At 42.9% G+C, this 71,277-nt stretch overlaps 4 protein-coding genes across 4 annotated transcripts; 2 read left to right on the top strand and 2 right to left on the bottom strand.

The window, feature by feature from the left end:
* The first annotated feature begins 7,436 nt into the window (after positions 1–7,436).
* On the top strand, positions 7,437–11,223 carry LOC146669158 (phosphatase and actin regulator 4-like). The gene is made up of 5 exons (XM_085405619.1): positions 7,437–7,940; positions 9,087–9,148; positions 9,296–9,436; positions 10,154–10,230; positions 10,641–11,223. The coding sequence occupies exons 1-5, from the start codon at positions 7,850–7,852 to the stop codon at positions 10,654–10,656; spliced, it is 387 nt and encodes a 128-aa protein (XP_085261745.1). The 5' UTR covers positions 7,437–7,849; the 3' UTR covers positions 10,657–11,223.
* A 6,467-nt stretch (positions 11,224–17,690) lies between these two features.
* Positions 17,691–19,885, bottom strand: ppp1r3db (protein phosphatase 1, regulatory subunit 3Db). The gene is made up of 2 exons (XM_085407846.1): positions 19,820–19,885; positions 17,691–19,651 (listed from the first exon to the last, which is right to left on the bottom strand). Exon 2 carries the CDS (start codon positions 19,632–19,634, stop codon positions 18,741–18,743), a length of 894 nt encoding a protein of 297 aa, XP_085263972.1. The 5' UTR covers positions 19,635–19,651; positions 19,820–19,885; the 3' UTR covers positions 17,691–18,740.
* A 6,407-nt stretch (positions 19,886–26,292) lies between these two features.
* Positions 26,293–38,448, top strand: LOC146669156 (solute carrier family 41 member 1-like). Its single transcript, XM_085405615.1, has 10 exons — positions 26,293–27,485; positions 29,875–29,982; positions 30,242–30,313; positions 31,618–31,762; positions 31,855–32,001; positions 32,397–32,541; positions 32,640–32,719; positions 35,726–35,860; positions 36,033–36,181; positions 36,288–38,448. The coding sequence occupies exons 1-10, from the start codon at positions 27,291–27,293 to the stop codon at positions 36,465–36,467; spliced, it is 1,356 nt and encodes a 451-aa protein (XP_085261741.1). The 5' UTR covers positions 26,293–27,290; the 3' UTR covers positions 36,468–38,448.
* A 1,540-nt stretch (positions 38,449–39,988) lies between these two features.
* LOC146669155 (carbohydrate sulfotransferase 11-like) lies at positions 39,989–67,577 on the bottom strand. The gene is made up of 3 exons (XM_085405616.1): positions 67,009–67,577; positions 47,560–47,639; positions 39,989–42,329 (listed from the first exon to the last, which is right to left on the bottom strand). Exons 1-3 carry the CDS (start codon positions 67,100–67,102, stop codon positions 41,484–41,486), a joined length of 1,020 nt encoding a protein of 339 aa, XP_085261742.1. The 5' UTR covers positions 67,103–67,577; the 3' UTR covers positions 39,989–41,483.
* Positions 67,578–71,277: the final 3,700 nt, after the last annotated feature.

Below are 71,277 nucleotides of genomic sequence, written 5' to 3'. Positions count from 1 at the left end.
GTTTGCTTGGTAAAAAGATTACTTTCCCAGAAGCAGAAGTGTGTGAGTCTTGAGGACTTTCACAGCAGCGGAGAGTGCAGTCGACAAAAGCAAGGCCTGCTGCTTTGTTGTGCAGTGTACGTGATGCAAAAAAAACATTTCCAGCAGTTCCAAATGTCCAAACCTCAGGAAAGAAAAATAACACGAGTATCTAATCAACGTAATAACTGCTAATAAGTGTGACCAGTCACTCTTCTTTTATCTGCTCTTATCTCGTTTGGGACTGTTTGACCTGCAAAAGATAAGATGTTTTATTCACTGGAGCAAATTTTCTGCTGAACTGTGCAGACAATGTCATCAAGTGTCCTTTGTCCTCTAGACCTGTCCTTGTTGGTGTATAGAAATCACATGATGCTATAGTTGTTTTTGTAACAAGCTGTTTCATATTTAAACAGCAAGCTGTTTTTATGTCATGACATGAATTTCTTGTTAATATTATCATAACACAGGACTGCATGTATGATAGTAGAAGTAAGGATTCAGTCGAAGCCTAAATACAGGAGGGCACCAAAGAGCTGTGTCTAACATTAGCTAGCCACATGTTATCGTTATAATAGTAAAGCAGATAAAGGTGTAGAAGCAAAATGAAGGGAGTGCAAATGTTATACCAAAAACTTTCAATTTACAAAACAGCTTCTTAAAAAAGTGAATTTGCATAGAATTCAGACTCTGCAGCAACATGTGGACGTTGGGCCAAAATGGACGTTGCATTCTTGAGTCACTCGATTGATTCAATGACTCTACGTCTCTTTGTTTGGCCGAAGTCTGTAACTTTTGGATATTGGCTACAACCTGTTATGGTGGAGTTCCAGAAATTCCTCTATGCAGGAATAACCCTGCCTGTTTCATCAGTTGTGCGTGCAGAGAATATTGTAGCAGGTGTTATGGTGCCCATGCGTCCAGTCAGCACAGAGTGCTCAAGGAATTTAGACGACAAACAGCCGTATTTCTACACTGCACGGAGAAATGACAAACTAAACAAGAACCCGTGTGATCTACCGGAGGTTGGCCTGCGTGGTGAAGCACACAGAAACTCAGGGTTTCCTGATGACAATAATAATAACTTTATTTGTGTAGCAGTTTTTAAAGCACACAGTTATCAAGTGCTTCACAGTTTAGATGAAAACATACATGGAGTGTACCTTACATTTGTTTCTACGTGCATACTTCCATACATACATTAGATGTGAACTCTAGCCAGCAAATAATGTGGGAAACGTGAAGGAAACATGAACCTGTTTAAAGAAAGCACTGAGGAAGGCTGTTCTAAAATATAGATGCAACAGCCTCACGGCGTAGAACAATCCACAGACTCAGATCTGATGGCTGGAGATGAATAAGGTGTAGAATAAGATCTCAGCAGCAGCCTGGGTTCACAGCAGATGAATTTATCTTGATTGCAAGGAGTTTGATGTAATAACTGACCTCTGTAGACGCGACAGCAGGAGTAAACACAAGATCTTCATTTTTGACAGGATTGAGAATGAGGCCATTTTACGGCATTCATTTAGTAATAGCAATAAAGCATTCTCTAAGGTAGGAGAGGCTGCTAAGTGTTGTTAGGCCTAACAGACAAATAGAGCTGTGTATCCTCAGCATAGCAATGGTGGGAGATGCTTTCGAAGCTCTTAGTTCAATTCAATTTTATTTATATAGCGCCAAATCACAACAGTGGTTGCCTCAAGGCGCTTTATATTGTAAGGGCCCTCCAGTTATACAAATAATATGAATAAATACACAAGACAGCAGTAATACATAAAATGAAAAAAGCAGTGGTCCAAAGAACGACACATGAGGGACCCCATATACAAGAGGAGCAGAAGACGACATATTTATTAATATGGCTTCTGAATGTCAGTAGAGTAAAAACCGTTTGAGAGCAGCGACAGAGATGCCAACCCGGTGTTTAAGTGATGATGTATGAACTCTGCTTCTGGGTCCAAACTACTCTGCTTCTGGGTCCAAACTACTCTGCGTTTATTAAGGTTGTTGTCTTTTTAACATGTTTTAATGCTATTTCATCTGAACAAGCCCCCTAAAAAAATTAATTAATTACATTTTTTTTTGTTTTGTTTTTTTTAAAGGCAGTGATCACTGTCAGTCTGTCAGCAGTAAATTAGTGACTAACCTCTTATTGTGGATGGATTATCTCAGTTGTTCTCCTGACTGAAGTTTGGTCCGTTTATAGCATCGGGAACCCTCTCGTCAACTTTTATCAGTGCTGTGGAAAATATGAAAAATTTGGAGGAGGTTGATTAGTGAATTGGCCAGTGATAATTAACACTTCCTACCATCGCTCCCATAATCAGACTACTTGACCTCTCCTCAAACTCCAGAAATCAGACCCCATTACCACATTACACCACAGTGTATGGTTTGAAAATAAAGAACCCTGGTCAACTTTACAGAGTAAAAAGCCAGCTGACCCACCCTCCTCGAGCCATCGCTTTAGTTTTGTAGTCAGCTGAGGTGTTAAAAAATGAAGCCAGTGTGTAGTTCTCGTTTTTGTGGTTTCACACGAGGGACTCTTTTCTCAGAATGTGCCCCTCCGGTTTCTATTTGTGTCTTTATAGTGAGCAGCATCACAGCCGGGCATCACTCCAGTTACAGGGCTGGAGTTGGCAGATACTGTAAAACAGTTGGGTAGACGTAAGCACCGGATGACACAGCCTGCACATATATGGCATAAAGCGAAATCCTCAAATTACATGTTGTCACCACTGTAGACCGTCCCTGTCCCACAAGCAGTAATTAACGTTATACAATGGCTTTTCCCCCCTCTAGAGTTCTAGCTGTGAGAACCCTCTCATTGAAATGCCAAAAGTCTGAAAGCCTTTGCACCCACTCTGATCACTGGTTGATTTTCTTTTCAGCCTCACGCCAAATTAGGGTTAGATCGCTGACGATCAAAGATGTAACATACAGCTATTTTTATTTGCCTGTCACCCACTGCTACAACTGCAGCCATAGAGAATAGAGTGTAGTTGTTTTGTTACAGTCTGGCCTTTGTACATGCAGTATCTAGGACTGATTGTGGTCCTCAAGTTGACCGTTAGACTGGTCAATATGCAAACAGAATCAGAAATAGATTTTTACATCTGCTATGTTGACTAATGGATATCCATTGCTAAAGAAAACCAGATAAAGAATTTTAACCATGCTTGTAGTTAAGATGTTGGTGCGCTAGTTTTTCTATCACCACTCGTCTCGATGTTCCTTTACACTTATTTCATGGCTTGCTATGGCTGTGTCAGTATTATTTTGTCTCATGGACAGTGAAAACTTGGCAAAGACATTTATATTGTCTAAACTGTGATGTTTAAATGTTTCTTTTTAAGTTGGTTAAATGTGTTTGCCTTATTTAACTTTTCATCTAGCACCACATTCATGTCAATATTTACCTTTGTCTTTGATTGGCTGGACTTTGTTAATTTTAGCATGCTAAACTTTGCTAATTAGTGAAAAACACAGATTTGAATGTGATTTTGCAGATATCTGGTCTTAAACCAAAGTAAACATTAAACATGCTTTGTGAGCATGTTCACTTGCCGACATTAACTGCATTAACCTTTGATCACATGTGGACTTTCCAGGCTTAAGAAGGTCATGTCAGCTAGTGTATTCTTTCCTTCAACTGGTAATCACTTCAGTCACTTAGTTTAACCCTAATTTCTTTGCCCTTTTACATAACATCTACATTACACTTTACTATATATGGTCAGTTTATCTGTTGTGCCAACACCAGGTCACAGAATGCCACCAAAAAAAGCTCATGTTTCTATTGTCATGGCAGCTTCCTGCATTTACCACGAGTTGTTTATTGCAAACAGAGTACAACAATTTAAACAAGTAAAGGCTATCTGCTGACACATGTTCATATGTGTTTCGTGTCAAATCAGGATGCAACACATCCTGCAGGATGATTAGTCATTTTACAGGAAATGACAAGCTCTAAAATATCATCAAGAACACCTACAGAAGTTGTTGCGTACCTGTCACCATCAGTTTTGGTATCAACACGGAAGCTTTGCTACAAGGATCAGTTTGTCCCGTGTGAATCACAAGGCTCTTTGTTTTCATGTTTACACACCCGGGACCTGATCTGGGATAGTGAAATGATTGAGAATGAATTTAGTTTGGAAGGGTTTGGTTGATTTCATGCTGTTCTGCCTTCATTGTGAAAAGTGTATAGCCAATGTACAGTAACCTGTAGAGAGACTGAGCTATTATAAAATGGTTTCTTGCACACTGTGCTCCCAGCAGGTTGTTCAAAAGCGAGAAATCATCCTTCACTTGATCTGTGGACCTGAAGAAAAGGGCAAAGCCTTGGAGATCAACAACTGTCTAGATAAAGAATTGATTCTTGGTCTTGGAGTGTTTGAATGCCTCCCATTCATAGATCATCAATAGCACAGCAAGGCTTTGAGGAGAAAAATAACTTTACAAGCTAGTTGGTGGATGTTTGAATTATTTACTGGAGCTTTGCTCTAACGTGAATTAAGAGGTTATAGAGTTTCAGTTTGAAGTGATCTCAGTAATGGAATATACTGTTGACCAAACTAGGACCGACCTCAAAGTCGTTCATATTTGATGGACCTAGCAACAGAGAGAGAGTTATCCAGGTCAACATTTAAACACAACAGAGTCCTCCACAACCACGTTACATAAATATTGAGCTTCTGGTACAAAGAAGGTTCCTTTAGCAACAAGCCCCCACCTCCTCGGTCCCCAGGGCCATCCTGGGCTCACTCAGACTCCACATCCGAGCGTGGCACCGCTGTCCTCGGGCTCTCTCACTGAGGGGAAGGAGCGAGGGATTAGGACACACCTCAGTGGGCAGTAGCAGGCCGCCGCCTGGCCCGTGGCGCCTGACTCATCCCATTCTCCTCCACTTTTTATGGGCTGACATTCCCATCAGCCCCTGCTCTTACAGGCGGCTCATCGCTTTGACATGCTTGTGAGTTCTTCAACAAACAAGGAACTTTTACCTCTGCCCAAACAGAGTGGGCGAGCACTTGTGAAGCGCACATCGCTGCAGGAGTCTGTGACTAATAGCCCATTAGGATTTTTTGGCAAAATACAAAAACAGGCTGACTCACTCGTGCTTTTATGCAGCTTGCATTAAGTATTTGATTTTAATCCACTGCACCTAAATTTTCTAACGCAAAATACATCTGATACCCTTTCGCCTGCAAGTCATATGACTTGCTCCGCGAACCAAGGGAAGTGCTGCTGACCTGAACGGTTTTGTGCCGCACGCCACACATCCAAGTACAGCTCCGCTCCATTTAGCACGCTGACTCCTTGCAGGCCTCCAGTGCCGCCGCGTCTGTGGTCCTGTATTGCTAGTCGTCTGAGATCCCAGTTACAGCTGACGCCATCACAGGACGGGCTTATTTTAGGCCTGCGCTACAAATGCTGCAGCTTGTGAAATTTTTCTGTTATTTGCTCGGTGCATTTTTTGGCCTCCACTTTTCCAGTTTCCTCACATTTTTTAAAGACTCAATGCACACCATGCTAAGATATACCACATTTTCAGCTAATATCTCATTGGGTTAAAAAATACTAGTTTATGCCTGTCAGACTGTGTTATCTGCGGCATTTTCCATAGATTCAGGTACAGAAATACAGAATGAATGATGTTTTTGAGACAGACTGATGGTTACAAAGTGTCTAAAGATACTGTTTAAAACTGATTCTTTGCTAAGTTGTCTGTTATGTGTAGACAAACATCGATTCATTCCTTGAGTCTGATGCCTTTTTTTTTATGGTTGAATGACTCATAGGTTAGTGTTAAGTTGGTAAACAAACAAAACCTCTGAAAATGGTCAAGTACAAGGATTTTTGCACAGTCCTACTCTGATACATACATGATGCATTTACCATGATACAGTAACAGCTACCCAATGCACTCAAAACAGAATTTGAAAGTAATCACTGATTCATGTTTATGCCAGAGATCCCTGGTATTTACTGAACTTTGACTTAAGTTGGCTGCTTTTAATCGTTATATGATATGAATGACAGTTGAACTGGATTAAGGAGACGTGAAAACTGACTGCATCAGCTAGATTTCGATGTGTCTGTTGGAGGTGATAGGAGTACAGTATGTAAATGCTTGCTATGACTGTGCCACACGGTGACTTATCTTCCCTCAGACAATCTTTGGTCAGCGATGGACTATTTTGTACACAAGTTGGGACAGCAGAGTTTAACCTTTTGCTAAATGAGGGAAGGTGCTTTTTCTCCGCGCAGTGTTCAGGATCACTTTGCATCACATTAGTGGCTGTAACTGCTGTTACATCTGGAATCTTTCCCCTCTGAGCAGCTGGACAGTCTGTTAATGCTGTCCTACATATGCAAAGAGCAGTAGAAGCCAACAAGGATTTCTTTTTAATACCTTGAGCCTATTTTGAAAGAACTAAATGTAAACAGAATCATAAAAAATGAACATTTTCTATGAATCTGTATATGTATAGGTGGCAGGGCGGAAATGTATGATAGAAGGGAATCATAAACATCAGATGATGTTGAATGGTGTAGAAATCTGAGTCTGTCAAACCGCTCAAAAGCTGCAAGGAATTAACACATGAGTACAGCTTGTATGTAGGGCTGAGCATCTGCCCACATGACTGCATTGTTAGTGCTGGACTGATTAGGCCAGTCAATTGCAGAACAGTTACTTATTTAATTAATTTATTGGAAAGAAAATGCCAAAAAATGTATTGCTTGGAGGTTGTCAACAGTGGGGATGTTTCCTTTGTCTTACATTTCTTTGCTGAAAATGAAAAAGTCTTAAGAAGTGGGCAGAACGCATAATTTTAGGATTTCAAATGGGGTTAAGCTTTCACGGTTTTCTGAAATTCTTGCGCTAAATAAATGTTTCTGGCCTGTCCTGCGCTCCCAACCGCTCTCTGAATTTGGTTCCGGAAGTTTCTTCCTGCTAAAAGGGAGTTTTTCCTTCCCAAGTGATTGCTCAGAGGGATTTTCTCTGTATGGCTGTAGCATCTTTACCTTACAAAAAATAAAACAGTTAATGAGAATAAACTAACAGATCTGCATTTTATAGCTTTTTTTTGTCGTTAAAATGTCGTTACTAACGCGTATTTGGTCTGTCCATAAAAGAAAAAACCGCATTGTTAGTTGCTAAATTGTCCACTAAATTTTAGGCAGTAATTTTCTTTTTCCCCTTTTGTTATATATTTCTTCTAATCCCCCTCTTTCGTTGATGCTCCTCTACCACCCCATGTTAAATTCCTGGAAATGCCCCTGATCCTGTAAACGTGTTTCAATACAGAACAGCTCGCTTCATCGCAGCCGTCTGTGTGTGTGCGTGTGTTGCGTGTGAGTGGGTACACAGGGAATCTCCTCCTCAGTCCCACCCCTTCACATTAGTAGTGAGCTAAAAAGGAGGCAGGCGGTGCTGCACCACTCTCAGTCCACTCAGCGCGCATCGCAGAGCTCTCTCCTCATCCCCCGAACGTCCGCGGGGACTCCACCGAGCAGCCAACCAGCGCTCCTCGCTCTCTAAACTCAGCGTCTGCTCGAGCAGCCTCCAAACGGAGCAGAGTCAGGGACAATCTCACATTATTTCCTTTCCACGGAGCTGCGAAACGCGGGGCCTGACTTTGAGTTCCCGATGTGGAGTTGTAATACTTCAAAGACCAAAACGAGCAGCGCGTCGGACTCGAGGTGGAACGCGTTTTGGATGCGCAGCTCTCGGCTCTCTGCGCACCGGCACAAGCGCGCCAAGTGCTAGTAGCAGTGAAAGGACTGAAAAGACTATTGACGGGTGCTGTGGGAGGAAAACATGGTCCAGAACGTAATTCTGGTGTTTTTCCGCAGGAGACTGAGCCAGAGGCCGGCAGTGGAGGAGCTGGAGAGCCGGAACATTTTGAAGCGTAAGTAAAGCGAGCATCCACGGAGCTTTCCACTCCCACTTCATGGCAGGCCTGCGTCTTAAAAAACGAAGTTTCTGATCCTAATTGTAATATTACAGTCAGGTGCTCCCGGAGTTTACATTGACTTAATGGTCCACTTCTTATTTATTTCAGACTTTGGTCGTTTCATATATCTTTAATACTACTTTAATAAGTTACTTTGGACTCTCATGCCACATGGACAAATAGATAATATTTTTAAATAAGTGGATAATGACGGAAAGCTTCATAATCAGTCATTACCCAATTTCCTTCGGGGTCAACCTTCAGGATCAATAAAGTTTTGAATTGAATTGAATTGAATTGAGAATGGCAGCTCTGCTTTTTGTTTGTAGGAGGCTGTAGTTATCATGGCCAAATTCTCTTTTTTCAGCAGATAACGGTCCCCCTCTGATTACACAGTGTCCACGTATTATGTGGAAATTGTTCCCGTGCAGTCCCAGTAATAAGAACATACTTCACTGTGGTTCTAACTGCATTTTTGCAGCAAGAAATTGTTTGATTGTAGCGCTCCAAGCAGTGGAATTAGTCCCGCTGCCCTGAAAGAACAGAACGCTTATGAAAGAGTGTGTGAGGAGACCTAGATTTTGTACATCTGTGTGTCTCTGAGCCACCTGTGAGCCCTCAACAGCTGCCCCTTTCTCTCTCCACACAGGGGCATGTGTTTAAGCCAAACAGCTAGCCCTTTGGCATGACACGCACTGTCTAGCACAGAACATTCAAAAAATTTTAATATTTGGAATCGTGTTTTCCTGTTGAATGAAAAAGAAAGAAATGCGCTCAGGTGCCAGCCCTGCTTTAAGCTGCCAGACTAGTTGACCAAAATTTCAAATGAAACGAGATTAAAAATAAATGAAGTGACATTGAGGGATCTCTGGGCTGTATAATAAAGATCAATCCTATTAGAGGCCTAATCTGCTCCAGTCTCGCTCTCTGACTGACTTGCATTCCTTCTCCTGAGCGCTGCTGCACGCTGGCTCACTAGGGGATATTGATTGCAAGGAGGATCAGACACACTGGCTCTGTTAATCACAGACAGATTACCTGAGCGTCTATCATTTTGCCTCATTTTTCACATCTAATGTTTGTCCTTTCATGTGTCAACAGAGAGAAATGACCAGACTGAGCAGGAGGAGAGGAGGGAGATCAAACAGCGGCTGAACAGAAAGGTAAGAATTTCCCATGTTTGGGTTCACCGCAGGAACCCCAACAGCACACTCACTGTTGCTTTATAAAAAATATTTAGCTTCTATCACCAATTCCATTGATTGCATGAATAAGCTGAAACCATTTGGTTGTTTTGTTTTGTTTTCCAGTTGAACCAGCGGCCGACGGTAGATGAGTTGCGGGACAGAAAGATCCTAATTCGTTTCAGCGACTATGTGGAAGTGGCCAAAGCTCAGGACTATGACAGGAGAGCCGACAAGCCCTGGACCAGACTGTCAGCTGCTGACAAGGTAGCTGAAACTTCTTCACTGTTGTTGTTTTTTTTTTTTTAAAGCACATAGTCTTTAAACGTCTCTTTTTTTTGTTGTTGTTTAATTGTTGTGTTGTCTCCTTTTTTGGAGGGTATTTATAAAAAAGATGATTTAGCATCCGGTATTTGATTGTTGGATGATTGCCAATCATTAGATCCTATTGGACAGTGTTTCTTCTTGACCCAATAAATATTCATAAATGTATAATTTGCAATTGGTTAATCCATCACATAATTCAGATCAATTCAAATTATTTATATGGCACCAAATCACAGTAACAGTTTCCTCAAGGTGCTTTAAACTGTAAAGTAACAACCTTCCAATAACAGAGAGCACACCAACAGTCAGAACTATAAGTTGGCTCTTGGCAACAATGGGAAGGAAAAACTCCCTTTTAACAGGAAGAGAACCATACTCGGGCAGGGTCACCCAACTGTTGTGACTGGTAGGGGTGAGAGGAGGAAGATGGTTATATTGTTGCTCCTGGTTTCCCATTAATGCGCATTTATTTGCATTCAGTTTGGGCCACTTTCACTTTTTTTTTCACTTCTTAAAAACCCATGTAAGCTTATATAATCTGAGCCCAAACAACAGATGTTCCCCCCTAATTTGAGCTCCACCACCTGAGCGACCGCGTTTGGGTTTCGAGGGAGGGCACACCTGGGCTCACGCTTGATGTTGCTTTTGTTTTCGCAGGCGGCGATACGGAAGGAGCTGAACGAGTTCAAAAGCAACGAGATGGAAGTTCATTCTTCGAGCAAGCATCTGACAAGGTCAGTGTGTGAGCACGGCGTCACCGGTGCTTCCTTTCTTTATATTTATGCTAGCTTTACTGTTAGCGGACGGGGTTCGGTTTGACATTGTGCAAAGAATGGAAAGTGCATTATTCAACATCAATGAGTGCACACCCTGCAGAGTAGAGCTTAAATTTAGCTGCAGCCGGGGCCCTTGAGATGGGGGGGGGAAAAAATTTGCACCACCTCTCGGCTATAATGAATGTCCGCACATATTCAGCTTACGTTTTGCTTCTGTCAGGACTGTCTGTAGCTAAAAAAAAAAGAATTAGCTGGGGTTGTGCTTACGCAAGACCCCATTTTTTTTAAGTGCCCTGTCCATTTGGTAATAATAGGACTGTTGATTGATGAAACCATGCTCACTCTTTCCCCCCTTTTCTGCTTCGCAGGTTCCACCGGCCTTAGCAAGGTTTCTTCTGTGAAGAGTTGCTTAAATCTGGTTTCTTTAGTGAAGACCTTGCACAAAGTCTTCCATTGGCCTGCAGCCACTGGGTGTCCTGATATTTGGGTCCGTTGAACCTTTGGAGGCTATGTCTCTAGAAATGGATCTGCCAGCAGAAGGACAGGGGGGGGGGCATGCAGCAAGCTCCACTTCTGCTCAGAAGACCATCTCCTTAACCCTCACTTCACCTCGTCAGCGGAGCAGGAAGAGCTGAGGTTGCGCATTCGCCATAATAAACAAAGCATTGACTTCTTTTTGTTTTTGTAAACGGACTCTTTTAAAAGACGCTCTTTTTTTGACACGGGAGGGGGGGCACGTGCATGTGACCGAGTCGACCAATCCCACTCCAGTATCAGTAGTCACATCCCCGAGCTGTGTCGGAGCTGATTCAGTTGATGATGATTTTCATATCGACAGTGTACATGTTCTTAAACAGAAACCTTGTCTGTGTACAAGATGAAAATCCCTTTGTAAGCACTATTTATTGTCTGCACAATACAGGCTTTCAAATTTGTAAAAACAAACTCTCCTGGTCTTGTGTGTACATTGTGTGTGTTTCAGATCATATTTTAATATCAAAAAGCACAAGAGATATGTGGGATATTTTAGAAATGTGATTCAAAGTTGTTTTTTTCCTCACAGAGGTCAGAATTAGGCTGACGGATGATAGCTGGCTACGGCTGATGAATGGGTTGTAATCCCCTAGATTTATGTCAGTTTTAGATTTATAACATTTGAGTGAAGTTCATCTCGTCACATCAGATGAAGCAGCAATTAGTTGGCAGAATGCAGGCAGTGACCTGTTTCTTATCCTCACGCTTTGTCATCCTCGCACAAATGGCTCTCTGTGCCGGGGACGTCATGTGGGTTTAAACTCCCTCGTGAAAACAAGCTCACCTGACTGCATTTGTCCAATTTGCAGCGAGCTGCTGATCTAATGAGCTTTAATGCGGCGACACAGGAACGGGAATAAGAACGAACCGTTGTGTCAAACCTGAATATTACATGACAAACGCATTAAAATGGTAGGCGAAGCAGGTGCAAGTGAGGTGAGTGAAAAGCCGCTTTCAGAGATTAGAAGCCTCTTACCTGATATTAAAAAATAATAATAAAAAATAAACTAACCCTCCTAATGTAACATTTCAGTCAAGTGGAAATATCAGAGGCTGAAAAATAAAGCACTTCCTGCTGACCCTCTCACTGACTCTCAGGGAATAGAAGTGAACAGAGACAAAAGCTAAATGGCTAAAACGATTATTTATACCTGCGTCTAGAGTTTTAGTTCTTCCCAAATACATTATTGCTAATGTGTCCGAAATGTAAATACCACCTATTTCCTGCTGTTTTTCTTGCAAAAGCCAATTTTTCCCATTCTACTCTATCATTCTGCAATGCGTGCCGATTGGTCAGTTAAGGATTTACTTGAGGACACTGTCCCTTGATGACAACTATTTCCGTTTCCAAACTAGATGTTAAAAGCGTTGTTAAAGTATTTATTGTTAGGAGCTGGTTGCCGTGGTTGGGACTATCGGGGGACTTTAATCAAACTGGCAGATGCTGTGATGAAGTCCCTAATATTTACAGTATGGTATTTCACTACAGTTGAAAAATGGAGCTAGAACTGCCAGAAGAAAGAGGTTTACCCAAACAAATGTTTTTTCACCGTTTAGAACTATCTCACTAACATACTTTATGTAACAGGGGGTTTATAAAGCAGAGGTTCTTAAGTCTTCAGACGACCATGTTCATAGGCCCATCTTCAGCTATTAAATCACTACCTCACAACCTGCTACACAAAATGTCTGGTCTCTGTGGTTAGTTTCCCTCCTTAAGCGGTGGATGGATCAATCCAAAAATCGATAGTATCGAAGCCAACTCTTGTATTTATATTCAATCAATACTAGTGTGAAAGGATCAATACTTTTACTATCATCTAAGATCAATATGTAGACCACTGAATTGTGTTAAATTATTTTTCGGGGAGAGGGTGAGAAGACGCACAACAAACATGCACTATGAAAAATGTCTGAATCTTCTTGTGTTGACTGCCATGTCAATTTAATTTATATCCTATAGTAGGGCTGTGCGATATGACCAAAATCTCATATCCCGATATAAGACATCTATCGTCCGATAACGATATAAATCACAAAAATGTAACATTTTCTGTAAATTCTGTGAATCTCGGGCAGCTCGACTTGCGTGAAGTGTTTCCAGCTGCGCGTCATGTAGCTGGAGTCGAGTGTTTTAACCGATGCATGAAACGATACATTTTTAGACATAAGTTGTAACGGCCGCCGTTTTCATTGTGAGTATTTATTACATGGCGTGCTGCGGGGAAAAGCCTGTTCTAACGTTTGAGTCTAAGGTTTATTTTTTAGCACCTGGCGGCTCTTTTTTACTTCTCATCCGTAAACACTCTGCATCTTTCACGTGATTCAGTTTATTTTGAAAAGTCTCAACAGGATCTTGAGCTTTAATTTGAAAGGTTTAAGTGGAAAATAAACAAGCGGAAACGCGATGCTGTTACCGTCCTTGTTGCTAACGACAACACATAAAAACAAGCACTTGTCTGTCTGTAGTGTGGTTATATTAAATATAAGAGAAAGAGAGAACTTAAAGAAATTAATATAGCCACTACAGTGACCATCAAAATAATGAAAAAATATTGCCGTAAACAGTTTATTTTGCGACACCACGAAACGATAGCATAAAATGAAACGATAGATGTTTTTATATCATCATCCGATATATATGAACAGCCCTAGCCTATAGTACATTTAAACAACAGAAGCTGACCCAGTCCTTTAGAGACAGGCATGTTTACGACCCAGGTCTCAAAAACAAAACCCAGTTTAAGAATAAATGATGAGCTGAAAGATGTGCTTGTTGTGTTAACTAATTGTTGCAGAAAGTAAAAATCCCAGCGATTTAGTCGTTATTTAAACGTGTGAAGAAATTGCAAATTGATGATGATTCATCTCATAAGTCATGAGTCGTGACACTGCTCTCCCCTTAAACTGCCTTTACAGTGTAAAAGTATTGGTACCGGTATTTAGAGCGCTGGCCCTGTATTTACTTTATTTTGGATATACCCTCCATTTTTAAATGTAATGAATTTCTAACTTTAATGTTAACGTTAGAGGCGTGGCTAGTTTGACTGACAGATGTGCTAATCTGTCTGCTAACTGGAGCCTATGAACTACTGAGGTCAGTCCGCCAGCTCAAAGTTTCTGCTGCAGTTTAGGTGAGTGAATTTCTATTTCACAATTTTCTGTTACTTACCCCACACCTATAGTTTACAGATATAGCTAGCTAAATATAGTTTGCTAACTTAAGCTGTGGCTCTTGGGGCTTTTCTGGTACACTTCCGGTTCCAAAAAGCCAAGATGTCGGCATCAAAACACTGTCACTGTGACATAGAAAATGTTTTTCCCTTCTTTTTTTTCCTTTATTGTTTCCGCTGAGGCTTCAAAACACGAGCAGTGGCTATGGGCACATTTTTCATACACACCGTGATCCGTGTCTTTCACCTCTCTGACATAAACATACACGTTATGAGTCACCGGCTTTTTCCTGGGAGGAGCAGATGGCAGGTGCACTATACTCAAGGACCTCTCGCTGTGTGTAGTAATGAAACACTGATGGTGGTGCAGTCCGGTCCAAACCTGTGGAGGTGCGTGGGAGGAGTAAGGGATGCTCTCGTAGGCATGTGGGGATATCCTGACTTCCGGAGTGTCCCTCAGATGGCTGAAGTCCAGCGGCAAACACACATGGTGAACATATGCTTTGCAGCTTGTAGCCAAGGGTAAGCGTGACGACTATCTGCTCCTGAAACAGTCAAATGTTGTCATGTGTTGGAGCTCACTTACCCGGAAGCTGCTATTTTCAACCACGCAGTTGCGTCTGTAGAAGCAATCTGAGGAAATCAATCACATGATGAACACTAAAAATAAACTGCTATTACAAGTTACACAACTCCTTTATCTCAGAAAACATACATTTCTTCCTGACTTTTTGATGTTACATTAATTATTTGAATCCTAACGAATCCATAAATTTTTACATTTCAGTCAAAGCCAGTCTACAAAGCGAACGTCAGCACCGATCATCATGCAGGCTCCTAATATGGTGTCTTCTTATATAACTACCGACAACAAGCGCAAGATGACGGCCCAAAAATAAAGCCAGAGCGCTGGAAGGCTGCATTCAAGTGTGTCTCAACAACAGCAACACCACACTGGCACAACAGCTATTCAATTCAGTTCAGTTCAATTCAATTTATTTATTTAGTGCTAAATCACAACTGTCACCTCAAGGCGCTTTATACTGTAAGGTAAATCCCCTACAGTAAACAAAGAAAACAGAGAAAAAAAACCAACAATTATATGACCCTATGAGCAAGCCCTTTGGTGACAGTGGGAAGGAAAAACTCCCTTTTAACAGGAAGGAACCTCCAGCAGAACCAGGCTTAGGAAGGGGTGGCCATCTGCCCTGACTGGTTGGGGTGAGGGCATAAATAGATGAAGACAGGATGAAGATGTGCTCTGGTTTCGGCTAATGGACTATAAATGAGAAAGGGGAAAGCGATGAAAAAGTGGTAACATAGAGCAGCGGTCCCCAACCCCCGAGCCACGGACCAGTTTGGTAGCGGGCCGCGAGAGTTGAGGCTCGGGTGTGAAATTTATGGTTTTATGTTTTTTTTATGTAGACTGGAGCCTTCAAGTTTATATTGTTAAATGGAAATTATGAGACAATGTTTTCACATTGTTTTAAGGAGAAACATGAAAGTAACGTATTGAATAGTATAAAAATGATTTTCTCCTGGAAATAATACTGCATTACTTTTACAAAAAGTGTTCTGTATAATATGTGTAAAACTTCAGTTTTTTTGAGTAACAACCCCGACACTGATCACAACATGTACAAACATTGAACTACACAGCATGCAGTCAATTTGGATGAATGAAACGTCTTTGAAATGTTGCTTCTGGTGGTGATTGTCAATGAGAACCCAACGGCAACTGGTAAGAAAATTGGTAAGGAATGTAATCAATAAGTAATATTGATAAAGGAATAATAATGGAGAAATTCTTACAACTTCCCACCCCATGTCGTCGATGTGCTCTTGGAGTAACTGGTAGTCCGGCAACTCCTGGGAAGGCCCGCCACTGTCCCAACGTCTCTCCAAGCCTAAGAAATAGCTTTGTAACCCTTCCAGGCTGATGGATGTCAATGACTTTGTTTCTCAGCTGTTTCTTTCTATTGTGGCATGATTGACTGAGATCTTTCAGCCTACTTCTCTTTGTCAGACAGCTTCTATTTAAGTGATTTCTTGATTGGCAGTACTCGGGGACACTGAACTGAGGTTTTCAAAAATGTGGTTGATCAAAGTTGATTCATGATTTAATAAGTGGGAACAATTAGTTTTTCACATAGAGCCAGGTAGGCTTGGATGGCTTTCATAATCATAATTTTATATTTCTTCACAGCATTATAAAGTGGAGGCACCAGAGTTTATCATTTGTATTGCAAGAATAGTAGAAGTTGCAGAGGCGCATAACAACCCCATCATATATGAGATATTGTTACATCTTAAGTCCCCCTCCCCAAAAAACGTGTAAGCTAGATTAAATTTGCTTCACCTGGAGTATTACGTGTATGTATTTATATAGCAATGATCCAGTGGCAACATATAAAAATGTAACTAAAGCTATAACTCCTTTGATTGTTTGATGTTGTTTTTGTTGCTACTTTTAAACATTTGAAATGGAACATTTCACTTCTGTAACAGAGGTTTTTGTTTTTTTTCCATGGCGGCTTTTGTCTGAAGTTTTCCATCACATACCCTAAACAAAAATGTGAAACTTAGTAACTGGATTTCAAATCAACATACAGTTGGAGCAATTGCGCCATCTAGTGCCCCACAAAAATATCAGCATTCCCTGGTGTGAGTAAATGAGGAGTGGTTGGCATCTTTTGTGCTTTCAGACATTTTACAAATCACATAGAAGATAATGAGACATGACGATTGTTCCAAAAATCTGCAGCCTGCTTTTTTATACTGAAAATTTAAACGTTACCTTGCTCTGTTTTGAATCCTTTTTAAATATGAACCGCTGTAACATTATACAGTATGTATATGACGGAAAATAAAGAAATTCATATTAGGTCTCATTTAAGATATACATAAATATGTATTGTATGGATTATGTTTTCCACTGTTTCAGCAGAATCATATTAACCACAGTGCACGATCTAGAAAGTAAATCCATTAATCAGATTAATGTGAAGAAACAGGAGAAGGAAATACTCAGGTGTATTTAAATGCCTGCCTGATATGCTCTGTGAGGTCTTGGGTGGTCACATCTCATAGCTGCTGTCATGTGTAAAGCATGCCACACAGCTGTGGCAACTAATGCAGGTGGAAACATATCCTCCTGTGAGCTAAACACCACGTCTGCCAGAAAGTGCTCTGGAATCTGTGCTCTCATATTTATGGAAACTTCTTGGTCAAAGGTCAGCACTGTTTGGGATCTAAGGCTCTCCCTACAACAAAATGATCTCCAGAGGAATGGGGTCAAGCAGAAAGTGCACAAGCAGCTTATGTGTAGCCAGCAGCTCACGACCTCCACTCCGTCTGTGTGAAATCAGCACAGAGAATAGGTTTTATCACCTTGTGCAGTTTCTGCGTTAAGATGCGACGACTCAGACTGTCAGTCACGAAAATGGGTCACGAGACTTGTTAAAGTGCAGAGTGAGCAAAATATTTTGTGAGTTTGTGCAGAGGTGGCCGTGGTTTTGTCTAAATAAAAGCCCAGTAGGAACATGCAGATCTTTTCCTGACTTAAAATGCAGCGGCACAGATTTTACTCACCAGGTTGTGTTGATTTGTTACAAGGTGATGTCATCAGGGTTGTCTCGGCCCAGTGTGTACACTTTATTTTTTTTAAATACTTTATAATATAAGCTCACAAACAATGTGGATTTATGCCAATTGACACTTTTTTATTCAGATTACAAAACCAAATTCACCAAAACACACACAAGACAGCTGATCAGATAAATTGAATGGCATCATTATATTCATGTTCATCTTATTCCACTGTCTGTTTTTAAGGTTTCATTTGTAAACCGCTGAAGAGCTGTAGACGTTGGGGAGCATTTTACCAGCAGGTGTGTCGTCTCAAAGCTTTGATATCTCTATCAAAACCTACTGAGTTTCCTCAAGAGATCTTTTCCCAGACCAGCATGGAAAAATAATCTATTTTAAAATCATTGCCTGTTTAAATATAGCATACTGTGCCATCTTTCACTTCAGCTACAAACTACACTAAACTTGAGCATGGCACTAGTTCAGCTTCAGTTGGTGTCATAGCTGCTGTTGTATTCTGTCAATCTGATTTAAGTAAATGTAGAACATTTTAACTATTTTTAAAAACAGGAATTCACATTGAGTACCTTTTAATAGCCCAATAGCTCAAAACTTTATCAAGGAAGTTAAAAATCCCACAGCACCTTCTTTCAGATTTCACGGCAGCCCATTGAGACACCACTTTCTAGTACATTTGGCACAAAATTACTAAATGACTGGTTCACACAAGAAAATGTTACTTGTGCATGAGAGGTGGAGGACCTGCTGTTTGACTTACTGTGAAAGCAAAATTTTAGCATCCAAAATGATACATGGAGCTGAAATATTGTGAAAAATATGGACATTCTGAACGGTAACTGAACATACAAAGCATTAAAACTAATTACAGATAAAGTGAAAAACAACATTGTCTTATTAAGATGCAGTGTTCTGCCTGGATACTGCCCAGCACAATTATATAACTGGAGGCAGGTGGTTTTAATGTTAGCTCTTTTGTAGATGGTATAAACTGAAGAATTTGCATGTTAGCGATATTTAAAAGTAGCTGGTTGAGTGCAAATTCCTAGAAATTGTGCTTGCTTAGTTCCAGTCCACCACACAATGCAATATAATGGATAAAAGTTTGGCTGCAAAGGATTTAGTGTCATCCTCTCCACGCGTCCATGTGGTTGCTCAGGTGAAATGTAGCATGCTATCTTCACACTCCCTTGGCACGGTCACCTTGTAGCTGTGGCATGAAAGTTTGTAATTATTGCCGTTGTTGTTGTCCCAGTAATCAGATCCTTTTACGTGGTAGCAGATTGCAAATTCCAAGCTAGCCCCTGGCTGCAAAGCGAACGGTGGGACAGGAAGACGAAACCTGAAGACGTCCAATACTGGAGAGTCACACCCCTCACGGTATACACTCGATAGCCAGGATGCTGCTGTATTTGTGTGTGTTCTCCAGTTGGTGTAAGAGTAGTGTACTGTGACTTCTTTCTCATAGGCTACATTAAATACTTGTATGGTGCCTGTTATCCCCTGCTCTGAACATAGGATCTGCTCAAGACACACGCGCTGTGTGTGCAGCCGTGTCAGGAAGTCCGGCTGAGCACCCATATTTTCAGGAAAACAGGGTTTGAAGTAAGGCAGTGACAGCTCCAGGGACTTCCCAAAAGCCAATTCAGAGCTCATCAGCAGCCTGAATATAACATGTTGGGGTATAATGGGACACTCTTGAACTTTGAAAACCTTAACTTCCTCTAACTGAAGACCCAGTGAGTCCACAAAGCGTACCTGTACACTCCTAAGTTCCTTCTTGCGCTCTGCAGACGATGGAAGAGACTGAGCTCGTCTCCTTATGATGGTCTTGGTTGAGGGATCGCTGGAAAGACTTTGCCTTGAACTGGGCTCCTTCACGGGTGGAGGTCTTGGACTTGGAGGGCGGATCCGGACGGGGGCTTTGGGAGGTTGAGGTTTGGGATCATAAATGTCCCGTAGCCGGATGGTTCTAGTTGAGGATACATTGTTGGAGCCACCCATGAACTGAAGCTGGTTCCAAGACTTCTCACAAGAAGCCCCATCCATTTTGACAACTGAAACACCTTGAGAAACAAAGCAACCAATGCATTACCCAAACATTTCATTCACAACTGCTCATACAGTCTACAAGCATTCACCAATTCTACACAAAACATATTTGACAAAATGATCTTTCAAATGCTTAAAATCTAAAATTGCTCTGTGCTATACTGGTTCAAGCAGGATCAAACCTTTACAGCAGTGTTTGTTGTTGAGCAGGTCTCTTGCGTGTGACCTAGTTCACTATGCGGGACTTGCTATGAACCCAGCTGCAACCACATGACAGAGAAGAGGAGACCACCTCTGCCAGCAAATGCCAGAGATTCCACGGGAAGGCTGACTAGACATATTTAGCCAAAATGAAAATAAAAAACCCTCTTTATATCTCTCTATCTAGACTCTAGAGAGGTTTGTATTAATAAAGATATAGCAAGCCACCAACAGTTAATAATTAGCAAAGATAATTCCATAAACAGCCTAAGGGACTCCACTGACAGCCAGATCTGGACGATAACCTCCAATTTGTAGCTCACACCCTTTGATCTCAGCACTTGACATATAACATGAGACCCTGACTGAGGACGGGATGAGTGTTTATTTATAGCAGACAGGGAAGGACGGTGTCTGTTCTCTGAAGATGCCTGTCTTGTTTCTTTATAGTTGCTGACCTGAAACAGTAATTATTTACAAGCTTAAAAATGGTGAAACATACTGCAGCAGCAAAACACTATGAAAAGGGGAATTTCTAATTGTTTAGACTGGATTGGTGTATGGTGATACTAGGCTTGAAATAAATAGTCACGGAGATGCAAAAAAATGTTGAAAATTTCAAGTTTATTTTGTGTATTGGCTGAGGACGGGTTTCAATGATGCCTTTTTCACCTACACTACCAGTCAGAAGTTTTAGAACACCCCAATTTTTCCAGTTTGTTGAAAATTATGCAGTTCAATATCTCGTTTCAGCATAGTACAAATAAGTAACTGGAGTTAAAAAAGAAATCATGGTTCAAAATTCTAAACTTTTGACTCATCAAAGTAGCCGCCTTTGGCAGATATAACAGCTGAACACACCCGTGTTCTTTCTTCAATAGAAGTCAAATATTCTTCAGAAAGTTCTTCCCATATCTGCTGCAGAAGTTCCCATAAATGTGACACTTGTAGGTTGCTTTGCTTTCACTCTTCTGTCCAGTTCATCCCAAACCAGCTTGATGTGGTTTAAGTCTGGAGTCTGTGCTGACCACTCCATGTTTTCAAGCTTAGCATCTTGTTCTTTTTTCCCGAGGTAGTTCTGTCATAGCTGGACTCGTGTTTTGGGTCATTATCTTGCTGTAGGATGAACCCCTGACCAACTAGGTGCATAGAGGGTACTGCATGGCGCTGCAGAATGCTGTGGTAGCTGCTTTGGTTCAGGCTGCCTCTCACTCTGTACAAGTCACCGACCCTGGATCCAGCAAAAAGTCCCAGACCATCACGCTGATGCCACACACTGTGGAACCATCCTTTCACCTACTCGACGGCTCACAAAGATCCTGTGTGATGAACCGAAGATTTTGATTCATCCATAACACCTTCTTCCAGTCTTCAGTAGTCCAATGGCGTTGTTTCATGGCCCAGGCAAGCCAAGTCTTATTCTGAAATCTTAACAAAGGCTTTCTTCCTGCAACTCGTCCTGTCAAACCTGCAGCTCGAAGTCTTCTCTTCACAGCTGAAACTGAGACTTGCTACTACGACCACTATGAAGCTGTGCTTGAAGCTGTTGTCCTGTCGCCTATCACACAAGCTGTTAACTCTCAGAAACTTGTCCTCTGATTCAGTTGAGGCTTTGGGTCTGCCAGACCTCTTCCTGTCAGAGTTTTCCAGTTTCTGAGTCTTTGATGGTGAAGGAACTGTGCTCACTGACACCTTGAATTTCTTTGCCATTTCTCTGTAGAAAAGACCTACATTTTTAAGTGTTATGATGGTCTGTCTCCCTTCCACTGTTAATTGCCTTTTTCTTGCCATTTTTGTATCAACACACTATTTTCTGCAGTACAATAGTGTTCAACTGATGCTCACAAGGGTATGATACCACAGTGTGTTCTAACACTGCTTTTATGCAGACAGAGGAGTAAGTCATCCAGAAAAGTTGGAGCACCTGTAGGAATTAGTAGCACCAGATTTCAAGACTTGATCAACCTTCATTGCTGCAGAACAGTTTTAAATTGGTAATACATTTTTGTTTTCTTGAAAAAGGACTATTTTTTTAGTTTTGGGTAACCTTACTGCAATAGACTGGCCACCTGTCCAGGGTGTACCCCACCTCTCGCCCTGTGATAGCTGAGATAGGCTGCAGCCCCCCTGCAAACCTGGTAGGGGTCACGGGGGCTGCAGACGATACTTATTTATTAAGGTTGTTTGTTTTTTGTTATGTGAGAAAATAGGCTTATATCAGACATAGCATGGTAATGAATTAAGCAGCACCAGCTAGCCATTGGTACATTGAACTCCAACATATTACATATATTTATGTATGAAGATGGACAGATCCATTGGCAGACTTAAAAGGAGAGATGATGATGGCATTAGAGCTAGTAGTTAAAAGTTGTATTACAGTACTGTGAAAATAGCTTTTGCCACCCCTCTTGTTATTACATTTAGCTAGGCAAACGACAGTCCTTCATTTTATTGTTCAATACAGACTGAACTTCTCTTTTTGTGCTTTCTTGAAGTAGTCTTCAGGAATAATTCTCCAGGCTTCTGGAAGAACATTCAAAGCTCTTCTTTGGATGTTGACTGCCTTTTGTTCCTTTCTTTGTCAAGATGATCCCACAATAGTTCTTGGCTCTGGGAGGCCAATGCGTGACTTTCAGTGGTCCACTCTGTGTTTGTCTATCCACGTATGCTTTTTCTTTGACCATTTGTTTGGGATCCCTGTTATGCTGAAAAATAAAATCCCTGTCAATCTGACAGTTTCCAGATATCTTGGTACTCGCATTTATAATTTTCTCAATTTTGACAATAACTCCAACCAGAACTTTTATATTTGGACTAATCACTCCATCAGACTGGTTGGCACCAATTTTCAGTCCAGTTCTTGTGTAATTAGGCATCGATCAGTCTTTTCTCCCCATTTGCCATTCTTACGTATGACTACTTAAGACCCCGCAGATCATTTCTGATGAGGACTGAGCAAAAATTAGATGGATCAGGTGAAAGGTGAGATGCATCACGCATGTACTGTCTCGGGTCTTTGCTGAATTTTTTTTCCAGTTTCTTATGACTTGCTACTGTTCTTCTGCTGTAGATAGTTTGTCAGGCCTGTCACATGTTCTTTTAGTCTTCCACTTGTCCAGTTTGTGCAAAATTGCTTGCATACATACTGCAAAGCATGTTGACTCTTATAAATTTTGGTTAGTAGCTCTTTGGTAAACAATTTGTTGTTTCAAAAATACTATTTTACAACTGTCAAACTATGTTATCAATGGCATTTTTTCATAGATTAAACCAAAGAAACAGGAACAAATCATGTGTTGTTCTGCTAGACAGAACAACTGAACACACGTTAGCACAGATACCTGCGTTTATCACAGAGAAGTGTGGAGGACAGGTTGACCGATTGAAGTTCAAACAGCTTTGGGCTCTTCTGGTTGGCAGCAGTTTGGATTGTGTGAGCACTGATCATTGGCAGCTTTGCAGAACAAACATCAATCTTAGAAGCTGTATAGCTGCCCTGTCATGAAAAGATGGAGGAGCCAAAGTGTCACATTTCCTGCAGAGAGTCATCAAGGGTGATCTGCCTTCAGGTGCTGCCTTCATACCTGCTGGCAGGGCTGGGCATGGTGACGGCTGGTATGCTGCTAGACTGTGTGCAGGTCAGTAACACACCAGCTGCTGAATCAAAGAACTATGACAGTGTTGTTCTGTACAGGGTAGCTGCAGGTCTAGTACAGTCTGATAAAGCACAGAATTCATTCTCCTCACCCAAAAAGTCAGTAGAAAGTATTGTTTATGTTCCTCACTTCACTGCAGGTCTGAACTAGCAGGTGTGATCTGCACTGAAATGATTGGTGATTTTAGCAAGTTTCTTAGGTTTGTATGACTGAAGTTAGAATAAAACAGTTGGGCTTATTGCTCTTGTGTGTTTTCCCAAATCTTTGAATGATATGATCACAACAAGGTTATTAAGTATCATCACACCTATCTTTAAAATTACGTTTTAAAAAATTCTGACAAAAACTTGGTAAGCAATCTGAACTACACTGTGACGTGTCCAAGCTTATCTCAGGTGAAGTAACTGAGCTGTGAGCTCATGATAGATTTGGAGGTCACCATGACCAACTATGAAGTGGCCTTGACCTATGGGAAGTAAATAAGGTTTGAAAGCAATTTGCAATTACCCATGAACACGCCAACAAGTGACTATGGGACAACTGAAACAAGGCTAGACTGTAAATGAAAATGGAAGGAGAAACACTGGCAGACTTTGCAGTTGTGTAAATGGATAAAAAACCATTAGGCAGGGTTAGGCCTCTTAAACAACTTTCACATTTTCCTGTTATATTGTAAATCTGTAGTACAACAGAGTATTAGGGCCACATTAAGAAGAAAATATTGTTGATCAGTTTAAGAATAAAGTCAAAATTAAAGTGGAAAATCTATTTAGAGAAAAGTCAGCATGTGGAGATTACCATTGTTGTGTCAAGACAAACTGCTACGTTTGCTGTACCCTCTACAAAATACCTTGTTTAGATGAATTTGTGACACAACATACATCCTCTTTACTGCACGAGGGTGTATCTGTCCATTGCCAGTCATTTTATTTTGTATGAATCCGCTCTTGTGAGTTTGTGTGTTTTTCTTTCTGCTAAATCATTTCACAGCACTTATACTGATCACCACAATATGTTTATGTACTTAAAGGGAAATCATTTCCTTCCTCGTTACTAAAACTGATTCTGAAGTATGATTTCGCTGACTCCGAGGAATAGCAACTGTGGCACTTTGTTTTCAAACAACAACTATAATCTCTACATTTCAACTTTTTTCTCAACATTTTGTCCTTTTTCTCAAAATGATCGATTTTTTTCCTTAACGTGGTCCTGATACTCCTTCGTACTGTAGAAACCTGAAGCTTTCAATAATAATTAAAAACCTATAATGAATTCTAATTTGGTTACAGAAATGTTATATTTATTACAAGTCAGAATTCATGCTTTTTATTTTCTTTACTTATTTTTTGCTAACCTTTTTGCAAAAAGGTCAAAATGTAAAGTATTGTGTTGCTATAGCAACGACATTGCAGTATGATTTTTATACCGCCTAGAAATTTATATCGGGGACATTATACTATGGCTAAGCCCTGCTGCTAATGTTACAATGTGCTGTGGCTACACACTGTGAGTGATATCTTTATATGTAATCAGAGAGCAGAGATAACAATTACAGGCTTGTGAATGAATGTCATACAATGCTCTCTCTTGTCTTCACTAAAGAGAACATCTGCCTTATTCATAGAAGATACAATGATTGGAAAGAAACACACACTAAAGCACTCAATGCACAGTGATACACATAATCAGCATGCTTCTGGGCATGCATATACGCAGTATTACCATAATCCAGTGGATTGTATGACGAGTGAGATACATGTCTTTAACTTTTTGATAGATGTTCCACGTTGGTTTTAAAAGTGAATCTAGCATCCAGCCAGAGTCCTCAGTATTTCTAACTTTTATGGGACAGATACTGTTTTCCTACTGAAAGCAGGACCTGTTTCCTTTTTATTACATAAAATTTACTACCAAACTTTGAGAGGAAGAGGTGCAGTGAATCATCACTGACATTGAAATGTGGACTGAAGCTGCCTCTTCGTTTGGCAACAGGCCCTTTTGAGATTTATTTGAAATGTAATATGAGCTCCGGGATCTAGAAAAGCCTTTTGGTGTTTTGCTGGTGCGTTAGTGAAACAGAGAGATGTGAGGTGATCTGAGATGCCAAAAAGCAATGCTCAAGAAGATTAATTTAGTTACAGCTCAGTGTTTAGCAGCTGTTGCTTCACTGTTCAAAGTACAGGAAGAAGTCAGAAGGGGGAGCTGTAGAGAGTGGAGCACCAAGTCATGTCTCAAGGACACTTTTCAGCTGAGTCACTGTCTTCATGTACGTGTGTCTGAGACAATGTCGTTTACCAAGCAGTCTGCTTCATCTGCTCTCCTGTTTTACATTATTTTAATATGTTTACTGTAGTTTGACCAGAGGGGAGGAAAAAATGCTCTTTTTAAACACAAAGTTGCAGAACTTGCCCTATTTCCATCTTTCTGTTCCACCTAAAGCAGCAGTTTATCCACATGAAGAAACAGCAGATTATTATTGCTGTGCCATGCGTCGCTAATGATTACTTTGTGTAACACAGCAGAGCAAATGACATAAGAAGGTGTGACGTAATGATCTCTGACAGACTGTAAATATCAGTTAGTGGCAGTGTGTGTGCTTCCTCCAGTCAAAGAGGATACACTGCATCCTCCGCAGGCAGCAGCAGCACCACGTGTCTGTGACAGGTACAGCACCTGCTGCTCTGAGTGCGTCACCCACTCAGAGTGTGAGGAGAAGGAGGAGCTATCAAAGAGGGGGAGAGCACATCTGCAGTCTCCTCTGAACTGATCTGAAAACAGACCAGGAGGAGAGAAGAGTCCTGATACAGCCTGGTCACTTCTGCTTCTACTCAGACATCTTTCTGATCATCACGCCTGCACACACACTCGTGTGCACTTTTTCTGTGACTGCCACCATCACAGAAAACGTCACGACTCATCGATCCACCTGGAAGACGAGGGAAGCCCTACCAGAAGAACAACAACAATCACCCTGCCTCCTCAGACAAGCCTCAGACGTCAGACCGTCCATCAGCGCAGCCTAGGCCGACACCGCGGCGTCCCACAGATTAAAATGAAGAAGGTGCTCCAAAGCAGTGAGGCTCACACAGAGCAACAGCACGGCAGCGAGGAGATAGAGAGGGAGAAGGAGTGGCAGCACAGTAGGGCTGAGAAGAAGCTGCTGGCCTTCTGGATGTCCTTGTCTCACAGGACCTGGACCTTCTTCAGGCCCCGTGAGAGGCCGGGATTCCAGCGCTCCGCCTCAGCCGCCCGGCTGCTGAAGAGTGAGGCGTGAGGAGAGAAAGACAGGGGGCATGTGTGTGGCTGGAGAGTGTGTGTGTGTCTGTGTGTGTGTGTGTGTGATGGTCTGTCAGTAGCACAGTGTCAGAAGAGGCCTGGCAGACCTGCTGTCAAGTGGTCCTGTGTGTGTGATTGTGTGATTGTGTGAGTGGTCCATTCAAGTAGATGAAAGTTTCCATTCCTCTGGCTAGTCCACCATTTGCAAAAGCACTTTGTGTTGCTGCCCTGCCAGTCCTGGAGTGACAGGTGAAGGGCAAAGCACTGTTTACTTCTTCTTTAAGCATTGTTTTTCATCACCTGTGACTTAACGGCAAGCCTGGATTTTTGTCACAAGAACTTAACAGTCTGGAAAAAGGAAATCTTCTCTGTCCTGGTTGCAACTTCTTACTCTAAGCGGATCGTTACATTCTTTTCAAACTAGCCTTCACGGATTCAGCTCGAAAGCTGAGTTTGTGGACACTCCTCGCTAGAAACACTTCAGCTCGAGGCAGGGATGGGTTAACAGGGATCAGCCATGGTGGTGACCCATCTGGCTCTGGAGTTTCGTTTCCAGGGGAAGAAGCTGAGGGGCTTCAAGTGCAAACTAACCCGCTCAGCCCGCAGCTTCCTGCCAGAGAACTCATGGATCATTGCAGCCCAAATCCTGCTGCCTTACCTGGTGTCTGGTCTGGGAATGGTGGCAGCAGGAATAGTCATGGATGTTGTGCAAGTATGGAAACTAATTATTTTCAATGTGTTAAATTGTATACACTAATTTCTAATTAGGTATGATTGTAAAACAGGTTTTATAGTGACAGTGTTTAATGTAACCTTGAATGGTCAGTAGTGAGGATGAAAGAGGTGATTATGTCATTCCCTATGTATGCTTTGCAATCAAACCAAGATGTACAGAAATAATAGGAACAAATGTTAGTGGTAGGCTGAAATATGAAGATCAGCCGTCTTCCATTAAGGATTTAGTTTTATTTATTAGCAGATATCTGTACACCTAATCCAAGAATACATTGGGAAGATGGCCCCAACTGACCGAGTGCTCAGTGAACACCTCAGGCAGCAGAAACCCAAGAAAGAGGAGGAAGACGAGGAACCATCATGGAAGGACAGGCCCCTGCACGGTATGTACCACCGGCAGATAGAGGAGGTGGCTGATATCCAGAAATCCTACCAGTGGCTGGACAAAGCTGGACTGAAAGACAGCACAGAGGCACTAATCATGGCAGCACAAGAACAAGCTCTGAGTACAAGATCCATAGAGGCTGGGGTCTATCACACCAGGCAAGACCCCAGGTGCAGGCTGTGTAAAGATGCCCCAGAGACAATCCAGCACATAACAGCAGGGTGCAAGATGCTAGCAGGCAAGGCATACATGGAACGCCATAACCAAGTGGCCGGCATAGTGTACAGGAACATCTGTGCCGAGTATAACCTGGAAGTCCCGAGGTCAAAATGGGAGATGCCCCCAAGGGTGGTGGAGAATGACCGAGCTAAGATCCTGTGGGACTTCCAGATACAGACGGACAAAATGGTGGTGGCTAACCAACCGGACATAGTGGTGGTAGACAAACAGAAGAAGACGGCCGTAGTGATCGATGTAGCGGTTCCGAATGACAGCAATATCAGGAAGAAGGAACACGAGAAGCTGGAGAAATACCAAGGGCTCAGAGAAGAGCTCGAGAGGATGTGGAGGGTGAAGGTAATGGTGGTCCCCGTGGTAATCGGAGCACTAGGTGCGGTGACTCCCAAGCTAGGCGAGTGGCTCCAGCAGATCCCGGGAACAACATCAGAGATCTCTGTCCAGAAGAGCGCAGTCCTGGGAACAGCTAAGATACTGCGCAGGACCCTCAAGCTCCCAGGCCTCTGGTAGAGGACCCGAGCTTGAAGGATAAACCGCCCGCAGGGGCGTGCTGGGTGTTATATATATATATATATATATATATATATATATATATATAGCTACTAGCTAACCTTAGCTGGTAATTTGTACTCCACCCTCTCACACAACTATGGTTATTTCTTGCTCCACAAAACAGAAATAAAGTGGCAGCCAATATGTTAAAGTTGAGGCCACAATATTCAAATCCAAAGTCCAAAACTAATGAATGATGTCACTTGGTCACGTGTAACAGCGATGGCCGTCTTACAGGCAACACTTTACTTGCTAGCTTTTTTTTTTAAGACTAAATGAAAGATACAAAAAACGAACATTTGAAGCATATTACATACTTTTACACTTTTAAAATGAAGTAAGCTTTTAAGTGGACTGAACCATTGTTCTGTTTAAATAAATGAGGAGTCTTCACATCCAGTTTAGTCTCTGAGTTGCTGCTGCTACTGAAAGACTGAACAGACCGTGACGTCTGGTGCTGCTGCAGTTGGATACATGCTGTTCTAAATTTACTATGAGATAAATCATACACCCATTCCTAAATATTCATACACAGCCTAAACCCATAAATCCAAAATCCGGAGTAATATACTAACACAGACAAGTTCGACTGTTTTACCAGCATGTTGATAGTGTAGCTGTATGATGCAAAATGCTGCAGAGTACTGTCAATGTTCTGGCTGCCTGTTTTAGCTAAACACCATAACAAACCTTTGTTAAAGGTTGTGTCAATTAGCTTGGGAGAAAATCCTTTGGACTAATGTTGTAAACATTAATTAAACCAGAAGTTAAACTTGGTTTGAGCGTGTCCATATTTATGAAAATGCAGGGGTCTTACTCTGAGGTAGTCAGCTCTCCCACTGCCAAAAATAATCCATCAACCCCTAGAAATTATTAATGTTGCTGCTTTCTTCATATGAAAGCACTGGTGCTTATCTGACCACAAAGAATGTGATTAGATAAGAACACAGTGACCACTCACCCACTGCAGTCCTAGTATTTATTAGACCACAAATCTGGAGTGTGTATGAGTGATTTGATCAGATAGAACCGGCATGTCCTCAACAAAGCTCCAGGAGATCACTTGCTGTGTTTTTCACCTATAAAAGTGGTGAAAGGAAAGAGAGAGTGACCAGTTTAAAAAATAAGGGGCCAGCTGTGTTTTAGCAAACAGTAGCTTTACTGTGCCGTTTTTTTGTTTTGTTTATTTTAGCACTGGGAGGTGTTCAAGGAGATCTCCGAGGTGTTTATCTTGGTGCCAGCCCTCGTGGGTCTGAAGGGGAATCTGGAAATGACACTGGCATCCAGACTGTCAACAGCAGTGGGTGGAAACACACTCACACACCTAGTCTTTTAACACAAATATACCTTTAAAACATTACATGATAAACTGACATTGATACAGCATCATTGAACAAGAATTGACAATCAACACATGTGATTTTCTTTATCAAATCTTTCCAGGATTTAGACTGTACTAATAAATAATCTTGTCTGCCAGTGAGCATTGATTTTACACATTCACACTCGAGACTGTGCGATGGAGCAATATGATTACGTAAACCTGTTTGTGCCCACAGGCCAACACAGGGCAGATGGATGAGGCCCAGCAGCAGTGGAGGATGGTGTTCTGTAATCTGGCTCTCATTCAGGTGACACTGCAGCACAACGCACTCTTCATCCCATTAAAAACACACTCCATCACTTCGCCGGTTCGCTGCTGGCTTCGTGACAATCCGCTTAAACTCAAAAAGCTTTGCTGGGGTGATTAGATCGTCCTCCCTTTCAAGACGCTAATGTAGCTCAGCCAATTAACCACACATGATAACAGTCGGGGATGATTAAAAAATGGGAGATCAGATCAGATATTGAAGCACAAAATCCCAAAACTGGTTTAATTCAGTGTCTGCTTATGAAAATACACTCTGCAGTGTACACAGTGCGAGCGGCATGAAGATATTTAACCAGCACTCTTCAAAGTATTTAGCATTTCATATATTTCATGGAAGGATACTGTGAAATGTAAAGTCAGTGCTTCAGCTGATGCCCCTGTATGCAACCTGGTGGCAAATTTCACATAGGTGCACAATTTCAGCTGCTTCAGCCTCTAGACAGGCACTCCTGTTTCTGCAAGCTGCTTTGCAACCCACTTCCCTTCCCCAGAGCTCCTCCAATTCACACTGTTCACTGTATTTCTCACTTAATGTCATGTCAGTGATGCCTCCACTGTTCTGTGAGGTCGGCATGGTATCGCCCTCTTCCTCACCTTACACTCAGCCTTTCACAAGTGCCTGTGAAAGGAACAGGGAGTCCCCATACTGTACAATATGAGTTATTGCAGATGGAAAAAGCAGGCACAAAGTGGTCCTGACACTGATATATTTATTGCTACCACAGAGTTTAATACTAGGATTTATAAACATGCCTAATAAAATATGGAATACAAATTAATCTATCTTTTAACTGTTATGGAGAAAATGTTATAGGATGCTGTTCCTTATTTTCTCCCTTATATGTGTTAAAAATGATCAGGGTAGGTACGAAGTTGTATTTGATATAGTATGACAGAGGGGGGATCCTTAACAGGAACATTTCAGCTCGAAACATATAACTGTATTATAAAAACATGTGCAAAAATATCTGTGGGCACCAATCAGATGAGAGTTGGCTTAAAGGGAGAGGAGCTAGAAAATCTCCTCATCTGATAGAACACAGGGCTGCTCAAAGGCCTTGTATAAGGTTAAGCAAGGTTATTTTTTACAAGGAAGTCATGCAGAGCTATTGTAGTAGATTCGAAGAAGGAAAATATGGAAATAGAATCAGAATCTTTAAGCATTTTTGTTACTCTCACAGGGCACATTTGGTGAGATTTTAGTTAAAAGAATAAAATGTCTGAAATCAAACTTGCTCTTTCATTGCTTTGTTTCCTTGTCTTTGCTCTGTCCTTCTTCCTCAGGCTCAGGCCACAGTGGTTGGTTTCCTGGCAGCAGTTGCAGCAGTAGGTCTTGGAGGTCTGACCAAAGGGAGAGTGGATGTTACCCAGGCTGCTGCCCTGTGTGCCAGCAGTGTCACCACTGCTTTCATTGCCGCACTGTCTCTAGGTCAGACAAAGGACCTCGTTGCTCTGGAGGAAGAAACAATGTAGAACACAACATGGAGGAATTCATCTCTGGTATGCTGTGTTTGGTTTCAGGGTTAGTGATGGTGGCAGTGATCATCGGCTCCAGGAAGGTGGGCATCAACCCAGATAACGTGGCCACGCCCATCGCTGCCAGCCTGGGAGACCTCATCACTCTGTCTTTGCTCGCTGGGGTCAGCAGTCTCTTCTTCCTTTACAGAGGTCAGAGGTCATATATAACATTATAAAAGCACCATTTCAGTACACAGTATGTCTCAATATTCTGTACGTTTAAAGAAACAAGATCGCAGCTACAATTAGAGCATTTTTTGTGATATAAAGCAGTCGTTAAAGCAGGTTAACTAAGTCATTACAGCCAGTTATTAGCAAAGTGTTTCAGCCAGGAGAGGGCAGCAGATCCCATCTCTTATTCTTTAGTTTTTATGCTTACAGCAGAAGTAGATGCCAGACATTCTGACAGTCTGCTCTTTCACCAATCCCTGCTCCCTCTCAAAAAAGACTCAAAGATAAAGAGAAGCAATCTTTTTTTTTTTTAGTACATGAAGAGTTTGTGGAATATTTTTGAAAGATTTATTCTCTACAATGTTACTCTGCAGACATATGGTACCTGCCCTCTGTGGTGTGTGGTTTCTTCCTGTTCCTCGTCCCTGTGTGGGTCATTATTGCTAGTCGCTCTCCTCAAATCAGAGAGGTCCTAAAGTCAGGCTGGCAACCAGTCATTTTGGCCATGTCCATCAGCAGGTGAGGCGACCTGTCACAGATCACTGTGTCACTTCCTTTTCAGTGTAGGAGTGCAATAGGTGCAACTCACATGTATCGTGTCTTTTCTTCTTCCCCAGTATTGGTGGTTTGATTCTGGATAAAACTGTGAGCAATCCAAACTTTGAGGGTATGGCAGTGTTTACTCCAGTCATCAATGGTGAGTAAAAGAAGAACCAGCCAGTGCAGATATGTGCAGAAAAAAAATGACATTTATCCGTTTCTTCTTAATTTCCCCTGCAGAGCATTCATGCAAACAGTTAATAAGTGAGGGATAATAAGGTTTGAAATGCACATTTTAAACCTTATTATGCAGCATTTATTAACACTTTAAATACATAAGCAAATTATCCACTGGTATTTTTGAAATTTTGAGAGAAAGCTTTAATTTTAATGGAGTGAGACAGAACACCGAACAAAAATCCAGAAACAAAAATAAATAAAAGTTATGAATTGATTTGGATTTCATTGAGTGAAATAATTATTTAATACCCAAGCAAAACATGACTTAGTACTTGGTGGAAAAGCCCTTACTTGTCAGGGTCCTGGGTCTCCTGACCCAGCATGTTTAGTTCTTTGTGATTTTTGTGTTATTGTACTTGGTGTGAGTTATTCTATGGTTTCTAGTTTCGATCCCTTGCCCTTCATGTTTCTCTGTGTCCCCTCTGTTCTGTGTAAGTCTGTGTCTGCATGTTTGAGTTTCCCTCTGTGTCTTTCAGTTCTTAGAGTCCTCTGCCTTATGGTTTATGTCTCTGTGTTTCTTAGTTGCTGTCTCCACTGTGTCAAGTTCGCGTCTCTGTGTGATACTTCCTGTTATACTTTGAAGGTCCGTTTCTTATGTGAATGCGTCTTGCTTTGCTTGTCTCGTCAGTCCTGATTTCTCCCAGCTGTGCCCTCCTTCTGTGTCTCATTCCCCTCGTTACTTTCCCAGTGTATTTAAACCCGGTGTTTCTCTGAGTCAGTGTTGTGTTGTTCCTCACGCTGTGTGGATCTCCCTGTGAATTTTAGTTTGTTGTTTCCCAGTTTAGTTTACTTTGTATGGCTGTTTTTCTGTGACCAGCAAATAAAGCTGTGGTTTTGAGTTCATCTCTTGAGTCTGTGAGTCCTGCACTTTGAGTCCTCATCTCCTTCCTGCCACACGGCGTTTCATGACATTACTGGCAAGTACAGGGCATTGAGCCCACTGTTTTTGTGACCGGGTGCTTTATAAACTGTTAACCCGAAGCTTCAGTCCCTTTCTATACGACTGATTTCTCATTAACCTTAATGAGCTTCTGCTTTAGCCACTCTTTGTGTTGCCTTGGTGTTTTCATGGGCCATTGTTGTGCAGAAAGACCCATCCAATGTTCTGGCTGAGAGAAGGAGGTTCTCATCTAATATTTTACAGTACATGACCCCTGGATTCCTGCTGAAAAGTCATCCTGTACACTTAGATCAAAAACAGCCCAAAACATAATGTTTCCACCTCCGTGCTTTACTGTGGGGATGTTGTTCGAGCTCGATTTCGACCACAGCACTTTCTCCCAAGCCTTCTTTTATTACTTTTATGTAATGTGTCTTTCCTGGATTTTTGGTTGATATTCTGTCTTTCACCATAAAAATGCAAAACTGCTTGTTTCTTTGGAAGTGAGCAAACTTTTATATTCAGCAGAGGATCAAATAATTATTTCCCCACAGTGGGAGGTAAATGCAACAGCACTAATGTTATTGTGTGTTTTGCATGCTGCCTAATTTTGTAAAATGGTGTAACTGACTCAGCCTGATTCTAAATCCTGCTCCATTAAGTAAAATAACCACACTCATAAACGCGTCTGCAGCAGTTCAGTGGCAACATCAGCATGCTTGTTTATCATGTTTCAAATCTCATTAGGGACGCATTATCCATCTAATGATTGTTGAGACATTTCAGGGATATCTGTTTGATTATGGTGAAACAATTAGTGGCATATCTTCTATGTGTGTTTAAAAATAAATAAATAAATAAAGCTGGCATGTTTTCTGAAGGAGAATGGAGAGCAGGAATGTAGGTTTATGGTATTTTCATCCGCCCTCAGCTTTGAAGAATAGTTCATAGTTAGCTTAATTGCTATCAATAAAAAAAAAACCCAAAACATCAAGCCAACTGATGTCATGTGGAAATTGTTGAAGCCTGCAAGAGCCCAGCAGTTAATCCCATCATTTATAAGTCCTGCTGTGTCCACACCCTGACAGCGAGGCGGTAAGCAAGCTGAGCCTTGCTTTTAAAGGGCTTCAAATCTGAGGGCTTACTCAATCATGAGACATTAATGTGCTGCTGATTTCAAGGAGTCTCCTTCCTGTCAAAGTGGGCTAGATCTTTGCTTTGTGGCCAGCCTGCTGTCCACAAAGCAGCATACTAAGTAGAGAGGAATAACAATGGTCTTTACATAAACCACAAGCCTGATCAGAATGCCAACTATGCATTCACTGGCTCTCATTTCCGCAGCATCCCTGCCAACCTCAGTGCTACCCAACACTCCTGCATGTATTGCCATCCCAGTACAGGAAGTGCATTTGCATTCCAATTCAGAGCTCTCCTCTGCAGCCTTGCTGACCAGAAACACTCCTCCATTTTTTTGTTCAAATGAGCCATGTGCTCCAAAGCTCAGCAAATCCTGGAGGTTTTGTTTTTAATGACATCAGCCCAAGGGGTGAGCCGCATTGGGAATAATATGGCACAACAATGAGTATGCCTTTTCCAGACATTCAGAGAAGAAAGCCCCCGGGAGACCCTGCTGTAGGAATAACTGCTGAATAGATTCCTAGCAAAATTAGTTGTTGGACGGTGAGTTATTTTTCCAAGATAACTCTGTTAACTCTCCAGTGCCTGCTCAGCCTCTCGTGTGACTCTTAGATGAAAAGGGAACAGTGGCTTAACAAGTGATGACTGTAATGCACTCTATGATATATGCATGTTTGCAAATACCACAGTAATACAGCCATATTAACACATAAATAAAACGCAACGCAGTGGTTACAAAGTCACTTTGAATGAGCAGTGCTTTCCTGTCATCAGCAACACCACCCTTTCTTTGGTGTTTTCAGTGGAATCTTGGAAAGCAGTTGTGCTTTTTGTCCTGTTATTGCTGCTTTTATTAAAATGTCAAACACGATCAGCTATGCTCAGGACTTGTTCATATCCACACAGGTGTAGGGGGAAATCTGGTGGCCATCCAGGCCAGCAGGATGTCTACTTACCTCCACTACTGGAGTGTTCCCGGAGCTCTTCCGTTCAACATGAGTGAGAAGTGTCCTGGACCCTGTGCTACCTTCTTCTCTTCAGGTTAGATACTGAACAAATACACTATTTACATGTGAGTTGAGTTTCAGCCATGTTTGCTTGGTTATGGTTCAAAAGTCAGTCGACTAACTATCAGCCAGAGAGACATGGGAATAGGCTTTTAATGTGCACCTATTTAACAGTCGCTTATGACTTTCTTTCCATGTTTATTCAGATGTGAACTCCAAATCAGCCAGAGTCCTGGTCAGCCTTGTGGTCCCAGGTCACCTCCTCTTCCTGTACACCATCCACCTCCTGCAGGGAGGTCACACTGCCATGACGCCAATGTTCATCATGTGCTTCCTGCTTGCAGCTCTGCTTCAGGTCAGAGATCCTCTTAAAGGTTTTCATTTTCAAAACAACTGTGTACTTTAAAAAGAAACAAAGAGTCTTCATCCTTGAAACATGTGCGACTGCTGTCACTATGCAGGTGGGGATTTTGCTCTATGTGGCCAGCCTGATGGTGCGCTGGCTGTGGAGCAGGGGCCTGGATCCAGACAACTTCTCCATCCCCTACCTGACAGCTCTCGGTGACCTGCTGGGTACTGGCTTCTTGGCTCTGAGCTTCAGGCTGATTGTGATGATCAGCTCTACTCAAACTGGACTTTGATACAAAAACATAGTCCTGCACATCCTGAATGCACTGTTCCCTGTGTGCAAGACGCCAAAATGAACTGAAAAGAAGGAACGAGAGGACAGATGGTGTTATTTCTACACTCATTATCATGAAAAGAAGAATGGAATTTTAGCTAAGGAAACATATTTAGTACGAGGGCACAGTTTCACTCATTAGATTTCTGATTCTCTCCTCATAATTCGTTAAACTTTAAGATCTGCTCTACATTTCTGTTGACCATGAAACAGCACAGCTGTTACCTCTTTTCCACGAACACAGTCTTTAGGCTGCATCTACCAATCAGTGGTGAATTTCATGTTGTAGTCTAGCCTGTAACCACCAATTCAGTGGTTTCATCTTTGGGCCCAGCAATTTGGTAGTACCAGCCTTCTGGCACCAATCAAAGTCTGTTTTAGCTCTAGATTGGAGACTTGCATTGGGACCACACTGGTACAAAAGGGATATTTGTGTTCAGACAGACTGTCAAGCCTTACAGTTACATACAAAGCAATCTGTAGGCAGTATTTGTCCAGCTGCCATTGAATTGTCTTTGTGAAGTTTCTGATGAGGTCAGACGGAGCCTGAGTGGTCTGTAACAGACAGCTGGTACATTAGCATGTAGGGGAGAATAAACACACCAGCCACACTGTCGGATCTGTGTAAATTACAGCCGGCCCAAAGCTGGAGCAGGTAATGTCTGGTGTACTGTTTTGGTCTCTAGTCCACCTGTTAGTAGGATTATTGGTTACTAGTTTAACTCTAATGGTGTATTCCAATCTATCTCATAAATAATTCACCAGAAACTCAAAGCTGAAGTATATTAGTGCTTAAACGTAGTCACCAGTTTGTTGCACTGTGATAAAGACAGCTTGGAGGACTTTGTTTGTTAGATAGTATTTTGCAAGAAAGAATACAATGCTAGCTTATTAAAATTTAACTGTTTATGCTCAAGAAACAGCAGAGTGAGGAGACATCCAAGGGACTGAAATATTTGCTAAAGAACAACTGAGGAATGAATAAGGAAGAAGCTGAGCACTAATGAGCTGAGCACTTCCCTAATACCTCCTGATGATTATTTACCAAAGTAATCAGCTGGGAGATGTTACATTAGTGAAACAATAGCTAGTAAATAGCCTGTAAATGAAACTAATTCCCTGCTTTGCTGCCATTGTTTCCTACTGTGATCTTACACATTTTTGTATTCCCCCTAATGAAGTACAGAGCTTCACCTTCAGCCTGAAGCGACAGAAAGAGCAGTTTACATGTAAAAGAATACTACACGAACGAGTATCTACTTAGCTGGGTTACTTGAGGTGACAAAGAAACAGCAGGTAATAATTTGGTTCAGCCTGTTGTCCAAACATGCTAATAGCTATTGTTCTGTTTTGTTGGTAATGAAAAAGTACACAGTTCTCATTATTTTAGTTTCATAACTGCAGCAAAAACAGGCTGTTACTGTGATGGAAAGCAAAAATATCTGATAGTGTTGGTTAGACTAGCATACATTTCATAGGCTGTGTCACATTCATTGTACGGTCCAAATAGGTTTTGCTACTTTTGCAATTTTGGGTAAAAAACGAATCCCTAAAAACATCCTAGATAGGAAATGATAAAGGAAGTCTTGATGAACAAAGTCCCACATAGTTCCTGAATTTTTCCCCACCAAGTTTGTGTGACCCTTGTTGTTTTGTAAAAAAGCAGACATAACAATCACAACAGATTTTATTTTGTGAAAAGTAAATCATTCATTGTGTGGTTATAATTTATTCACAACATACACTACTGTGCAATAATCTCGAGTCTCCCCATCCTTTCATTATATGTTGCTTCCCCTCCCCCATTCAAGAGAAGGTCTTGAACAACAGTTCTCCGGGTTTTCAGAAGGTCTTTCAAAGTTTTTCTTTGGACATTGGCTGAGTTTTCACCCATTTTCAGTCCAGTGCTTGTACCGGACCATTTTCAGAGGAATACTTTGTCTGTTAAGCCAATTAACACCGACTTATGAACAGGTATTATCTGAAAACCTGGCATCTCTTGCCATGGTGTGCAGTGTGTTGTTAAAAAATGTGAGGAAACTGGTGTTGGAGATCATGATCCACTATGCAATACCACACGGAAAGCATTTAATTGGCAGCAACTTCATTTGTCTGCATGGCAATGATCCCCAAAACACGGTGCAGCACTGAGTCATGGATCGGCCTCCCCAGAGCTCGGACCTCAACATTACTGAAGCAGTGATCTTGGCAGAGAACTGAACAAAAGGTAGAAAGATCCAGAGAAGAGCTTTGAGTGTCCTTCAAAAAGCCTGGAGAACTAATCGTGAGGGCTACTGAACAAAATCACAAAAATGCTTTGAAGCTTGTTACAATCGTACAGACACTGTTTTTGCATTGCATACTACATTGCACCAATTTTAGCAAAATATAAAGAAATGAGGGACTTTTGCACTATAGTTTATATCAATTTTTACTGCTGATAGCTCTTCACACCCAGCACTGAGGCACAGATATTCCCACTGTAGATAAGCAGCATGTAAAAAAAGAGAATACAGGAAACAGGTGGTGGAAGAAAAAAATAAATAAACACGTGGACAGGGTGGAGTTGTTTTGCACTTTAGTCTCCATATTCACCAGCTCACTGTGGCCATTATCAAAACCACAGTCCATTCAAAGTGGATGCAGCGAGTGGGAGTAATGTAGAACCACCGTAATAACTGTTGGCACATCTGTACAACTGTTGTCAGCTCCTAAATGTTACACGGCAAATGATCGTATTCAGGCAATAACATATATACTGAGTGTAAATGTATACTAGGCGTTGCACAGTCTGGATGAATGTTAGATTTTAATCGTGCTTATTTTCTGTAGATTTGTGCCTTTTAAACCGTGACGAGCCTTCAGTTGGTTCTTGCCAAATTTCTACTGGATCTCTTATTGTTGTGCAGCACGATGCCACTGAATATAGCCTGTCGTATTTAACCGTGTCTATGTGTATTGATGGCACGGATTGTTTTTGTGCTGTTTTTGTGAACAAATGATTTAGTATGCACTTTTCTGTATGGGGCCTTCTCAATTGTTTGATATGCACTTTTAGCTTGTCATTAGTCTGGAAATAGCACTCAGAAACAGTAATTAATCCTATTTCCACTGACATCGAGCTTGACTGGACTTCGTAGTACCGTTGCCTTTATAAACACTCCTAGGTCACATCCAGTCATGGTTTATCATTTCAATAAAAGATTGACATGCAAAATGTGCCCGGCGTATTCTGCATTATTGCAGTGAGAATTCTTGTAACTATTAAGGAATTAACAAGTTCTTTCTGAGATGCATTTTATTTGAAAATCGTGAGAGAAACTTTACCTATTTTGGTTGGTTTGACTCTGTGGAATCAGAAATGGCACAATAAATAAAGACAATATCATAGTTCACACAGAAGTCTCCTCCTACAGTACGAAAAAGTAAACAAAGTCACAGTTACAAAAGTTGTCATTTAGAACTGACCCCCCCCCAAAAGGCCCAAAAGCAAAGGCACACATGTTGAGAGACATTCACTGTCTAAACATGAATTTAATACTTTAATCATTATGCTATGGAACTTGCAACAATAACGTTTGTCGTGCAAATACACTTTTAAAAACAGCAGACCACAACCGGAATAAAATGAAGCCAAAAATATTCCATGCTAGGACTGAGTGATCGGAAAAATATATCCGTTTATATCGCATATAGTCCAAAGCCGGGTTTTTAAGCACTTTCTTGCTCCTTTTTGGTTGGTGGGTGGGGCTGGGCATATTATGCTAACATAATGGACCAGGAAGCGATCAACCTTTCTACTATCCAATGATTCCTCTGAGCTTTGAGGAGTGCCAGCAGATATCCAGGCCAACGCTTATTCTATTAAACACTGACGAGCATTTTCAAATTTAGATTCAAATTACTGTCCAATAAAAGCCAGCAGTTTTCAGTTTGCACTTCGGCGATGCGTTCCCTTTTTCCGCTCTTCACATCCTGCATGCAAAAGCCAAAAGCTTCAGGTTGTGATTCTGCATAATTACAAGCAGAAATCTTTTTTTAAATGGAGACATATTAGACTAAATCGAAGCTCAATTCATACTGTACATGTATAGGAAAACATTTCACAAAACACTAAACACTTTTGCCATTTTTAAGTGGCTGCTGTTGAATTGATTGGCACTGAATAAAAACATCTATATTATTCAATCAAATTAAACAAGTAGACCAAAAACTACATGTACAGTTGGGCAACCTAATCAATTAGCAAGCAGGTTATCCTGCTGTTTGTACCGCGTGGACGCACTTCATCTTACTGCTTAGTTTAGATCCTTTGGTTTGTCCGGTTGAACCGTCTGAGGTTTAAATTGTCATTATTGGACCTTAATCTAACCTTAACTCCAACTCCAGGCAATCAGAGTATTTTTCTCCCAAGATTTGGAAAACTGGGAACAAAGAAACTAATCATTCTGGCTGACAACAGAAAAGCCAGTTTTGCCTCGCTCATAAATATACGGTTAGAGCTATCACGTATGATGACGTACACCTTAGAGAGTTACAACCATAAACCCAAATAGCGGATTCTTCTTTTCCTCAAATATCTCTTTTATGATTGCAAACAGATATTATAGCAATGCAGTAGTTGGACTGACGGTGGCCCGGTTGGACAGTTTCAACATATCGCCCAACCCTGTTTCACACATTCAAAAGCAATGAGCAACATCTAGTTGCTCGATAACTACAGTACAAGAGGATTTGCCTTTTTTAAAATTTTTGTTTTATTTTTTCAGGCATCAATGTTGATCTTATGATTCCTTCAAGAGTTCTCCATCGCAATGTTCGGTCTCAAGAATAAAATTAGTTTTCTTTGGAGCTCTGATAAGGATTGCTCTTCTTTCTCTTAAAACAGAACTTGCAGTGTTTGCATGGAGAAGCTTCTTCTGCAGGTGTCCAGGCTCTGTAATTTAGTTTCTGTGTGCGCGAGTGAAATCCAGCCTCATCTAAACTTGAGGTAGGCTGGTACAGAGTAATTGAAGAGCAGGAAGTCCATGCGATAGAGATTATACAGCTTCTTCTGATAAAAAGGGCTGATGTTGTGGAAGAACTGGGCAGCCATGTCTCCTGTAGTCCTGGTGCTCTTGGACGAGGCGGGGAAGCTGACCTGGTCCTCCACCCCGGCCAGCTGCAGCACGTAGCGGGAGTCCTGCTCCAGCGTCTCGTATTTCCCCACCACGTCATAGTGGATGAGGCAGGGGTGGCACAGTGAGTGCACCCGCTCCCAGTGCTCGTTGAAGGGCTCTTCTCGCTGGGTGGCTGGGTCCACGAGGTAATAGACAAACTCCTCAAAGGAGACGTCATTTCCTTTCTCCAGAGCTTCCGGCTGCGGGTCTGGCCTGTGCTGCCGCACTATCTTTGTGCCGTATCGTTTATGGAAGGCTGTGTTGTAGCTCCGTGTGAATTTGTTGCGGTACGCAGACACCAGCCGCTCAAAGGGCTCGCGCACGAAGACGAACTTCAGGTATGAGCGCAGCCGCTGATTGATCTGGGAGGTGGAGTACTCAGAAAGTGTGCGGAGGTTTCCGGGGATGTGGGCCTCGTTGGCAGGGATTGCGAGAGGGTCTCTGTTGGACCCGGCAACGCCCGTCAGAACCATGAGCACCCGCTTCCAGTTGGTGCAGGCCACTTTGGGCACGTAGCAGTAGAGCAAGCCGTGCTGGTCGTCCACGATGATGTGCTTCAGGTCCTCGGGGATGAGGACTCTGCGTTTGCGGGTATAGGAGCGACAAGCTTCTTCCAGCAGCTCCCTTCTGCCCTGATGGATCGCCTGTACCGCCGACTCAACCTACAGGGATGAGAGGAATCGCAGAGAATTGGCATTTAGTAATAAAAGAAAAACCTGAGTTACAATTTATACGAGTTTTTCAGGTCAGTTTATGGCACTGATTGTAAGTTATGATGATAGAAGTTACCAGAAGAAATTTTTCCCTCTTCATGGTAAACTCTGCTGTTGCTCTTTTCCCTGTTCAAGCCAACTTTCAGCATCTGTCCTATTAATAGCTACACTGCTGGTTTTGGGGAGGAGTGCATGTAAATGTACCTCCACAGGCTCTTTGATGGTTCATGTCCCACAACTCCTCAGGTATCAGTGCAGGACTTGCATGGCATTAAACCCAAGGAAAAGTGATTTAAAGTTGGGACAGTTTAAGTTATAATGTGACGAATGGGAGAATCTGGCCTTCCTGAGAGGACTCCACTGATTCAGCAGCACTGCCTACATTGCCAATGTTCCCTTCGTCCAATTTTTAAGGAATGTTGAACAATGCAGGTAGGACAGCTCAGATATGACCAGCTTTGCAGCTTCAAACAGATCCAATAAGCTCGCTTCCTTCCAGTGCAACACCCCCTAATTTTTCCCCACTTTCACCTTCAGCAACTCAGTGTTGCTTAAGGACATTTAGCAGATTTTGTGCAGCGCCATCCGAGGCTGAAAAAGGCTCTTCTCACTCCACCCTTATGATGATATACGGACGCCGCTTACAGCCTTTTGAATGAGAGAAAATGCACTCACAGATTTATCTCCTCTGTTGGTCTTAATTATGGCCCATCCCCAACTTTAATCAAGTCACAGGTCATCCAGTTCAGCTTGGCCTCTGCGTGGCACAAATGTCTTATTTACTCCTTTCATTTACTCAGCCTGGCATCCCACTGCAGTGGTTGGAGCCCCCAGACTCATCTTGACTCTGCGCCTGACCCTCTGTGTTTAGCGGCAGACACCTGAACGACTGCAGAGCCAACACAGACCCTTCCTCTCAGCAGAGGTTTGTGCACTGTGGTTACACAATAGTGCGTTTGAAACTCCTGTTTCAGTCTTTTCATGTGAGCAGGATGCATGAGTTCATAGTTTGAGGATATTAACTGCTGTTAGTGTTTCATGGCATTCAAACCTTCAAAGAACACCAAAGTCTTCTTAAGTGTGCTGAACACTTTAACATTTAATCAGTGGAGCGAGCAGCAGCTAGTGGAAGTGACAATTTGCTGTGTGGAAACATTCATTAAAGATATCGTGTTTTGATCTATTTGTAGAAATTTCATCTGGACTAATCAAAACTGATTTTCAGATATCTGTGTTTTCACACTTGGGGAAATAATTATTTGAATCCCTGCTGAATTTTTTCCATTCAAAGAAATGAACAGTCTTAAATTTTTACGGTAGTCTCATCAACTGAAATGTTATCCCCTATCACCCAGCCTGAATACTGGCTTTCACAGACTGGCTGCGGGCTTATGTGGCACACAAGCGATTACAAATACTCCTGATCTCAACTCATTATGTATATAAACCACACATTCTTCATTTCCAACCTGCCACCATCATGAGCAAGAGCACAGAGCTGTCAAAGGACGTCAGGGACCAGACTGTAGCCCTGCGCAAGGCTGGACTGGGCTGCAAGACCATCAGTCAGCCAGAAGCTTGGTGAGACGGTGACAGCTGTTGGTGCAATTATAAAATGGCCATTAGTCGGCCTCAGACTTATCTGCCAGTTTTTAAAAGGGGTCTCGAGCAATAATTATCCAGATTTTGTGGAGGTCTTTCAAAGATTTTTTTTGGACATTGGCTGCTTTTTCACTCAAGTTTAGTCCAGTCTTTGTACCTGACCATTTTTAGAAGAATTCTGCTCGTTTTGGGTTTGTTAACCCACTTCACTAAAGTATAAAAAGGCGCCTTACTCAAGTCAACCAATGTTGTATCTACACAGACGACTTACAATTTAAATCTTAGTTCCTTGGTATCTTTAAGCACTTTGTTACAAGCAGCGCATCACAAAAACTTAACAGTTTGAAAAGAGGATTTTTGCACCCAAAAAAGTGACAGCAAAGAGTCTTACAACTTTCTTACAAGTTGTAAGCAATGGTTGCACTCAATTCTTAATCGTATTGCTCAGTTTCTTCCAGTCGCCAGGTTGTCAGCTATTCCGCTACATGTAGCTTTTCACCCAGTTACCTGCTGCACATGTGCAGAGAGCAACAAATGGAGACAGAATCAGTCGCCCATTGTGTTTACAGAATTAAACAATTAAATAAATCTGCCTCACATTAATCAAGCTCACTCCAGCATCCTGCTGCTGCTAAACAGTTTAAGTGGAAATGGAACAGTGAAAATATGACATCAATTGGAAGCGAGTGGACCGGACTCCACTGGAGCTAGTTTGTTTTCTGGCATGTGCACCGTCCTTCTCCTCACAGGGAGATTTAACTGGAACCAGCTGTAAGATTTGCTTTAATAGCAGAGCCCAGATCATGAATGCTGAACGTCTGCGTAGAGGAAAGTGGTCATTCAGAGCCCCGCCCACGGGTGTTTACCTGAGAAAGCCTCCTCAAAAAGCAAATACTGAATTGAACTCAATAATGGCAGCTGTTTCCAAAGAACAAACTGATAGATAAAAGTTACGCTGAGTCATCGCTGTTTAATGTCAAGTGAGCTTGAGTCAAAACAAAGCGGGGATGAAAGTGTGTGTTCAGATATGTCAACACCCAGTGAGGCAATGGTTGTGTACAGCTGTTATACGCAACTCATAACTAGAGTGGAAATGAAAGGCTGCACATGGACATGTTTCTGTCTAATACTAAGCTGCAGACAGTAAACCTGCTAACGACCGAAAAAGTGATATTTTTGTATTTCCTGATAAAGGGCGGCTCCTGTTACTGCTTTTAGCTTCATGTAACCTGTGCATGGATGAAAAGCAGTCAGACGCATCTCTAAATATAAAACTCTTAACTGCCTGACAGTATCTGTACAAAGTCGTGAATCCTCCTCTATAAATGTCGTGTCTTTAATTCCACAAAAATGGCCGACCTTTATTTCTCCTCCTTTACTGCTCAGATGGGAGTGCATCAAAGTATTTCTCCTTGACATGAAAAATATCACTATCAAGACTTCACAAATTTCCGGGGAGATTTGTCTCTTAGACATTTCGTTACAAAGAGCAGGTATTACTTTCCTTTAGATGCAGCTAAAGCAGATTTATGAGGACTGGAGCAAAACGTGGACTGAACTGCTGAATTAAGTGGAGGTGGCTCTTCTATGTTCAGCCATGCGTTTATGAAGTGGCTGTTTGGTCTCTCCGATGTAGAGGTCTGAGCATTCCTCGCCACACTGCACAGCATACACTACGATGTTAAGTTTGTGCTTAGGAGTTTTGTCTTTGGGATGAACCAGTTTTTGTCTGAGTGTGTGGCTGGGTCTGAAGTACACGGGGATGTCGTGATTGGAGAAAACTCTCCTGAGTTTCTCTGATAAATCTGGTACATAGAGGATGACAGTATTGTTCTGATTGTCTCTCTGACTCTCCGCTAGCTGGTGGTGTATCCGGTCGTTAAGTGATGACGTGACGAATCCTACTTCCGGGCCTAAAGTAGTCTGCGTTTAATATGGCTTTTGTGTTGTTAACATGTTTAATGTTTTGTATTTTCTTCTATTTGATCTCAAAAAGCTCCTAAAACAGTCAGTGATCACTGTTGACCTCCCTCGGCTTTTATTACCGCTAATCATTTATTTAAGCTCAGTTTTTAAAACCTTAGGATGTAACTACAGCCCAGCCCATGCAGCAGTATATGAATGACTAACCTCGTATTGTGGATGGATTATCTCAGTTGTTCTCCTGGCTGAAGTTTGGTCCTTTTACAGCATCCTGCCATGCGATTACATTTGTTCCTGACCACCGAGAACACTCACGTTAACTTTTATCGAGTGGAAAAAAAGTTAGCTTGTTTATATTATGCTAACATAGCTGTGTCGCTAGCGGTCACGTAGCACATCATTATATACCAGCTAGCCAAACTTCAGTAACCCTACAAACGTCACTGCTGTTTAGTTTTCTGTCTTCATTTATGTTGGAAGTGATAACAGAGCTGTACGTTTTAATTTGTTTCCAAAACCCCGCAGTCAGGACATGCTATATTGTATTTAGATAGAAGCTAGCGAGCTAACTCCCTGCTAACTTCTAACTCCGTTAAATGTCATAAATTCTGTTTTCATGGATGCCTGGATGTTAAACTCAATTGTTACACCTGGTAGAGCAGAACGCTGATCATTTTATTAAAGATGAAAGACTTTAGACAGTTTTTCAACTCTCAGTAATGCCACAGTGATCGTTTGATATATGGACCTGCAGCGGAGTTTAGGCCCAGACACGGCTAGTGACGTCAGACTGAACGACCGCATAGGGGGGGTCCATGACCCACTTGGGAACACTCCCATAGGGTTTAAAAACTGGGACTCTCCACCAGTTGCTCTTCAAACTGAAGAAACTTCTCAGATGAGAGGTGAAACATCTTCAAGGAAACTTAAAGAAGTCCAGACGCTTTTCTTTCCAAGCTCCTTAAAAACCTCTGTGGTTTTTTTCCTATCAGCCATGGATCGGCCTCCCCAAAGCACGGACCTCAACATGACTGAATCAGTGTGGGATCATCATGACCGAGCACAGAACGAAAAGCAGCCAACATCCAGAGAAGAGCTTTTGAGTGTCTTTCAAGAAGCCTGCAGAACTATTTCTGAAGTCTAGTCAGTTCTAAGAAAGCATTCATTAGCGTTCCAGCTGTTCTGAAGAATAAAGGCGGTCACACCAAATGTGAACTTTCAAGCTTGTTAGAATTGTACAAAGTCTGTTTTTACCGTTACACTGCATTTCCATGTATGTTTGTATGTTTCAGTAAATCACTCCACCTACTTCTTTTTTCCCCAAGCAAAGTATAAACAATTGTGACTCAAGAGTTTTGGACACTGATTTATTTATGCCAACAAACTTCAGGAGGACTGAATTTCCACAGCTAGAAGATTATTATTAAATATTAAAAATGAGACCCTGTTTGTCATTAAACACTCGGCCTATCCTGTCTGGTTATGTGTGCTCTCTTTCATTCAAACATAGAACGTTCCAGAAACACAAAGAATCATAAAATCACAAAATGACTATTTATCATAACCTTTGCAAAGTTTGTTAAAATAACCCCGAGTAATCCTGGAATAAATCCTTACAAATAAATATTTAAAGTGCACATGACGTTAGACTGACCTGATCGCCATCGTACAGCGTCTGTAGAGGACTCCTCCTCGACTTCTGTCTGCTGCCGCTTTCACCCACCGCCTCTGAGGCTGAGGAAAAAGCACATCGGTTATGGAGCAGTCACCGCTGAATTATCACTAATAATGCTTTTGTGAATGTGTGTCATCACGCCCAAATGTGGTCCTGTGACCCTGACTGTGGTAGTTTGGCTGGTGTTCATATTTCTGTGGACACATTTTAAAGAAAATATGCACGATACATTTGCAAACTGTCAACATGAGATGAGTTAGAAGGGGGACGGTGTCCATCCCATGATTACCAATCAGTCGCTGACTTCGCGCTTTTATTGAAGTTTAACATGCTGCAGCCTGAAGGGGCGTGAGCTTACTGCAGGGTTTCAGGGAGGAACAAAGGCCGAGGATAAAGAGGTGCAGCGCAATTATTTTATTTGATCATTCACTGAATTACTGAATGCCAAAATTATAATTAGCCAAATATCCTCAAGCAAGATACTGAACCCAAGCAGTACACAAGAATCAGCTCATTTACTATTTAACTACTACTGTTGGTGTTAACTACCATTATCATAAATAATAATACAGTGTGGTATATCATTAGACAGATAAAACAGGAGAATAAAGTGCACTGTAGAACATTAACACAAACTGAGCACAAAAACGTTGCACTGAAACAATAAAGTAAACTTTCATGGTTTGTTATCGCTGCTTTTATTTGCTCGAGTGCTTTAGAAACGGAACAAGAGTTTTGGCCGGGCAGAACATTTCATTTTCCACGTTATGTCAGACTCAAGTTTGAAAGGAAGGATAAAAGGACCTTATTTATGTCCTTTGGCTTAGAGCCATCATTTGTTTCCTTCCAGATATTGGACATGTATAGAGTTTCACCACATGATCCTCAGATTTAATCTGGGTAAAGGTAGTCGATCTGTTCCTCCTAAAAGCTGCAGGCCTTCGTTGGAGAAAAAAAAGAAAGATGCAAAGGCGTGCGGCCTGGTTTGAAAAGGCAGTGGTTGCTTCACTCAAACAGTTTCATCATAGTTAGAAAAATGAAAACGAGCTCTCAGAACAACATCTACCATCAAGTATTCTGCACTCCAACCTGCCTGCAGTGAAAGCAGAGATGAGCACCACGCTGCTGAACCATGACTCGCTGACACAACAGGGAGCAGCAGGACTCCAAGACACTGCGAACATCCCCACAGGAGCACAGCTTATTTGATTTACAGAACAAGCTCATCACATCGTACACTTTCCGGCCACAGATGTAAGGTTACAATCAACACTCACGAGACTGAGTTACTGAGAGAGACACTTCCATCTGATCTGCATGCATGTTGTGGACGTAGTCACTTTCTATAAAAGCCATATCTTCACTCCATCTGCAGCGTAGTGTGGAGGTTATTTGTTTTTTCCTCAGAGATAAACATAGATAGCCCCGCTTCATCAGATGTTCTTTTATGAAAAACGCACACTCCCTAAATGAAACGCAGATGTATTCTGGTGTGTTTAGCCAGTAAGTGTTAGCTTGAAGATAAAACTGCAATCTGTCCCCTTCTTCAGATGAGACGAGTCATTTTAGTGTTTTAAATTATGAAGTTAGCCAGGAGGCACTTCGTTAGAGCAGCGGTCCCCAACCTTTTTTGCGCCATGGACCGGTTTATACACGACAATATTTTCACAGACCGGCCTTTAAGATGTCGTGGATAAATACAACAAAATAAAACTAGTACTGGTACCGAAAAAAAGAAGATTTATTCATAACACATGTGAAAAGACCCAGGAAAACCGAGTTAACGATAAAAACGATAACAAAATAACGCTGAAAACTGATAAAAACCATACATTTCACACCCGAGCCTCAACTCTCGCGACCCAGTACCAAACGACTCACGGACCGCTACCGGTCCGTGGCCCGGGGTTTGGGGACCGCTGCGTTAGAAGACTGGGAAAAGAAACAGCTAGCGTGGCTCTGTTCAAAGATCAGGCAATCTGAAGCTGCTGTGAAAAGCTCACAGAATAAGTCCTCATGCTGCTGATTCAGTTCAGCTGAAGAGGGTTAGGTTTCCAGTATCTCGCTGAACTCAGACCACCTGGTGCAGTGTAGTTTCAGGGTGACATCGGTGCCTCTTTCTGGAAAATCCAGCATTGAACCAACTTTGCTTTTAGCGTGCGTGTCGATTCCAGGAAGAATAATCCCTGCAATTAGTGATCCCTTTCTACACAAGTTAGACCTTGCTTCAATTCATGAACTTCCCAGTATGTTTGACGATTCAAGGAATTCAAGTATTCAAATACACACACACACACACACACACACACACACACACACACACACACACACACACACACACACACACGAAATTTCCATATTTTCACTAACAAATGTTCACCCCTTGCTGCTCAGGAGGTTCAAGCGATACAGGCAATAATCCATTGAAACTCATTCAGAAAACTCCATAAATGTTCTTCTGTATTGCTGCCATTTAAATTTAACTTGACTCATATTTCTGAAACCGGAACTCTTCTTGCTCCATAACCACAATGTGAAGAAAAATATCACATTAACTGTTTAATGATTACATCCATTTTCACAAACTCCCCCAGTTTTAGAGGCTCGAAATTCACTGACAAGCAGTCCAACAGCCAGGTTCCCTCATTATCGAACAGCAAACTAGGGAGATAAAAGTCGTACTTGAACTTGTTTCAAGTGTTACACAGAAGCAGTTCACTGGACCACTATGAGGTCCAAAGAGGCTCAGGTTCAGACAAATGCTCCGAAACTGTTCAGACGGTGTATAACAATGCAAACGGATCATAACCCAAATCTCAGGGCAAAGAACAGAGTCGCTCACCTAACATCAGCCCAGCATGCTTTTCACTTACTGAGACCAAAAGTGAACAGCAAACCTCAAAGAAGGAAGCATGTGATGATGTCCACAGGTGCTGGACTGCAGGGATACCTGTCACTTTCAACAAATGAAAAAGGGGGATTATTTATAAAGTTCGGAATGAATAAAGTCTGTCCCTTCAATTAACATCTTCATCATTTGATTTAAAAAAAAAAAAAAAAAAAAAAAAATCCACTTTAGGATTTGGTTCTTTTGTCTTGAAGCCACTGGCTCATGGCTAAACTCAAGTTTAAACACAACTTCCTGTTAGAGACGTGCTCTTCACAGCGCATCAACAATGAAATGACATCAGTTTGCTCACAGAGACAAGGCCAGGCTGCTTTTCACTGGAGTAAACATCTGCAAGCAGCTGTGTGGCTCCAAGTCCAGATTGAGCAGTGCAACTCAGCACTAACTGCCCATTGAACAAATGACTTCCTGTGCTGTGCCATTATTCAAATGGCAGTATGCACAAACGCCTTATGTACAAGTCTGCCTTTTATGCAGTCATTACGCTCCAAACTTGCACGAACAGCAACATTTGTCATCTGGAGACAATTAGATTTACAAAAGCTCAGGATTTGTTACTAATTAGCTGCTTTAATTGGAGACAATGATGCTGTAATGGTGGAAACTGCACAGGCCCAACACTATTGAGCACAGGCTACTGTGAGACTCAAGTGACCACATGTGTGCACCTCTCTCCTCCCTGTGGTGTGGTCAGGTCACTCATGGCAAACTGGTTATGAGCTGTAAACACGCTCACTGCAGGCAGCCCAGCATGCAGTAATGAGCATACTACACAGAATCATTGAGAATACCTGCGAGAGACACACAGTCGATCATACAACTGAAATCACAGGTCTTTACTAGCTTCTAACAGCAGGTGAGAGTAACTAGAGAAATGCTGAAGCTGTGCAACAGTATTGTATAAAGATCATATATCAGTGCCGGTCTTATTTCAGACACTCCATCCCCATGTACTTATTAACATAATGTATGAATCTGGTCAGCGTAGCGTTGTCTATAGCAAGCATGCCAGGTGCAGTTACTGATAAGGAGGACTGCAACAGTAGACCGTGACTGTTGCATCAGCCGCCTCATTTTGCAATCTTTTACAACTGGCCAGCATTCTCACCACACATTAAGGCTGCACAGTTAATGGAATTTTAATCTTGATTTTAGCTTCCCACAGTTAAATGAACACGATCACATATTTAAAATATGTGCTCAGCCAATAGAATGCAAAGCAAAAAGCAAATCAGGAGCTCCGACTGCATGCCAGCATGTGACAGTCACAGCCGTTCTGAAGTGTCCTGGACTAGTAAGACTACGTTCAAAGATATACAACAGAATTCAAATGTCTGCCACACTCATGCCTCGAAGTGGATCATCATCATCCATTTTTCAGAAATACTCTTGAGCAATCAGCTGGCTGAAAAAACAAAAAAAAACAAAAAAAAAAAAAAAAAAAAAACACCAAAAACTGCAGTTCTAAATAAAACTCGGCCAAAACAAACAAACAGACAAACAAAAAACAAAAAAACATGGCTGCTGACGTGAACTGTCCAACATCAGCTCCATAAAAGTCCATTAAAGCGAGCATGCATACTGTGCATCAGCGCTCACAAAGGTGCACTGACGTCACCAAAATCTTTGCCAAAGATTCACTCAAACCAAGTGAATGAACACCAATACTGACTAACAAGTGATCAAAATGATCACTTTGACCATAATCGTTCAGCCCTACCACAGATATAGCACTAAATGTTAATGTTCAGTTCAATAAAAATATAAGCTGCTCAGTGTTAGCTTGCACTGGCTTCTACCCAGATAGCAACCATTAAAACAGTTTACAGTGTTTCCCACTTAACTTGAATGCACCCAATTTAGAGGCAAAATTCCCAGTCTGGCTGCAACTAAAGTTATTCAGGACCAATTTATAAAAGCTAAAAAAGGGATGCATTGCATTTCGTTCTTTTGCACTCTCTCTTAAAATACTGTGTGGAATGACCCATGGAACTTAAACAAAGCAGCCATTTCCCCAAAACACCTATAAAAACTGCACTTATTTTGCTAAAGTGAGTTCTGTTTTCAGTCAAATTTGGTCAATGTCAACAAATTTGCACGTGGTCTTCTGTCCAGTCTTTGAAGCACAGTTTGCTTGAATTCGGACAGGACAGCATTGGCTCATATCAAACTTGGTACTTTGTGGATTTACTGATAAGCAGGATTTCAACAGTTGAACATGACTGTTGTGTTAGCGTCACATTTTACAATCGTTTACACTTTGACTTACACTTTGACCACATGTGATAATTTATCACTCATAAACACAAATAACCACTACAACCCCATATAAAGCCAGTGCCTGACACACACTACATTCAGTTAGCTAGCATTGGTACTGCTGTCAGTACTGACAAATTATTCTGATTCTTCCAGCTGAAAACGGTGTGGTGGTCGCTCTTTCAACCATCAAAAGTGGAGTTTTACAAAGTTCCACACTAAACTTTCTGACCATAGGAACACCGTTGAGGTACAAACAGCCAACTGGTTTACCAGCAGGCCAATATTACTGGCCCATACTATGCAATGTGTTAATCCAATAAGATTTACTTATTTAATTTCAGTTACTTTGTTGCAAAATGAGATTGTCAAGCATGCCAACCATGTTACTAAAACCTGCCGTAAATGTTGCCATGAGACAGAGCTTGTGCTATCAGTCTGATATCATTACACGCAATTTGGTTCTATATAGACAGAAATTCAACAATTCAAATTAGCAATTAGAATCGCGCTGAGCAGCCTTCTTTTTCTAGAGGATTAGAACCAAAAGCCAACCAGCAAGTCAGACTCAGTTTGCAGAAAGGTTTCTTCCTACCAGCCGAACTTTGCAATCACCTTGAGATAAAAAGTTGCTGTGAGTGTGCAGCACCCTCAACATTAACTTGTCTCCTGGTTTGACATAGGCAAACGTAGAGGTACCAGGCGAACAGCCTGGGAAAACACTTAGAAAGTACTTAGCTGTTGCAATAACAAGAATATCACTGATCACAGCAAACACTCAGAGATTTATACATAAGAAGCAAGCTTCACAGTAATCAGCATCAATTCTTTTGACACTTAAATAATCTTCTCATTTAGTGGATTCACCTCTGCCAAAAAGCCAGATGATGCCTTATTACTGGAATCAAGAGCGTCACATGCAGCCGGATGCTGCTGCCAAAAGGAGGCTTTGTCTTTTGCCTTGAGCTGCCGAGGTGAGGAGATCATTCTGCCACAGCGCACCAATTTATCTGACCTGTTTTCTAAACACATTTCATTGCGACCTCTCCCAAAGAGAGCACTAAAATGGAACAGAGAGGTAGCGGCTGAAATGATTCAGAAGCTGACAAACACCTGGAAAACTGAGTGTTTCAGCAACAGGGTGAGACGGCACACTGAAAAGGTTTGTGTCTCATCTGTCATCTGCTAACTTGGCATCAATTAGCAAGCAAGGAAATTTACAGTCCAAGTTTTGTCATGAGGTATTTAAAAGGGGGGCAGGTGAAAATATCAAGAAACTGTTTAAAATGTCAGAATAGCTGGATATCAGGACTGGGCGCAGACACTAGGACACACTGCACAGCATAGATATAGGTGGAAAAATGTGTGCTATGTTTTGCCATTAGAAGGGGGAAGAAAAAAAAAAGCTGCTGGTTATAACCGTGTACCACTCTAACAAAACAGTGTCTCAGCTGCCCTTAACTCCTCCACTGATACAAGACGTCTGAAACTCACCAACCCCAGCTAAGGCAGACTCAAAGGAAGACGTCGTCCTGTTGGTTTAACCCTGTCTGGACCCCCAAAGCCTACAGCATTCCTTACGGTACGCACGGAACCAAATGCTGGGGAAATGCAAAATATAGAAAGGCCGATGTGTGTTCCTGCTGTCCGAGCCATGAAATGAGCTCTGTGTTTAGGTCCCACTGGGAAAACTGCCCCCCCCTTCCTTGACCTGACTTGCCAAAGAGTAGCTTTGACGCTGTACAAGGGAAAGCCTGATCCTTTTAGGCCACAAATGTGTGTGTGTGAAAAGGGTGTTAGTGCATAGGCAGGAGCATGTGGGTGGTGTACTGTCTGTTTGCTGAGTCTTAGAAGAATGTCTGCAGATCCAGGAGTCCCTATGATCCTGTGCAGAAGCGTAAAAGAGTTCAATGTGCATTTGTGGGGCGACTCCTTAGCTGGCTGACTAAAATCCATCACATCTGCATTTGAGCAGTTGGAAACAGTGACAATAGACACATATTTGGCCGTAAAGAGAAATATCCATCACACAGGAAAATACTGACCCGACTGCATGTTTCACCAGTGTAGTACAATCCTGAGGTCCATTTAACTTAAACTGAATCTCCCGTGGGTCTAGGCACCTCCGACTTTCTTCATATGCAAAAGCAATGATGTGTTAAATTCACTAATGGGCCTTAACAGCCTGGTGTTAGAGTTTTCTGTTTTATACGTACATAAAAAATGAGGACGCTTGCTGCTGTGAGGCGACACTTTAACCACTAGTCACTGCTGTCAGTGTCACAGATTTCTGTGATCCTACAATGACAGCTGTTTACTGGGTGATTCAAGTTATTAAGGTTCATCATCTGAGGACACTGAATGTCTACCATACATTAGGGCGGTCAGTAACTTTACTGTGACAAACACTGCATGCATTAGTAAACACAATCAAATAGATTGGTATTTATTCTGCACTCTTCCTGATCACTCCGAGCACTCTACACCATCACCTCATTGTATAAACTTTAGTTACCTCAGATTAACATTAACCATCCCACCAGCCAATTTACAACCACACATAAGCCTAACGTGCATGGACATGCATTCTAATCAATTTGCAATAGGAATCCAGGAGTGACAGCCCTCTGTATACCCACTTATTATTTTAACATAAAAATAAAATATTTTAAAAAATGTTATTGCTTCCATTATATATACTATATGATCAATATATATCATATATGCCTTATGAAAAGGCTTGATAAAGAGGAAAAGATCATTGCACCTGTATATGTAAAATTTATGTAGAAACATGTACCTGTACATGATGTCATGTCTCTTGTTGCTCTTTGAGTGAGGAATAATAAAAGCCTGGCTCTGCGTGGGCTTTTTAATCGAGCGCGACTAAAATTACTGAACCAGAACAACCCTAACCCAGACAATATTTGCCAGTGTAATTTAGTCTGGACCAAAGTGGGGATGAGTTGAATTATTTGGCTACCACAGAGCACTTGGATTGAAATAGTAGAGCAGAAGACTTATTCAGTAACTTTAATTGCGAAAGGACAAACCAGAAAAATCAAATCACTTGAGGATACGGGCTCTGAAAGCAGATGGTCCTAATGTAATTTTGAAAAAATTCCTCCAGAGTACTTTCTGTGCTATCAGCTCCTGCTGTGCCGTTTCATGAATATGCAGCTGGCTGGAGAACAGGCTGGAACAGCAGGACCACCCTGACCCCCCATGTCACCGCAGACGGACGGGGATCTGACAGCAGCCAGGAGGAGCGAGCGGTTTCAATTGGCAACTGCACGCCGCAGCATACGAAGATCAAGTCACACACTGTTCCCGTGTGGATGCGTCTGCTTTTAATTGGATAATGTCCCATCCACAAGTGACCATGTGTGAAAATTAGTTTCCAAAGAGCGCCGCAACAATTTCGCCAGTGCTCCGACAGAGTTCTGGGAAGCTAATTTTTATGACTTTTGTGGCCTCAAGTCAAGCCTAGACAAGGGAGGTATGAGATGGGGGTACGGTAAGTCTCCAGTACATGAATAACAACAGCTGCCCCGAGGCCCACACAATAGTCTCAGGCTCTGTTTGTGATTAAACAGCTACAACTAGCTACACTCATAGCAGTCAGCTCACATCTGTATGTGTGATGTTCCTGGATTTTACTCCCAGGAAAACAAAGGGAGAAGTCCCTCACTGTGCTGTAACATACAACACCACATTCCAGACTATGATATACTTCTTCCTCTTCAGTCAATGCGTCTAAAAGCCCAAAGGCGAAATCATAGTGGCGACTGTAGTAAAGACCTCTCACGCTGACACATAAGCCCATCTTACAAAGTCAGCTTTTCTAAAACAGATGTGAATTTCAAAGACCGGATACGAAGACGTCACAAAGGGTTAAGTTTCTGCAGCATGAAAGGCAACTCGTGTTCTGAAAAACTATTTCTGTCCAGGATGTTACAGTAAAGCCACTCTGCATCTATGCAATTATGCTAAATTTGGATTAGCACTGCATTTCCAAGCACTGTAATTTTATGCTAACTCTGACTTGGCACTATGTTCCTTTGTTATGCGGCTGTTCTCCTTCAGCTTCACATCGCCTAAAAACACTCTGACCTTTACCCCAGATAGAGCGGCTTCACCTCCCCTAACTAACTGCATATCTGAAACCAATTTAGATTCACTTAGAGCAGACAGGCAGGTTTAATGGTCGGCGCGTGAGCTGCATTCCAGGTGTGTTTGGAATACGTGGAGCCAATCCCCCCCCCCAAAAAACAGAGGCAGCATCTAGGAATGTGTGCACTTATGCCATGTGTCTCATCAAAGCACTGGTTGTAAACCTATTCAATCAAAATTAACTCACAAAGGCAAATTAATACACAATAGCAATTTACAGTAATCGTAAACAAAAGCATCTTTAATTTTGGGGGTTTGCACTGTCGATCGGACTGGAAAATCATTCAGTGCCGATTTTTGTAGCTGGTGAGGAAACAATTGCTTTTGTGCATTTATCCTGGCTAGAAAGCTCTCGTTTGGACCTGTAACGAATCAAGCGCTCCCCTTTCTTTTATACAGTGAAGCGCACAACCTTGTGAAAAAGCCAGTTTAAATGGATGGTGACTGATCAAGATTGCTACCTTCTTTTTCAAGAGACTAGGGTATGACGCTGTTTTAAGACCTGCTTACTTAACAAGGACATAAAAAATTTAACTTGCAGTGCCACTTTTTGATGGGACAGCTCTAGTGTGCTGCTCTTCCACACCAACGCTGAATTTCCCACGAAGTAGAAGCACAGGTGTGGCCAATAAGACCGCCGATGGCTTCGTTAAGTCATTATATCACCGAGCAGCAAACCATCATTACTGTCACTAACACACCCCTGCTTTTCCTGCTAGGACATGTCTCCCGTTTTTATTAGTTACAATGAAGCAAAAGCAATTTGTCCAGTATAGCTACACGAGGACGTGCACACAGATGAACCAATGTTTTTATCTAGAAGTCACAAATGTAAAAGTCAAGTCAAAGGTTAGTTATGAAGTTCTATGAGATCGCCTGCTAAAATAAATATATACACATTTCCACTGACATGCAGATGAAACTAGGGCTGAACGATTATGGAAAATAATCTAATTGCGATTTTTTGCCCCAATATTGCGATTGCGATGCGATATGCGATTATTTTTTAAGGTCTTTGTCTTCTGTATTATTAAACAAAGACAAGCAATACATCATATAGTATGGCCAATACTATATTACATTAATTTTAAACTGTTCTTTCCTGGAAGACAGACCTCTGTTATGATGACATGAGGTGATGCATGAATTGATGACTGACATTTTTATTTAACTTCTTCAATCACAACAGTATATTTGAACATACACAATAGTTTATTTTTAGCTTACAAACATCTGAGCATAAAGTGCTGACAAGGAACCCTGGTGTAAACATTAAAATGAAAGTCAGTACAATGTGCAGATTGCAGAAATATACATAAAAAAAATCAGTGGCTTTACCACACTCAGTTTTTCGACATCTGTGAACTACTAGACAGTCATTCAATTAAAAAATAATATTAAATAAATAAAACTAATAAATAAAAAATACACACATCTTACTGATCTCTGCAGTCAGTAACATTACACATAAAGTGCAAACATAATAGCAATTGTATAAACACACACACAAACACGCCTTTAAAATTTAAAGGCGTGAAATTGGACGGTCTAGTTCTGATTAGCGTCACCGCTGTCTCGGTGGAGTTTAATAAACTCGGCCGTCTGCTTCTTGCTATCTAAAATATAACCAGACACTGGCGTAAATTCTCGACTGTCTCATACTTCTGTTTAATAAGTTTTCTGTTTGACGTTTAGTCAGCTGTGTGAAAACCAAGGAGGAACCCACCCGGGGGATTAATAAAGTTTTATTTTATCTAATCTAATAACTTTAATCTCAGCCAAACCGATTTACTCACGAACAAACAAAACACTGAAAAAAGCCCAACAATAACATTTTTAGGTTGTCTAAGTGACTTATATATTACGTTTAACCCGAGCAGCGAAACTCCGCGGTGATCTGAAAATGATGTGCCGGGAGTTGTGCCGTTCCCTTTCAGTCGATTCACTCGGTACAACACATAAGTATGGGATATCACGCCCTCGCGTGTCCTGGCTGAAGAAACCTTTATTCACGCCTTTACGGCAGATGACGTGTGATGACACGCGCAAGGCCCCGCCCGCACATATAGCCGCTGCCATCACCGTCATCCCTCAGTTCTTACGCTCTTCACCTCGCTGAGAACACCTCTGCTGAGTTGGGCTAGCTAGCTACTGCTAGTTAGCTCCGTTGTCTGCCAACTTGAACCTAGCTTAACTGCCCCTGTTGGTGTTAGCCTCCACCGCCCAGCTGGTGCGTAGGCTGCCCGCGGAGCGCTATTTTCAAGTTTTTCTTGTGCAGCGTTTCGCTTTGCGTTTTGGGAATGGACTCCAAACCGAAGCGAGCAAAGCAGAAATCTTCTGTTCGCCCCTGTCCTCAGGGATGTGGTTTCTCTTTGCACGACAGCGACCAGCACGATGCCTGCCCTGTCTGCCTGGGGATCGTCCACGCTAGGAGAGCGTTGACGGAGCCCGAAGCTTGTGCGTTTTGTCGCCAGCTCCGACGCTCGACCCTGGAAAGACGGGTGACGTTTGTGGAAAGAGTGCTGGGACGCTCGGCTGTCGCACGGCATGACCCTCTTCTTTCCGAGTCTGGAGCCCCGGCTTCGTCCGAGTCCGAAGACGAAAATTTTCAGGTCGATGTCCCCGCGATTAGCTGGGCTGACCACATGGAATACGTTGACGGGTTAGCCGATGACGGACCGGAACCATGCAGGAGCGCTGACGGGCTTCAGCCTGGGTTGAAGCCCGCCAGCGCTCCCCAGGAAGACGATGACGTGCTGGACATCGGCCTGGATATCCATGGTTTGTCGGAGGATGAGCAGGAGAGCTCATTGTCGACCCAATATGCCGCCGCTGCTGCGCCGGTCGGCCACGATGACACCTCTCTTTTCTCCCTGTTTCGCCGTGCCGCTGAGAAGCTGCAGGTGGACTGGCCCTCTCCTCCACCAGCTCGGAAGCCGTCGCGGTTTGCGGGTTTTTTCCTTCCACCGGAGCCCGCAACGGCCAAAAACTGCCTCCCCATGTTCCCAGACTTTCTCTGCGAGCTAACAGCGTCATGGGACAAACCTCTGTCTACCCGCGTCACTGTGCCCGGCTATGGACAGTACATGGAATTGGACGGCGCCGAGGGAGCTGGTTTAGCTAACCCACCCCCTATGGAGCCGTCTCTGGCTGCTTATCTGGCCCCGTCCCATAACCATGGTGTCGGTGGCCCCGCAACTCTGCCGTCCAAGCACTGCAGATTCTCGGCCTCGCAGCTGGAGAAGATTTATCGGGCTCAGGCCGGCACCGCTCGAGCCATGAGTTCCGTCACCATGCTCCAGACGTACCAAGCAATGTGCCTGGCGGAGCTTGGATCGCTGGTTCCGGAGGACAGCCCGCTGTCACCTCTTCTTAACGAGGTTAGAGTCACCACGGATTACATCCTCCGTGCGTCTCGCTGTGCAGCGCTCTCCCTGGGCAGAGGGATGGCTTCGACAGTGGTGGCGCAGAGGCACCTGTGGCTGACCCTCTCCGACGTCCCTGATAGAGACAGAGCTGTGTATCTGGACGCACCAGTGTCTGCGGCTGGGTTATTCGGACATTCACTTGAAGCCATTCAGGCTAGATTCGATCTGAGGAAGAAGCAGACGGAAGCTCTGCGCGACATCATCCCCAGACGCCAGCCCCAGCCCAAGCCCACTGCTAGCTCTCACAGGCCCGCCGCTCCTCTGACAGCTGGCAAGAGACCGGCGCCCACTGCTGGAGTGGGAGGGCCGCCGGCGAGAGCACGTACTCCGGCCCGAGCTCCACGCCAGTCGGCCTGGGGCAAAGGCCCTCCCCCGGGCCCCCGACGGGACCCGACGCCCAGGAGGAAGAAGCCTCAGCCCTCCTAGCTGTGATTGCGAGTGGGGAAGGGATCCGGCAGCAGGGAGACGCTGCTCTTACCCCTCTGTTGCCGCACAAGAGGTGCCGCTTAAGTTCTGTTCAGGTTGTCAGCCCCAGAAGGCGCTGCACTTCCCTATCGCGGTCTCCCAAGCACATAACCCCTGCACACGGTTCAGATGTGTTGAATGTTCAAGCGACCACATCGAGTGTTCCCGCTGTTTTTCATTGTTATGCCCCGAAAAAGGTGCACCCAACAAAATGTATAAATGTACATGTTCCCATGTTGCAATCAATAAAGAGTGTTGTTTACTCTCAAACAATCTCAAATGCTCAACCTGCAGGCGAAATGAGCCAGGTCAGGCAGGGGATGCAGTCCCCTGCAGACACACTGGGGGGCGACGGCGCCCCGCCGTCAGTGCTGCAGGCCAGCCGGCTGGCTGCTCACTTCCCTCAGTGGCGCGCTTGCGCCCCCTCTCCGTGGGTGCTGCAAACCGTTGCCATGGGTTACCGGTTGCAGTTCCGGGTCAAGCCGCCTCGTTTCCAAAGAGTCGTGAACACGATTGTCAACCCCGAGGCAGCCTTGGTACTCAGAGAGGAAATACAGGCGCTATTACAGAAGAGAGCAATACGGGTGGTCCCCGCTTCGGAGACGGACAAAGGTTGGTACAGCCGTTATTTTGTCATTCCGAAGAAAGGGGGAGGGCTTCGTCCCATCCTCGACCTGCGAGTCTTGAACACGTACCTGCGAACGTACAGGTTCAAGATGCTAACACTCAGACAGCTCCTGAGTGCAGTCGGCCCGGGAGATTGGTTTGCGACAATCGATCTAACAGATGCTTATTTTCATGTCGCTATACACCCGAAACACAGGCAGTTTCTGAGGTTTGCATTCGAGGGCGTAGCCTACGAATACCTAGTGCTGCCGTTCGGGCTGTCGCTCGCTCCCCGCACCTTTACGAAATGTGCCGAGGCAGCGCTAGCGCCCCTCAGGAAGAGGGGCATCCGCATCTTGGCCTACCTGGACGACTGGGCTCTCGTGGCTTGCTCCAGAGAACAGGCGGAGACGCAGCTGTCGCGGGTTCTGTCACACATTCAGACACTGGGGTTCTCTGTGAACTTTCAGAAGAGCTCGCTAATCCCAGGTCAACAGATCGCTTTTCTCGGTCTGGAAATATGCTCTCTTTCCAGCCGCGCACGGTTGTCAGAGCACAGAGTGGCCGCGTTTCATCGCTGCCTCGCTCAATTTCAGCTGGGACGCAGACTGCGTTTCCAGACGATATTGCGCTTGTTGGGCATGATGGCATCTATGATCGCCGTAGTGCCGCTTGGGCTGTTGAAAATGAGAGCGTTTCAACGCTGGACTCTCTCTCACCGTTTGTGTGCTTCGCGTCACCTCCGGAGGAGGCTGCCGGTAACTGCGTCTTGCATGCTAGCTCTCCGTCCTTGGAGGGAGCCCGGGCTACTGCACCAGGGCTCTCGGATTGGGAGGGTGTGGTTTCGCAAGGTGGTGTCCACAGATGCTTCCCTAAGTGGGTGGGGAGCGCTGTGCGAGGGTGCGTCAGTGAGAGGGATCTGGTCCGCGGCTCAGCGCCAGCTGCACATCAACCACTTAGAGCTGTTAGCAGTGTTCTTAGCTCTAAAGCGTTTCCGTCCAGTCCTGCAGGGCCAGCATGTCTTAGTCAGGACGGACAATTCAACAGTGGTGTCTTATATAAACAGGCAGGGAGGAACACGCTCTCTTCCCCTGTTGCAGCTGTCTCGCTCTCTGCTGTTATGGTGCAGTGTTCATTTTCTGACTCTAAGAGCCACCCATGTCCCGGGCCACCTGAACCTGGGGCCGGACCTTCTCTCCAGGGGGGGTCCTCTGGTGAGAGAATGGAGGTTACACCCTTCAATAGTGGCTCAGATTTGGGATCTATTTGGCGAGGCGCAAATAGATCTTTTTGCTTCCAGGGTGAATGCTCACTGCCCCCTGTACTTCTCCATAATCGACCACGATGCACCCTTGGGCTTGGACGCGCTAGCGCACCAATGGCCAGACGTGCTCCTGTATGCATTTCCCCCAGTGGAAATGATATCTCCAATTCTGGAGAGGGTGCGTCGGCATTCCCTCTCTCTGATCCTGGTGGCCCCTTGGTGGCCCGCGAAGTCGTGGTATGCAGAAATAATCAGCCTGCTTGCAGCAAGTCCTTGGCAGCTTCCTCTCCGCAGGGATCTCCTCTCTCAGGCGGGGGGGGAAGTGTTTCATCCGCGCCCGGATCTGTGGCACCTTCATGCTTACCTGCTGAGAGGTTAAACTTGGTTGCTAAGGGTCTGCCACCTAGTGTGGTAGCGACGATTCAGAGCGCCAGGGCCTGGTCTACTAGAGGCTTGTATGCTTACAAATGGCGAGCCTTCGAGCGATGGTGCCAGGACCGCCACACTCTCCCATTTCAGTGCTCTATTGTGGATGTTTTGACATTCCTGCAGGAGCTGTTGGATAAAGGCCTTTCGTTTTCGACGATCAAGGTTTATTTAGCGGCTATATCTGCTTGTCATATCGGTTTTGACGGGGTGACACCAGGTGCGCATCCCCTCGCCGTGCGTTTTCTGAAAGGGGTTCGCCGGCTGAGGCCCGTGCTTAAGTCCAGTGTCCCGGCTTGGGACTTGTCTTTGGTGCTGGAGGCCCTTTGTGGCCCTCCGTTTGAACCCGTTGAGTCGGTGGATATGAAACTTCTTTCGTATAAGACCGCATTACTTCTCGCTTTGGCCTCGGCGAAGCGAGTGGGGGACCTTCATGCGCTGTCTGTGCATCCTGCCTGCACGCAGTTTTCTCCTGATGGCCGCAAGGTCGTATTGCGTCCGAATGCCGCCTATCTTCCCAAGGTCATGCCTGCATCTTATAGTTCAATGGAGTTTGAGTTGCTGAGCTTTTGCTCCCCTCCTTTTGAATCTGAGGAGCAGAGGAGGGTGCATTCTCTTTGTCCGGTGCGTGCGCTACGCACCTACATTGAGCGCACTCGGGATGTGCGTTTGTGTGACCAGTTGTTTGTCTGCTTCGCTAATCCGAATAGAGGTAGAGCTCTGTCCAGACAGAGGCTGTCCCACTGGATTGTAGAAGCTATCTCGCTGGCATACAGCACCGGAGGTTTTGCGTTGCCCCACGGGGTGGGAGCTCATTCCACCAGGGGGATGGCGACCTCATGGGCTCTTTTTAGAGGGGTGCCTGTGGCTGATATTTGTGCAGCGGCTAATTGGGCGTCGCCGCACACTTTTGTGCGGTTTTATCGGTTGGACGTTACAGCCCCTTCGGTGGCTCATGCTGTCCTTTCTGCTGGGTCTACCACTCACTAAGGATGTGGTGGTCCCGTTCCGGTTCGGTGGCTGCTCTGCGGGGCGTGTATATAGGTCCCATACTTATGTGTTGTACCGAGTGAATCGACTGAAAGGGAACGGTTAGTTATGTCTATAACTTCTGTTCCCTGAAGGAGAGGAACGAGGTACAACACAGGGTGGCCCCACTGAGCAGTTGGCTCGGTGAAGAGCGGCTATCGAACTGAGGGATGACGGTGATGGCAGCGGCTATATGTGCGGGCGGGGCCTTGCGCGTGTCATCACACGTCATCTGCCGTAAAGGCGTGAATAAAGGTTTCTTCAGCCAGGACACGCGAGGGCGTGATATCCCATACTTATGTGTTGTACCTCGTTCCTCTCCTTCAGGGAACAGAAGTTATAGACATAACTAACCGTTCTCGGCCGCATCAGTAACCCTCGAGCTCCCGGCTAGCTGTCGAGCTGGTGGGTAGCAGACGCCTCTGAAAACGTCGAAGCACTTTTGCAAATATGGGATATCTTGATAAACCGAGCAGATATTTGATGTTTACACAACTACTTTCTCGCCTGAAAATATGTTAAAAGTTTATTTTGTGACCCTGAAAGATTAGTATGAGTAATTTTAAAACTCAGTAGCGGCCTCCATTGCTGGAAACTGGAGTTTGGCTGGGCCGCGCTATGAATTCTGGGATATGGTAGTAATTTGGACAGCCTTCGGCGCGTCGCTGTGACGTAATCGGTCTACAAATGCGGCCTCAGGAGGATGCAGCCCATGAATTTGGACATGTCCAGAGTATAATCGCAGCCTTTGCGGTTAGAAAATTGCACTTGATCATGTCGCGATATTATCGCAAATGCGATATATCGTTCAGCCCTAGATGAAACATAGTTTTGTTAATCTATGAAGCTGGCACTAAAAACATGTCACAAAGGCCTGGATTATCTGTAATTTTCTATCTCTTAATTTGAATTTGCTCCTCAAAATGTCAGAAATGTGAAGTCCTGCGTCTGGATAGCAGTACCTTAGCCTCTAGTACTATCAAGGACACATTTTTTTGTTAGTCCTTTGGACTGGCGCGATAAAGCTTTCTGTAATACTGTCAAAACAACAAGCACCATGTTTCAGAGCAATATTGAAAGACAATATTTATTTGGTGGAGGCATTTTTAAGCTGTTATGATCAGCAGTAGAAGCTTTTAGATGAACACAGGTTTGTAAGATGATGAGGAAACCCCCTGATCAGTTTAGAGGTGATCATTTCCTATTTACGTTCACGGTGAGGGGGGCTAAGAGTACATTTTGCACCATCTTACATTGCTGTGATTTAAGTACACGTGGCCACTGACCAATGGTCATGGCGCTTTGCATAATAATGATCATGAAACTGATCTTCTGGCTCTTTGTTTGTCTGCGGTGCTTGTTTCAATTATTATCCAACTTTATTGTTAATGCAGGTGAGGCTGAAGAAGAAACTTGGTTACGAAAACTTTCTGGGATTTTCTACCTGGATGATTAAGAATTCCTCAAGCTTTTAGTGTCCCATTTTTAGAGTATGACTATCAAATCAAAAGCAATGCGAGTGCGAGATCCTACTGTAAATGCAAACATCACTTAATGTAAATACACTAAACAGCACAGACTGTTACTTTATTCTTTTACAACTGCATGTTGAGACCATCTTGCAGCACTATCGCATCATTTCCGAAGAACCACACCCTTGATTTTGATTTCAACCACACACCTGTAACGGTTTGTGACTGTATCTTACACAATCACACCTACCGCACTGACACGTTAACCTACTGACAGAAAAGCATATCAGTCACGCTATCATAACCGATACCCCTGACTTTAACAGTGTAACACTACACTGACAGTAACGTCTTTCACAAGTTACTTATGGACATGTCACACACCCAAACTTTCTGGGATCGCCATTAAACGTGAATCCACCTCACAATATGGGCTATACCTACAGTTTTTAGGCCCCTAAAATAGCTGAGCACGTGTGAAAGAGGCCTTTGTATGTGGCAGAGGGAAGCAGATCCCACCGAAGGGACAACCCCACTGCCAGCCAGCTGCGTCTGCTCCCAGCCCTCCTCCCTGTAGCTGAGGAAACACTGCGCTAAACACTCTGCTAATGGAAGTTTTTCTCCTGTTCCTCAATTTAGATCTGAGCTTCATGGGAAAATAAAGACATCGGGATGGAGCACAACGGGGTGAAATGACAATGGGCTGGAGGCCACGCTTTAGTATTGGAATGACAAGGACCAACAAGTCGCACAAAAAAATCCTTTATAGCTGGGCTAAGAATGTCTCAATAGCCTGCTTTCATGCACTTCACTGATATGTGTATTGGATTACAAGTATGCCACAACCCATTAACACAGCGGGTTATGAATGGGTTTTATTATGAAGGCATGGGCAAACCCATATGCCAACAGAAAAGGACCAGCTGGTCTGCTGCACACTTTAAACTAGAGCCCATACATCAGATACACTTTTGTCTCCACACAAGAGATCTTCACAAACACACAACCCTTTATGGGACTATAGATCATATGAGATTTTAAATTTAGAAAAACTTATAAATTAATATTTAATCAAACTTCTTTTGTTACTGATAAAAGAAAAAAAACAAACCCTCATATTTAAATACTTGAGTCATTTGCAGATGGATGGAGATGAACTGATAAAAGTGATGAAATATTTTCTTTGCTTGAAAGGTGTCAGGTTGGGACGTCTGTGTAAACTATTCACGGGGCGCTTAATTTCTAATGTTTCATGTTAGCTTTAGTTTTATTCTTAGCGTAGCGGCAGGCAGACAGAGCGGGGATGCAGGAGAATGAGCGCTCCGATGGCAGGGTGTGGAAGCAAGTTTAAGCAGAGCAGAGGGGGAAATATTGTGTATTTATGGGATTTATACTCACCTGGCTTCAGACTGCTGTTAAAGTAGAATATGACCATGACGAAACATCCCAGGGACAAGGCAAAAACCATCCGGATCACTCTGGGTTTCCTCATCCTGAGAGTCTCTGGAAGCCACCGAGAAGCCGAGCCCAATCCTGCCAGGGTTCAGGCGAACTACACGGTTTTTGTCGAGTCTACTTCACCGGCCGTGGGAGCATCGATCCGGCTCGCTGCTCGACCTTTGCCGCTCCTTATCTTCCTGGACATCCTCGCATGCCGGGTCAGGAGGAGGCAGCGGTGAGGGAGGACGAGGGGGCCCCGGGCGGCAGACTCCGCTGGTCTGCCGTGTCTCTCTCGGTTACCGACGCGTTTCTGTGTGCCTTTGTAGAGACGACGGAGAAGGCTGCATCACTGCCGCTGTGGTGCCAGCACAGGCCGCCGGACTGCGTGGGTAACGGGCCCTTTATACGCCACGACAGGGTCTTTCCAAATGTCCGCTTAACCCCTTTCTCCCCGCGGACACAGAAAGGGTCCAACCACTCAACGACCCGGTGGTCGAGAAATAAGCGACACGTTTCAGAAGAAGGGCGGGTTCCGGGGAGACCTTTCAAAGTAAAACTTCTATACAGACAGTATGAAATCTGCTGTGAGTTTGGGACTGAACCGGTTTACAATTCATTAATGCGAAATTAATAAAAAAATAAATTAATATCACTGGTGGAAACGCTTCTAGAGGCATTTCAGAATAAGAGTCTTGCACCTTTTATGAATTTCAAACGTTAGATTTTAAAAACTTGCTGAATTTCAGTCTTTAAAAAATGTGTAAAATTTTCGTACAAATAGAACAAAATTTAATACCAGAAATATTAAAGACATCACTGGTTTCAGACATGGTTTTTATGATGCTGGGACAAGACTAAATTTTAAGATTAGCAAAGAAACACCCAGAGAAAGCCTTCATATAGCCTGAAATGTTAGATCTGTTGGAAAAGTGTGGTTCTTTTCCAATTCAGAGTGGGGGACTGGTCTATAAAAATCAGTTCCCACCCCCATTTCCAGAGGATCAAAAGTAGCTGGAAAAACCAACATTTAGGATGGGAGATAATATGGACTGTTTTAAATGAGAAAATGCAAAACCTGCCTGTCTAGAAACCATGAGCATCACAAAATGCTGGCTCTCCTCTTGCGGAGCTCTGTTGGGCCTTTACTACAGCCACCTTTAGTTGCTGCTCGTCTGTGGGTCTTTCTGCCTTCAGTTTTGTATATAATAACTGTAAAACAATGCTCTGTCGTTTTGAGATTGGGTGACTGAAATTTCCTCTACCATGTTTAACAGATCATACAGGATGCTTCAGATCACCATCGGCCCCTTTTCTTCTCCAAGCTTTTCTCTTCCACTCATTTTGCAGCAAGTCAATTTTGTACCACTGAACATGTTTAGATATTTTTTCTTTATTTGTTATGTTTTTATTTTTTGGCAACATCTAAAAATGCTTGCACAGTGATACTGTTCTTGAGTGGTTTGTAGACTTAATTATAGATGTTGACACTAAGATGCCAGCCTCTTTGAGAGCGTTCCTGACTTAGCTAAATGTTCTGAAGTTATTTTCCTTAACGATGGAAATAATTCTGTCATCATCCACTTCAGGTTTCTGTGGTCTTGCTATACTGACAAGTTCATTCCTTCTTTTTAAGAAGGTTATGTAGCACTTTTCTACTCTATCTGAGAAATCAAAGCACTTTACACAACTTGCCTCATTCACCCATCCATACAAGCACTTTTTGCTATGGTCTTTCTGTCAAAGTGTTTTCTATCTACCATTCACAACATGCTTGTCTTTGACATGTAGACTGGAGCAGCCAGGGACTGGACCACCAATCTTCCGATTAGCAGATAATCTGCTCTACCAGCTATTTACGCCTAACTTTCTATTCCTAGAATTTCCTGAAGTTTTTGTGACCTGCCCGATTGGTTTGTTTTGGTGTTTCAGCCTAGTGATGTTCACCTTCACAGACATCATATTCATACTTCCAGTGTACAGCCACCAGAGGCAAGTTCAACACTTTGAACCAATTTTAGATCTTTTATCTGTTTATTTTGCCATGGAACAACAAGTAAGGAGGCTTCACCTGAGGCTTGTCAGTCAGTTGTCCAATTACCTTTGAGCATCTGAAAATGGGAGATTATGTATAAAAATGCCTGTAATTCTTAAATAGTTAATGAAATGCATTTGTTATTAAACCTTGAATTAAAACTGAATTTGATTGTTTAAAATTCCCTGTGGTGGTGTACAGAGGCAAAATTGCAAAGAATAAGTCATTGTCCATATATACTGACCTCACAGTACCTTAACAGGGGAAAACCAGTCTTTTGCTTTAATAACAGAGATGATACCTTTAACCTTTGGTCCACTGAGCTGCTATCATACAAAACTGTGATGTTAAAAATTCTTCTTGTGTAAGTTGTATGTGAATGGGAGAATTTCTTTTACCACCAACATTCTCCAGCTGATCGGTCTTGTGTAAATCTGTGTAAATCTGTTACTGGATCCATAAATTTTTTTTTTTTTAAAATAATGACAATAATGAGAAAGGCTTTAATATCAGTCCTTCCTGTCACAGAGGTCCCCACATTATAAACTAATTGCACCATATAAACGTTTGAAAACTCAGACATCAAATAAATGCCTCAGAATGACTCCTCAAAGGTTGAATCATTATAATAAGAATACATCAGGCATAAGCACTGAGTGCACACAGCTTAAAGGAACAGTTTCACTGTGCATGGCAGAGATCAGAGTGACAACCCCCAAAACAGGGATGGTTCTACAGACGAGGTCCTCTGAAGTTTTTCCCCTCCTCAGCTTTTCTGTGTTTTCACTATTTTGCGTTTTCTTAGGGTCAGTGTCATTGCTGGTGATACCTGGACCCTACAGAGGTTGTGCAGGTAGTCCAGCTCCTCCAGGCTGGCACATCAATGTGACATCATCATCAGGTTTGCTGTGTCTCCCAGCACAGTGTCAAGAGCATGGAGGAGATTCCAGGAGACAGGAGCAGAACCAGTATCTGCACCTTTGTGCAAGGAGGAACATAATGAGCACTGCCAGAGCTACAAAATAACCTCCAACAGGACACTGGTGTGAATGTGTGAATGTCGCTGACCAAACAATCAGAAACAGACTTCATGAGGGTGACTGAGGGCCCAACGTCTTCTAGTGGGCTCTGTGCTCACTACGTGGCACTATGGAGCCTGGCATTTGCCACCCTGTGTGTTTCGAAGACGGTTCACTCTGAGCACAGGGGACAAACATAAAAGAGTCTGGAGAAACCGTGGAGAACGACAGGCTGCCTGTATATTGTTCAGCATGACTGGTTTGGTGGTGGGTCACTGATGGTCTGGGGAGGCATATCCACCGAGGGACACACAGACCTCTATAGGCCAGGCAACAGCACCATTAGGTGCCATTAGCTATCAGGATGAAATCCTTTAACCCACTGTCAGATCCTACTCTGGTGCTGTGGGGCCTGGTTCCTACTGGTGGTCTTATTAGGAGCATGCCCCAATGTTATAAGCAATGCATACAAGCACATGGTGGGGCCATACAAACTACTGGGTACCATTTTTTTAATGACATTTTAGTCAAAATGAACGAGCCTGGTGCTACATTTTTTCACTCTGACTTTCGAGGTGTCTTTGAACTCAGCCCTCTGTAGGCTGATAATTTTATATCCATCAAAAGATGTGCCATCCTTTCATTCTTAACAAATTACCCGATTATTTTTTCCCCTTTTTTCCTTAAGATCTGTAGTGCTTTTGAAGTGCTCCTTTTAAATTTTGGAGCAGTGTATAAATATCACAGGAGGTCTTTTCTGTGCTGTGTTATCAAGATTAAAAGATATCAACAGATACTATTCTCTCTGCTTCTAGTTGTTCTCGCACAGTTTTTGTGATTTCTGGCTTTTGACCAGCACCCAAAGCGTGACAAACTGAGGGACTGGTCTGTCACGAGGAGACCTGAGTAATCTATGTTGTTTTATCACAGTTTGAGTCTTCAGTAAATATTTAAAGAGATCTGCAAAAGATAGGAAGAAAGGGTGGGGTCATGTTCACCCCATTATTGAGCACCATGAAAGAACTATACACAAAATCTTCAGGAATATAAAAAAGATCTGTATATTCATTCATGTATATGACCTACATAACATACACAACTGTTCATTACGTACGCTGGAGATCAAATTACAAAAACCAAAACAAAGGTTCGAGGATACAAGTGAAGCTTTAGCCA

The sequence above is a fragment of the Rhamphochromis longiceps genome, linkage group LG5 (assembly GCF_057381845.1).
Source record: "Rhamphochromis longiceps isolate RC_006_pf linkage group LG5, R_longiceps_female_GT1.1, whole genome shotgun sequence".
NCBI classification, from domain to species: domain Eukaryota; kingdom Metazoa; phylum Chordata; class Actinopteri; order Cichliformes; family Cichlidae; genus Rhamphochromis; species Rhamphochromis longiceps.
This window is presented reverse-complemented; position numbering and strand designations above follow the sequence as displayed.

What these genes read in the sequence shown, in the direction of transcription:
- LOC146669158 (XM_085405619.1), top strand. Translation starts at nt 7,850, where the DNA reads ATGGTCCAGAACGTAATTCTGGTGTTTTTCCGCAGGAGACTGAGCCAG. An exon ending in GAGCCGGAACATTTTGAAGC is followed by an intron (nt 7,941 to 9,086) that starts GTAAGTAAAGCG and finishes ATGTGTCAACAG; the next exon opens with AGAGAAATGACCAGACTGAG. An exon ending in GACTGTCAGCTGCTGACAAG is followed by an intron (nt 9,437 to 10,153) that starts GTAGCTGAAACT and finishes TTGTTTTCGCAG; the next exon opens with GCGGCGATACGGAAGGAGCT.
- ppp1r3db (XM_085407846.1), bottom strand. Translation starts at nt 19,634, where the DNA reads ATGGATGGGGCTTCTTGTGAGAAGTCTTGGAACCAGCTTCAGTTCATG.
- LOC146669156 (XM_085405615.1), top strand. Translation starts at nt 27,291, where the DNA reads ATGGTGGTGACCCATCTGGCTCTGGAGTTTCGTTTCCAGGGGAAGAAG. An exon ending in TAGTCATGGATGTTGTGCAA is followed by an intron (nt 27,486 to 29,874) that starts GTATGGAAACTA and finishes TGTTTATTTTAG; the next exon opens with CACTGGGAGGTGTTCAAGGA. An exon ending in TTGGCCATGTCCATCAGCAG is followed by an intron (nt 32,542 to 32,639) that starts GTGAGGCGACCT and finishes CTTCTTCCCCAG; the next exon opens with TATTGGTGGTTTGATTCTGG.
- LOC146669155 (XM_085405616.1), bottom strand. Translation starts at nt 67,102, where the DNA reads ATGAGGAAACCCAGAGTGATCCGGATGGTTTTTGCCTTGTCCCTGGGA. An exon ending in TAACAGCAGTCTGAAGCCAG is followed by an intron (nt 47,640 to 67,008) that starts GTGAGTATAAAT and finishes CTTTTTCCTCAG; the next exon opens with CCTCAGAGGCGGTGGGTGAA. An exon ending in CGCTGTACGATGGCGATCAG is followed by an intron (nt 42,330 to 47,559) that starts GTCAGTCTAACG and finishes TCATCCCTGTAG; the next exon opens with GTTGAGTCGGCGGTACAGGC.